At 36.5% G+C, this 67,102-nt stretch overlaps 2 protein-coding genes across 2 annotated transcripts; one reads left to right on the top strand and one right to left on the bottom strand.

Annotated features, from left to right (window-relative positions):
• Nucleotides 1–20,015: 20,015 nt before the first annotated feature.
• LOC311302375 (uncharacterized protein) lies at nucleotides 20,016–21,590 on the top strand (the record flags this gene model as incomplete). Its single annotated transcript, XM_084428192.1, has 3 exons — nucleotides 20,016–20,449; nucleotides 21,195–21,277; nucleotides 21,513–21,590. The coding sequence occupies exons 1-3, from the start codon at nucleotides 20,188–20,190 to the stop codon at nucleotides 21,588–21,590; spliced, it is 423 nt and encodes a 140-aa protein (XP_084284318.1). The 5' UTR covers nucleotides 20,016–20,187.
• A 1,138-nt stretch (nucleotides 21,591–22,728) lies between these two features.
• On the bottom strand, nucleotides 22,729–26,086 carry LOC311302116 (uncharacterized protein). The gene is made up of 5 exons (XM_084427739.1): nucleotides 25,857–26,086; nucleotides 24,518–24,640; nucleotides 24,316–24,384; nucleotides 23,931–24,027; nucleotides 22,729–23,715 (listed from the first exon to the last, which is right to left on the bottom strand). The coding sequence occupies exons 2-5, from the start codon at nucleotides 24,524–24,526 to the stop codon at nucleotides 22,763–22,765; spliced, it is 1,128 nt and encodes a 375-aa protein (XP_084283865.1). The 5' UTR covers nucleotides 24,527–24,640; nucleotides 25,857–26,086; the 3' UTR covers nucleotides 22,729–22,762.
• Nucleotides 26,087–67,102: the final 41,016 nt, after the last annotated feature.

Here is a 67,102-nt window from a genome sequence, read left to right as displayed (position 1 = left end):
GTGTTAGTTAGATCAACAACTGCTTGCTTCAGAAAAAGTGTGTCAGTGTCAGAAATAACATTCACTGTCTGTGCTGCTGAATTGCCTCCCACCGCAGATGGAACCGGCTGCACCAATCTGGCGGCCTGGCGCGCTCGTTCAGCTTGAGTAGCGACTTGGAAGGCATCTTTGAACGTGTTCACGCCTCTCTCATGGCATTTAATCTGGAGTTCTTGATCTAAACCAGCCAGAAATCTCGACAGTTTCATGTATTCCGAAGCATTCTGCTCAAAATCAGGAAAAGCTTCTTTGACCAGTCTACATATGTCTGCTGAGTACACTTCCATTGGTTCATTGGGCAATTTGTGGCGTGAATTTGGAAATGTTTGAAAAGACGCAATTACATCCTTCTGACCAGGGGCGGGTCTACGTGGTGGCCAGGGGGGGCACCGGCCCCCCCTGAAATTCGATTGGCCACCCCAGGTGCCCCCCCTATAAGATGTCTTGTGATTGGTTCATTTTACAGCCAATCAGTTTATAGACTCTACTGAAGTTTGCGATTCAAAGAAGTGCAGCGCCAGAGAAACAACGGTCGCAAGTTGTGAGTAAGTAACCCATCTTAAGTACACAATGATGGCCTAAGACACGAAACGAGCGGTTTGTGTGAGAAAACGAACAGTATTTATATAGTTTTTTACCTCTTGTACACATCCGAGATCACGTCCGGCTCTTTCCGGAGCTAAGCCAGAACGCGCGCACACGTCACACACCAGGAAGCGCGTGCGCCCTCAGATCATTTGGATGTGGTTGTGTAGAGGTAAAAACTATATAAATACTGCTCTTTTTCTCACACAAACCGCTCGTTTCGTGTCTTAGGCCATCAATGTGTACTTACAATGGGGAATTGTTTAATTTGGACTTCATTGTGCATGCTCTTTGAGATAGTGATCATAGACCTGCATTACATGACTGACAGACAAGAACGGTTTGACCTAAAAATATCAAAATTGGAACTACTGCGGAAAAAAAAGACACCTACTTCTTGAATGCCCTTAAACATACGTAAGCTAAAACATACCAAAATTTTATTTCAAAGTGAACCATCCCTTTAACTCTGAGTTACTCAGCTTTTTTGTAAATGAAATAAATGCTGAATGAAACACTGATGTTTTGGCCAAACCATTTTGAAATGAAATAAATGCTGAATGAAACACTGATGTTTTGGCCAAACCATTTGAATTATTACAGTGGGGGGAATTTGTTTTTATTTTTTTATTATTATTATTTGAAAGAGATTGTGAATAAAACTACTGTATATTGTAATGGCCAAACTAATTAAAAGAAAATAGTTGACATCGTAGAAGCTTCTGGGTTTTTAAAATGGCTCATTATTAAAATTGCTTTTATTTTATAAACTTGTTAGTTTTATGAAAACACAAAAAAATAATAAACACTGGCTCTCAAATTTAACTTAATGGATGCTGGGATGACAAAAAACTAAATTAATCAAAAATGTGCTTTATTACTACATTTGTTTACAAGTAACTTTATTCAAGTTAAAAAAATAAAATCTGTAGGATTTACGTAATATAGGCTACTGTAGAATTTAGCTTCTTTTTTTTTTGTCACTGGCGGCCACCCCGTTTTGAGGCAGTGCCCCAGCATGGCCCCCCACTGAAAATGCTCTAGACACGCCCCTGCTTCTGACCAAAAGAGCAAAACATCTTGTAATTGTTTTTTCGCTGCAGCAAAAGAGTGCTGAATTTCGGATGGAAAATTGTCCCAAACAATAAACAGTTCAGGTGGCAATCTAGTAGGCAACTCAGCTGCTAACACTGCATCCAAATCAACACCGCTATCTTTATAGCGAGCCTCTTGAATTACCTCATAACGACGGGCCCACAGCTGAAAAGACTCGGAGCCATCGTTGCGAAATGGCGGCGGTAAAGGATTGTCTTTTGGTGTGTGTGCACGGCGCGTCCGCGCACTGTTCTCCCGCGGCGCTTGTGCTTCCTCGTCTGACATTGCTGAAGTTTATTCACGGCACATCAACGTTCACAGCCTCGCTGAAATCACAGTAATGTAACTTTACAGACAGCGATCGCCCGAGGTGTAGGCGAGAGAGAAAAAAAATACAGAAAAAAAAAAGAAACTCGAATATCCGACGAAAACCACCGCTGCCACCAGTGTAATACTTGTTTGTGGGTGTTCTCGGGGCTTTAATCCAAAAATAACTTTAGAAATATAACAATAAAATCCTCGGACACGGACGAGTTCTTCTTTAGCCTCTTTTCTCTCTTTATTAACCCTTTCTCTTCCGCCCTGCTATCTCTGTACCCCCGTCATAATAAAAGTCCTAACATCAACATCCACTATACTGCTGAATTATCATTGAAATATTCAAATATAACATCAGCATTAATCTTTTAATTTAATGTGCTACACTTTTAACTCTTACAGTATTGTGGTATTCCTCAATGTTTCTCACTTCAAGATCAGGGTTAAAGAAAATTCTGAGCTTCCTACTCATATTTTCATCTTTGTCGTGGCGTTCATGTGCGTTCAACTTGTAAATACGATCTTTATGACATGACTTGAATCCACCAATAGCTCTAGCTTATGGGACAGTCCATACAAACACTCTTTGCAAAGTTACATTACTGACTGTCTCAGTGAGAAGTTCTTAGTCCTGTATCAACGCTAAACGGAGTATCCATGCTGTTAAATAAAAGTCTGTAGACAAGGGTTAGGGTTACTGTTAGGGTTAACCTTAACCCTTAATTTCTAACCCAGCCCCGGTTTCACATTACTGGTGTGCATCTTGAGACAAAACAATGGCACTGACATATTTTAAGATAAGTCAGTGCAAGTTGCTTTCAGGTAAAACAGCTCAAACGTGCATTTTAGTCTGGGACTACAGGCTTAAGCCTTGCTAGTGAAACCCGGGGTATATGTTGTAACTTGTATAGAATTATGCCAATGTTAGCGAAGTGTTGCGTTGGACAGAGAATTAACCCTAAACCAACAGGTTGTGTAACAGTGCCATACAGGAAGAAAATCAAGACATTATTAGGCATAAGAGTGTTTCTAAAGGAAAGGTCAATAATTTGTTAAAGTGCAAAAGGGTCATTATGGCTCACATGGATGCAGCTAATGTCAGCAGAGTATACCAATCCATTAGTTTTTCATATAGGTCTACATACAGAATTTTATATGAATACATATGCAGTGTTTGTTCTGTTTAATATATAATCTGTTTGCTCTGTTAAACTGCTGTTTAGCAGAGCAGTGGTAAATATATGTTGTTATATATATATATATATAAGTTATTGTAAGTTTAATTTTTAATCATGCACTGCAATGAAAACACCATTTAACCAATTGAATAAATATAACAGCCAGCCTACAAATACAACTAAATAAATATCAAGTGTATATTTTTTCCTATTTTTTCTTTTAAAAAATGTCATCTTTTCTTGTAATTGCAATGTTACCACACTATTGGCTGTCTCTCCGAGTTGTTTTGAACATGATTGGTTATTCAGACTGTCATCCAGGAATCTGGCCAATGACAACTATGCGCGCCTTTTACAGGTCAAGTTTGAATTGAATATCCGTCTGTTGGAGCGAGTGGGTGTGTGTGCTGCTGCTCTGGCTCTTCAGTACTAGCCTATTCGGTTCTGTGGCTTTTATATTGTTTAAAACATGGATTTTTTACATCGGACTGCTACATTTTTATTTTGAGCGAGTTGCGGGATGTTAATGAAGAACAAACAAGGAATATGGACAACGCATTAACAACGTGTAACGGACATATTGCAATCTACGGAAGGTAAATAACTTTTTATTTTATAAAAACAATTCTGCTACATCAAAATATAGTGTGTTAAATTGAGAACCTAAACGCGATTAGAGCAATATCGATATTAGTACATGTTTCAATGTATTAGGATAATGTTATGTGTTGCTAGCATGTGTAAATATTGTCAGCTAACTTATAGTTTTTGAAAAGAAAAAAACTCTGCATAGGAGCTTTACAATGACTGAGAACATTGTCTCTTTAGACAGAGAGGAACTCGAACCACACTATTTGACTCTAGAAGAATTTGCAAACTAGGCTTTTGAATCATGTTGATCGCGGGATATAGGCCTAACGTTTCCGATCAGTCATCATAATAAGTGTATATTATAAACATAAATAATTTTGGAGTTGGTGAGTAAAATTTTGCAAGCTTTCGCAAATGCCTCTGTTAGTAAGTAAATACAAATAACGTTAGCTAATATTGCTGTGTATGTGTGTGTTTCCCTCATGATCCAGGAATATTGGGAATAAATATGATACAGCCACATGATCTTCAGATGCGGTGAGTATTGTTATATTAAAATACACGTGAGATAGAGGCAGAACATGTAATCTCTGCTCAAAGGCACACTGGTTCAAACCCTTAAAGGAACACTCCGACTTTTTGGGACTTTAGCTTATTCACAGTATCCCCCAGAGTTAGATAAGTCCATACATACCCTTTTCATTTCTGTGCGTTCTGTAAGTGTTATTTGACGCACCCACCGCTAGCCTAGCTTAGCACAAAGACTGGATGTAAATGGATAATGGTAGCATACTAATCCCAATAAGTGACAAAATAATGCAAACATTTTCCTATTTACATGTTGTGATCTGTATAGTCACAGCGTGTACAAATAACAAGGCTATATGAGACAGAGACCATTTTTAATCGTATAAATACTGGGAACTATATTCTCACTAGGCGTAGGAGCACAGCTAACGTTACTTGGGCGGAGTGATTAGCGCAACACACGAGAAAACAGGATGTAAACAAAGAGCGCTGGCTGAATTAACTTCATTTTTATTAATATCTCTAACATCTACTGCAGTCAGATCCACCCGTGTTCACTCGGAAGGAATCACTCACATTTTCTGTGCACTTGTAATGACACTTAAAGGATGTTAAGAGGCTAAAAAGCAGGCTTACTACTTGCCCCATTGAAGTCAATAGGGTGCAAATTTTAAAAATAGAATAACTCGGTGTAGGCAACACCGATTTTTGTCGTTGTTCTCTGTATTGACAGCACTCCAAATGTACAAAAAAATGAGCTCAATGTTAAAATTGACCGGAGTTCTCCTTTAATACAAATATTGTTGGTTTTATTCTATAATACAAATTGGCATTTTAGGCGTTTACCTTGCAATGATACCTCTGGAAAAGAATGTTCATTGTTGTGAATCTACATGTTCCTTCTTTTGGTGATGCACATTTTTCAATCGGACATAAGTTTTAGATACCAGACAAATCAGAAGACAAACAGACAATTTAAATAAAAATGTATTAAGCTTGTTTAAAGGAAACAAAAATAATTGAAATCATTTTGAGAGAATCATAGTGTGTCCTTTTTTTTCTCTTCCCAGATGCACCAAGGATCCAGCTGATTACTGGCCATTTGCTGGATTGCGGTTTATTTGCTGCATCTGTCACTTCTGGTACACTTTTGTTGTATGTTTTGATTTAACTTATTAATAAACTTGTATAGTAAGGAATAAGGATTCTGAATGTAAAGAGCATATAATATTTAATATCAGAACTATGTGACCCCCAGGGGTCTGAATAATTTCATTTTATTTAGATTACAAGTTTACATTGTTTAAATACTATTCAATTATATGTAAACACAAGTGCTGCAAATTAAAGTTTGAGATGATTTTAATCAGTTTTATAGTTTTTTTACAGACTTATTTTGTCTTCTAAAATAAAACTGTTTTCTTACATTCTTGAGCACGTCTTGACAATTTATTGAATGTGTTTGATCGTTATAATTTAGGAAAGATCTGTTAAACAACAGTGTTTCTCAGTAGAACTTTTAGTGCCGTCACTTTATTAAAGGTGTTTGATTGTAATAATTTAGGAAATACCTGTAAAATAACAGTGTTTCTCAGTAGAACTTTTAGTGCCATAACTTTATTAAAGGTGTTTGGTCATTATAATCTTGGAAAAATCCATAAAATAAAAGTTTTACACTGTAAAAAAATAATCGTAAAAAAACGGTCAAATGACTGGCAGCTACGGCTGCCAAACAAAAACCGTAAAATTAAGGTAAAATATCTTCATTCAAACAAGGAAAAAACCTGTAAAATAACTGTTTTTTTCTAAAACTTTTAATGAAAAATTCTGTAAAATTATAGTTTTTGCACTTTATTGGAATTAAGATATTTTACTATAATTTTACGGTTTTTGTTTGGCAGTCGTAGCTGCCAGTCATTTGACCGTTTTTTTACGATTATTTTTTTTACAGTGTAGGGAATTTTGGAAATATTAATAATCATAACTCATGGTCATAATTCATAAATCGCATATACATTTACTTTATCAATTATCGGTATTTACCTCTTGACTGGCCTGGTCTCGTTTATCAAATCAGTCACTTGTCCAGCAAATGTATGTAAGATAGCTTATCACAGATCAGCAAGGGTATTACCATGTTTACAAAACTCCAAGAAAGTTTTATCTTCTGGCCATGAACATCAAACTTTCTGAGTTTATGAATTAAAAACTACTCAAGGTAGTCTATAATATCGAGCTTGTAGCTTAATTAGATCTGTTTCATTTCATTGACTTCATAAAGGTGGGTTCTCTTACGAGAGGTCTCTTCGTACTGCGTAAGTAGCTTACGTTAGGGGAAAACCTCTTTTCCATGAGATGTTGAAGCCAAAAAATTATCCTCATAATTTTGTATTATTGTAAAACGCGTTGCGGCAGCATGCAGTCATGGGCGAGACAGCTCGCGCACCCATTGGCTGCTCTGCGGCAACTGCATCAGCCTACCGAGCGAGGCCTGGAGTGACGTCAGGCCAATGAGGGCGCTTTGCGCCCTCTGCGTCACGTCCCGCCGAAACGGGCGTGGCTTGGTCCTATAAAGGAAGGCTCGGGACAGCTGATTCTCTGATTTTTCATCTCTTCAGCGAAGCTCAAGCATCGTTGGATCCCGAGAGAAGCCGGGCCGTCTGAAGAAGCATCTCAGCGGGACGAGCCATCATCTGAAGCCGCTGGCCACGCCGCCTTCTACTGCCGCTCCTGCTGCCCTATCCGGCGCCTATATCCTTTACCTCTAAACTGTTCTTTGTGTGTGTGTGTGCTCGCTCTCGCTCTGAAGAGGCGATAGCAGCCCACCTTTGCCCGCCCTCTGCTGGACGGCGTGCAAAACCGGTGCTGCTGTCTAAAGCCTGCTGCATGACGTCAACTCGATGCACACGATGGCCACGCTGCAGATTTTCCAGGCCGATCTCCTCCGAAAACTGGACGAGATGGGACCAGAAGCAATCTGCATAGCGGACTTGAGAATCGCTTTGGACCTCGCCGCGCTACTAAGTCTGCTGCACAGGCCATAGGACGGAACTTGGTTTCTGTTACCGTTGCTGAGAGACGAAGCCATCCTAGCACGCCTAGGAAAGCATCGGTGGTCGAGTCATTCTCACTGAAACGCACCGCTCGTTCAGTTCCAAGAATTGTGACTGTTCCAGCGTATTTTGCAGTGTACAAGCGGGAACAGCTGCCCGCTTGCCTGCACACTAAAGCTGTTTTTACGACTACCCAGATAAATCCCATTTAAAGTGTATTTTCTGGTGTCCCGGCCACAGCCGATGGTGCTATAAGTGTAGAGCAGATGCCCACTGCCCAGTGCCCATCCCTACACACAAGCACAGCCCTTTACACAGGGCCCGCGCTCATAAAATCGACTCAGGTCGATTGCGCACCCAACATAGTAAACGTGCCCACTGCCCAGTGCCCACAAACACTATGTTCTGCATGTCTCATGGTTTCTGTAAAAACAGAACCTGTGCGCATTCGCGCTGCTCAGGCAGACAGTGCGTTAAAAGTAGTAAATGTGCCCGCTTCCCCGCGCCCACACTTACTCACAAACATCATAAGTCCTACGGGACTCGCCCAGCCCTCCCTCACTCGGTTAAACACCGCAGCGGGGTCAAGCGCGGGCATTCTGCCCGCTGTGATCAGCACGCTCCCCGACTCAGGTCAATCGCGCACCCAACATAGTAAACGTGCCCACTGCCCAGTGCCCACAAACACTATGTTCTGCATGTCTCACGGTTTCTGTAAAAACGGAACCTGTGCGCATTCGCGCTGCTCAGGCAGACAGTGCGTTAAAAGTAGTAAATGTGCCCGCTTCCCCGCGCCCACACTTACTCACAAACATCATAAGTCCTACGGGACTCGCCCAGCCCTCCCTCACTCGGTTAAACACCGCAGCGGGGTCAAGCGCGGGCATTCTGCCCGCTGTGATCAGCACGCTCCCCGACTCAGGTCAATCGCGCACCCAACATAGTAAACGTGCCCACTGCCCAGTGCCCACAAACACTATGTTCTGCATGTCTCACGGTTTCTGTAAAAACGGAACCTGTGCGCATTCGCGCTGCTCAGGCAGACAGTGCGTTCAAAGTAGTAAATGTGCCCGCTTCCCCGCGCCCACACTTACTCACAAACATCTTAAGTCCTATGGGACTCGCCCAGCCCTCCCTCACTCGGTTAACCCTCTGGGGTCTGAGGTGTTTTCTGGGCCTTGGAGGTGTTCTGACATACTCTGACATTTGTGCTTATTTCTGTTACTTGTGACATTTTCATGGCTAAAGTCTAATTACACTGTATTCAGCACAAACTCTGCTACAATAATATATCAGCAGCATGTGTGTAAAAGTTTGTAGTTTTGAGATAATGACATTTATGCGTGGTTTGTGAAAATACAAAACAAAATTCTCACTGAAATAAGGTCATGAAACCCATACTGATTATTTCTTCACAAGACTTTTGAAAATTGTATGATGTAGCTAGAGTTGGGTGATATGCTCCATTTTCATATCGTCCTATCGTCAGCCTGTGAGAACACGTTTTAATTTCTTGGGTCAAGAAAGAGTCGGAGTCTGCGATATATGAAGAGTTTCGTTGCAAAACGAGATATATCCATTTTGAGAAATGTTGGTTATTTGACATTATTATTTAAGACATCAACAGTCAAGTTCATTCACAATTTTTTGTACATTAAACTATTACTTGAGCTCAGTGAAGGCCAGGGACACAATATTCTTCAAATCCAGGATATTTTTTATTTAATTTTATGTCCATAAATAGTTCATAAATAAGTCAAAAACCATGCCAAAATGCAACATATTTATCTTAACATTGTCAAACATCTTAAATTGGTTAAAAAAACAATACATCATAAATATATGGAATAGTATATACAAAGATTGATTAATAATAATAAGATTCTGAGTTAGTTTTGGCCAGAACATACACAACATAACAATTTTTTTTTTTTTTTTTTTTTTTTTTTGCAAAACGCTATATATCCACCTTAGGCTATATTCTACTACTGTAATACCATTAAGAAAAGCTAGTGAATCAATGTTTTGTTTGTGTGTGTGTGTGAGTGTATGCGTGGTGTGCGTGTGCGTGTGTGTGTGTGTGTGTGTGTGTGTGTGTGTGTGTGTGTGTGTGTGTATACGTGACTGACAGCTCGCCTACAGTATAAACAATTAAATGGTAAACGTTTTTTAGTTAGCCTATTGAATCCTCTTTTTAAAAATATATCTTTTTTGTTTTGATATTATCGTTAAATCACTGAGCAAACTCGGAGCACTTCACCGGCGGTGACTCTCTCCTCGTGTGACATCCTGAGCTCGCGCAGCATCCTGAACGTTCTATAACCGTTATATCGCACTTTGTAAAGAAACTGGGCTGGCGGATATCGCGTTTTGTGAAAAAAATACATTTTGTAGTAGGCTTAAAATGTACATTTTTAAATCTTATTAATGGCAGCAATTCACACATAAATTAAGGTACATCTGAACAGTGATTTCCAATAATAAAATCCAAATGTCAAAAAATGGCGTTTATCGCGTTTTGCAACCTAACTCTTCATATGTCCTCCTACCAGTGCTCTCTCTGTCTGGATGCACTTCACTTATGCGCACCGTACTTCAATAAGCCCAAATAACGCGGGTTTTAAATGCCGGGAGAAATCAGAGGCAAAAATCTAAAAGTCGATCGGTTACACTTAAACTTATGACTTGACTCTGATAAAGGAAAACGGGTTAATGCGTTTGCATGACCACATGCATTGTCAGTTTATTCAGCATAATCGAGTTAATAACGTGCATGTAAACGCGCCCTGAAAGTGAAAGCAGAAACTGAGCTTTCGCTGCATTAACGGCGCGTTCTCTCAGAGACGACGGTGGATATAACGGTAGGCTACAGCAACTATCTTAATTTACTGGCTTAATATTTCTCTTGTGGACTTACATTATTGACAGTGAAAAAATTAGAAGAATATTTCTTGTTAAACAAGTTTGACGTTTCTTGTGATTTTCACAGATGGCAGAGTTTCACAGATGCTTCGTGAACTAAAGACTTTTATTAGGCCTAGGCGGCCTATATAATTTTATTGATATTATTATTATAATTAATATTTTGTAATTGTATTGTTTTTAGTGTTATTAGTGTCATTAAATATTTTGTTAATGTGTTATGGAAACAAAATACTGACGAACAACGATGCCGCGTCTTCATCTTGGCTCTGTATAAGAATGATGCGTCTGTTAAAACAAGCACTCTTGACAATTTGTGAATGGATCACAATTAAATTTCGTTGTGGGGTGTAGTTTTTTAGTCTGTTTTAAAAACATTTTCTTTGAGGAGTCCTCATACGCGCGCGTCGGTGATGTCGCAAGTGTGGTTATGTGGTGATGTCGTTATGAATTTAGGCAAGGCAAATATAATTGTAGTTCCTAATTAATTTAATAACTATACTAGCTTCATAATAATAATAATAATAATAATAATAATGATGATTTAATACATTAATGGGAAAACGAGCCAATTATCGTATTGATATCGTCAAAGGCATCTGCCATCGTCAATATCTCTGTCTATCTATCGGCACAACCCTAGATGTAGCCTAGAATATTTGCTCCAAAACTATGTGAAAATCACCCTGACTGCTCATTCAGATAAGACAATATATTGATTTAAAAATGTTACGACATGTTTTGTGTGAAAAAGCTTTATGCGGGAGCTCATTAATATGTAAGCTTTTCACACCTGAGAAAGACAAAGACACTCCCTAATGGCCCTATTAGGAGCTATCAGGCCCTATCATTCTGAGCAAACTTGCACAAAGAATGAGGAGATTTAAAAAAGAATGGCTTTTAGATTTTTTAGATTTTTTGGATTTATTTACAACACAACATAATCCAAAGATACAAAACAAATGACAAAAAAGCACTCATTGAAAACAATTATCGAAAGACAGAGACCTTTGTGCCATTCCTAAAAACATTGTACATACCTTTCATTTCCAAGGTGTTTGATTTTCACTTTACCATGTTCATGTACAGAGACTCATGTGAATGTTGAAGTCAGCAGGAGTGGCATATGGGCCCTGAAAAAAAAAAAAAAAAAAAAGTGAACATAGCCTACTGATATCAAGAGAAACTATAGGCCTGCACGATTTTGGGAATACATTTTAGATTTTTCTGGTTAAAACTGCTTTTTAAAATTCACAGAATACACACATACACACACACATAAATGTTTCCAACAATATATAATATAGGCTAACAGGGCCTGAAATTAACACCCGACCACACGCCAAATGCGGGTGAATTCTGCAATTGGCGGGTAACACTGTCAATCTACCTGCCACATTGGCAGGCAGCCAATGAGAATCGACCCTTCGCGGGGAGTTTGATTGACAGGCGATCTGGCCAATCATAATCCGCCTTTTTTTTTGTCCGACAAAGCAGTCAGGAGAGTTCAACGTTGGAGGATTTGAACTTGAAAAAACGGAGTGTACTGAGTAGGCCGGGCCTACTGACATCTTTCCGCAGTTAAAACTACATTCCTTCTAATGTTCATTCATGTTTATCTGATGCTATAAATTAACTAGAAGGAAGAGATGATCGGTTCACGAGCAGCTTTAACTGAGGCAGCGATCTGTCAAGACGCATTACAGAGCCACAAAACGGTATTGTCTAAATTTCTTTAAAAATTACCAAATTTTAAAGTTGAGACTTTGTTAATATCAAAAGTAACCTGGACTGTCTTTTTTCTGTCAGCGTGTTGTCAGTGTCTCTGCTGCGTGATGTGTTTTTTATTGCATGAGATCATGGTTTGGCGTGAGCGCAGTGTAGCTTGTCGGACATAGCAACAGTAACTAAAGGGGCCGGGGGCCTGTACCATGAAGCCGGATTAGGTGGCTAGCCAGCTATGTTTCAGCTTAGTTTCCGCCAACCCTGGGTTTTAGGTACTATGGAAGTAGCTCGGCTTTAATCTGTGTTCGTTGCCATGGTATCTTACGCTGCACGGCTAACCTGCTCCGGGGCAGGTTATGTTCTGGATTCGAGATTTCAGACTGAAGTTTGACCAATCAGCTGAGAGCAAAGAAACATATAGGTGACGTAACTTATTCCAAGTGTCTGTTGCAATGACTTCACCTTTTCTTCCAAATCCGGTGGACATCTCAGCGCAAATTGTTTGACGAGCACTTCGTAGAGAAAGAGTTTATAGCCTGACAAAATCCCCTTGCCTTAACTGATAGTTACTTGTATGGAAGATACAGATTTTCCGCGGAAGGAAATTCTTATCTTTGCAAACTTCTTGAGCCGCACATAAAGAATTTAACACGTCGAATTCATGCACTTACTGTACCGCAAATGGTATTGCGTTGCGTTTTTTTTTTTTTGCAAGTGGTAGCCTACATTCTTGCACGGTGGGTGACGCACAGAAGCTAGGGGAAAACACGGTTTGTCAAACCATTGGCAAGGTGGTCCTCGCTCTGCAGGAGTACATGAAAAGTTTCATTAATAGTGTTCCCCGGACATTTATCGACCATGTCCATAAAAGAGGGCTTTTATAAAATTGCCAGTAAGATATATTGATAGGGTGACATCACATGAACACTTTTTTTTTTTTTTAAGCAAATTTCACAAGTGTACTATACAATATAATACTTGTTAAGAATTATTTTGAATCTTTTTTTTTATTATTATTCTGTTAATCTTATGATAGGATTCCCAAGTCATTGCAACATGTATGCAGTCTATTGCTCCAATCTCCACTGCTCTAGGGGAACATGAGGCAGATTATGTTAATAGGAAGTCCTATCACAGCCATAATGTTCAGGTAGAGATGATGTGAATATGTGAGATGATTATTTTCTGTGAGATGAATCTTACATTTTAATAGTAATTAAATACAAATTAATAGTAACATTAACAGATATAACAATGATTTACTAAACATTTCATCTGCAGACGACTTGTGGTCATGAACATATATGATCAAGTTTGGATGCCAAATGGCCTGGCTCCAGTGCTTGTCTCATGAATTTGCCGTGAGTCTGTGTTGTGTCAGCACTTTGAGGAAAGCAAGTTAAATTTGGTACAATACAAAACACTGTTAATTTGAACTGAGCTAGAAAAACCTACACAATAACCCCCTATCATGACCCTCAGACAGGGCCACAGCACCGCTTCAGTGTGGCCCTCAGTAAAACCAGAGTAAAGATAGAGATGACCTTTGACATCCTAAATGCACGTTTCAATGGTGTTCGGCCCTTAAGAGTCACCAGAGCGGGCATCACAGATAGAGGCTGCATGTGCCATTCTGCACAATATAGCCACCAGTAGAAAGGAGCGAGAAACACCACAAAACCAGCTTCTCCCCGATGAAACTGACCCGATCACACTTGACCACCCAGCTGGTGCAGATGTAGATGCAATCACCATACAATATTACACTTAATAAAAGCACATTGAAACTGCAGATATGTCTCAAACTGTTTTATTGGTTTTGTGGGATGGGAGGGAGAAAGAGAGCAAGAGAAAGTTGCATTAATAAATATTCATACTAAAGTGTTACTTGGTTAAATAAGTTTTACTATATATATATATATACAGTATATATATACAGTGAGGAAAATAAGTATTTGAACACCCTGCTATTTTGCAAGTTCTCCCACTTGGAAATCATGGAGGGGTCTGAAATTGTCATCGTAGGTGCATGTCCACTGTAAGAGACATAATCAAAAAAAAAAAAATCCAGAAATCACAATATATGATTTTTTAAACTATTTATTTGTATGATACAGCTGCAAATAAGTATTTGAACACCTGTCTATCACCTAGAATTCTGACCCTCAAAGACCTGTTAGTCTGCCTTTAAAATGTCCACCTCCACTCCATTTATTATCCTAAATTAGATGCACCTGTTTGAGGTCGTTAGCTGCATAAAGACACCTGTCCACCCCATACAATCAGTAAGAATCCAACTACTAACATGGCCAAGACCAAAGAGCTGTCCAAAGACACTACACTGTAAAAAAAAATCCCGTAAAAAAACGGTAAATCTCTGGCAGCAAAGTTTCCAGACGGGTTCCGTTAAATTACAGCAAATAACCATTTCACAAAATTACAGGCAAAAACCGTAAAAATACAGAATTGACTTTACGGTCAAAATTAATTAAATTACAGTACATTACTGTTAATAATGGCTTATTAAACCGTGGAAAAACAGATAAATTATGTCAAATTACATAAAAAGAACATTTAACTTTAAGGTTAAACTGTAAATTTAGGGTTTTATAAATTTATTTTATAATAATGCTCTATCTACAGTAATTATCTTTTAATATATAGTTTTTCTGTGTAAAATAACTATGAAGTTATGTATAAAAATGTAATAAGTACATCAATTCAAATACAAAGTTTGTATATTTACAGTTTTAATTTTTTGCAGATCCAGTTTCACAACTTTGACCAATCTCTAATTAAGTACTTAATAATAGCAAAAGTACAGTCAATTTCTGTTAAATTAACTAAGCGTACAAGTACGGAATACCTGCACATTTACAGTATTACTCATTAAACAAACACTGAACATCAAGATACGTGAATGATGGGAAATACAGGCTTAGTATATCATTTAGAACATGTAAAAATATCCACATTAAAAGACAATTGCTGTATGCCTTTATACTCTAATATAACTTATTTCAAATATTTACAATTACATTTTATCCAAAGTGACTTAAAATTAAGAGAACAATAGAAGCAACAAGTGCAGCGACAAGTCCTAGTTAGTGTAGCACAGTACACAAGTTCATTTATTTATTATTAAAACAAAGATTTAGTATTATTGGGTCAAGTGTTTATGAAAAGATGGATCTTTAACAGTTTCTTGAAAATGTGTTGAGTTGGGCAGGTCATCCCACCAGCAGGGAACAGTCCAGGGAAAGGTCAGTGAAAGTGATTTTGTGTCTCTTTGGGATGATGGCACCACAAGGCGCTGTTCACTTGCAGAACACAAGCTTCTGGAGACACACAGATCTGAAGCAGTGAGTTTAGGTCTTGCTTCAGCATCTGGATCAGTTGCAGAGGTTTGGCTGATGCTGGAAGGCCTGCCAGGAGAGCATTACAATAGTCCAGTCTGGATAGAACAAGAGCTAAGACAAGGAGTTGTGTGGCTCCGATAGGAAGGGCCAAATCTTTCTGATGTTGTATAAAGCAAATCAGCAGGATCGCATGGTTTGGCTGAAACCATAAGCAGTTCTGCCTTGGCAAGGTTGAGTTGAAGGTGAAGGTCATTCATCCAGCAAGAATTTTCCATCAGGTAGGCTGAGATGCGAGCAGCAACCGTCAGATCCTTTAGCTGGAATGAAAGGTAGAGACATGTGTCATTAAGTGATAGGAAAAGTCATGTTTCTAAATGACAGAGCCTAGTTACACTAAAAAAAAAAAAAAAAAAAAAATAGATGGGTGGAATCTAACACAATCATGGTCTTACTGTAGTAAAACCAAACCTTGTGCAGCTCCAGTGGCCTCACAAGGATCAAATGAATATTCACATGGGAAAATACAGTCTAAAACAAATTAAATGTTCTGCCACTTTTAGTGCAATCATATGGAATCAGAAGACTCGGCCATTACAATATTTTAAATTAGCCTACTTCTTCCCATACCTTGTTTGCCATGATCATTCTGCTTTCCACTTGACCTGAAATCACAAAAAAACAAAAACAAATTTTAACAACTCAGTATTACATTTACTGTATGTCAGAATATGTTCCACTGAGACAATGCAAAACCTCAACTGACTATGATCTGGAACCTGAGCAGGAAAGGCTAACAGTGAAGTTTTGAGACGAGACACCTAATGTTAGGGGTGTAACTGTCTGTTCATCTGGATCAATGCAATTTTCATAACCAATGATCAAAAGTATCCTATGAAAAAGGCTACTATGATGACCCCAGGTCATCCAAAATGTAGATAAGTTAATTTCTTCATCAGAACACAAACATTCTATCAACTTTTATTTTATAAGCCTAATATATGCACATGTATGCATTCTATAGCTAACGTTACGTGTTGGCAAGCAGATGCAGCCAGAATATGCAATTTATCATGTTGTGTTCATATTCTAGTCTCATGTGCTTTCCTGTATCAAGTACAGTATTTACTGAATTCGTTTTCTTAACAGTCTTGATAGCCACGTTAACCCTTACGAAAATTAACTATGGTTTAACCACAAAGAAAAAACAAAAAAACAAACAAACATGGTAGGCCTATTTGTAGTATAACTGTGGTTATTAAAAATGGTAATAAAAATCCGCCAAAAACGTGGTTACTATAATTTTACTATAATTAAAACCAAGGATATTTTTAAGAGAAGAGTTTTCAGCTTCCAGACAGTGTTTCAAAATGTCCCGCCATTTAAGAGATTGATTTACTGATAGATAGGCCTACTATCGCGTATTAACGAAGATTTTATAGACAATTAAACGGACTTTGATATGTATAACATGTCTACGAAAGCTCGTTTTAGGTCTTTTGAGGTGTGGGTTCAACTGATCTTTCTTAAAACAGATGGAAAATGTAAAGACGCATGCTAACGTTACATTTTCAGTGTTTTGGCCTCCAGCTCTCGCCAGTTAGCCTAACTGAACATCATTTAAGAATGCTAATGTTAGCTTGAAACTGTAAACTTAACACAAATGTAATATAAAATATCGTTCACATGTAACTTAGTATAATGAGACTCTTACCTCAGCCGGTGATCGGTTGGCATGATGTCCGCTCGCTGTGACGAACAAGGCTCACTGAAAAGGGCGTTATTTCCGAAGAATTCAAACGGACTGACTGACGAGCTCCTGCTCACGGCTGCTCTTGACGAATACGATTGCTTTGAACCACTGTTGTTGATCTCACAATCCACTTCACGAGAGTAGACTGAATTCAATTCAAATCTCCCGCTTGACTGATCAGCTAACCGTTGTGGGCGGGAGTAAACAGCGGAAATGAATTTGAATCTGCGTCATCGCGCGCGCGCACTCAAACACACACACACACACACACACACACACACACACAAAGCCCTGAATGTGAAGCAACGGAGATTTGGAAAAATATTTATAAAATATACATGGAATTATGGGAGAATAAGACTGTTTATTATTATACAGTACTATACTAGATTATTATACTGAGAATAATAATGATCAAAATGAGTATAAAATAAAATGTGAAATAAAAAATAATTCAGGCCTACTGTAGCCTATGTAGGGTACTGTATGTACAAATCACAGTCTATGGTACAAATACTTTTATTTAACCTTAAAAAAAAACCTCACTTTAACCCCCACATGCTTAATAATCTGTCTGTAAGGAAAACATATTGAATAGATGCTGATTTCCGCAGTTATACCTTCTTTTCTTTGTTTTCTAATTTCACAGAAAAAATCTGTAAAATATTACTTAATTTCTGTAAAATTACACATAACTCTGTAAAAATACAGACAAGTTCCTTTTAAAAAACGTAAAATTGCTGTAAAACCAAAATACAAGCAATTACCTGTAAATTTAACAATGGACCTTTAAATTACAGCAAATGCCTTTTATTTTACAGATATTTGCTGTATAATGACAAAACGGTAAAATTCTGTAAAAAAATACAGACAATTACCTGTAAAATTACACTTTTTTTTTACAGTGTAGAGACAAAATTGGACATCTCCACAAGGCTGGAAAGGGCTACGGGGAAATTGCCAAGCAGCTTGGTGAAAAAAGGTCCACTGTTGGAGCAATCATTAGAAAATGGAAGAAGCTAAACATGACTGTCAATCTCCCTCGGACTGGGGCTCCATGCAAGATCTCACCTCGTGGGGTCTCAATGATCCTAAGAAAGGTGAGAAATCAGCCCAGAACTACACGGGAGGAGCTGGTCAATGACCTGAAAAGAGCTGGGACCACCGTTTCCAAGGTTACTGTTGGTAATACACTAAGACGTCATGGTTTGAAATCATCAAGGGTGCAGCGATTTGTATTATTTTGAAGCACCCCCGGACGCCGCCATTGGCTAACGGAACCCCACCTGCAGTTAGCATCCCATTGACTCCCATTCATTTTGGCGTCACTTTGACAGCGAATAACTTCACATCTGAGGCGTTTAAAGACTCCATTTGTCCATTATTTATTTCTAAAGAAACACGAAAATGTATAAAAGGCTCCATTACCTTGTAGCTTACGTTATGGCCCTGTAGAAGCAGTTTTTGTAAAAGTAGGCTAACGATTGCGTCACAGCCACGCGACTCTCTGTCGCACAGTAGGAAATTACCGTATGGACAGGAAGAGAAGCTCGCGGGCAATCGGGAGGACGTCGAGGCAAAATGACAAAATAATTAATCAGAACACCTACAAAAAGTTTCTCCTGCTCCAAGATCATGGACAGCTCCTACTCACGCTCTCCGTCTCTGCGAGTTTCGGAAGGTAATGATTCAGATTGATCTTGGCACAGCCACTAGAAGACAGACGGTTTGCTCACGTCACATCTACGTCGTCGAGCTCAGTTTGAGTCTGCGCAGTACGCTGGACCCCCAGGAAGTAAAAGTTTCTAATGGGCTTCACTTTGTCTCCGTTGAATCCAATGGGGTCGCTGTGTCCATTTCTTTTACTGTCTATGGAAATCATGCATGGCACGGAAGGTTCCCCTGCTTAACCCTCTGGGGACCAAAAACGCGCCCGCGCGTTTTGCTCTTTTTTTTTTAGCAATGAAAAATAAACACAAAATGCTCTGTTAATTTTGATCTTTAATTTTCGTGTTATACATCAATCGATCCTGTTCAGTTTCTATTTTTTTTCTGCTAAGTGTTTTGCTTTTTGACAAATAAAGAAACTTTAACATGATGCGATTTCTGCCTTCTCTCTGTCAGTAAACTCCCATTTGAAACGCGTTCGAAAATGATCTATAACTCCGCCAAAATTCAGTCAAACAGGCAAACAGACCCACGGGCATAAAGCTTGAGATCGCAGCTTTTAAATGAAGTAATTTATATAAAAAAAAAATATTATCAGCTTCTGTAATCTGTATAAAAAGAGAGCGATTCCAGTCGAGCTCATTACGAGCTCATTGACTTTAATTCGTTCACGCCTACTCACGGAGCGCGCTATTCACAAGATAATGTGTTAAGCCATCTATGCAAAACAGGTAAACGCCCCCAAGCAAATGCATTAAACGCTTCAAGTTTCATCATTCAGACAGACACCTGCGCGTTGGGAAGATGACACAGTACACCGGTGCGGAAGCCCTTCAGCTCGTCCTGGATACTAGCGACGAAGAGTCCAGATTTTCATCAGAAGAGGAGCGCGACTACTCTGATGACGACCGTTTGTATTTTGAAGAGCAAATTGATCCAGCCGTGGATAGAATTTCGGATGAGTAAGTATTTATTCTTACTTGCATTAGTTGACAAGCTATTCAAAACATGAGCTTACATATTATACTGGGTGGACTTGCCATCCAGAGTATAGGGGATTATCACGCTTCCAGGTTTCATGGGCGGGATTTGTCAACTCTGTGCATATCCACTTCCGGCGCAGTTCAACAATGGCTGAAACGAAGGCTAGATGTCACTGCTCTGTTCCACTTTGTAAATCAAACAAACAACGCCAACCCTACTTAAGTTTTCATGGATTCCCGACTGAATTGAGTCTAAGGAAGAAGTGGATTAAAGTGGTTCGTCGGGATGAAGGGCCAAACTTTAAAATAAAACAAGGTAGCACGTTTGTTTGTAGCCGGCACTTTAGTGAATCAGACTACTACACTAACGATAGCAGGCTAGCGTTAGCTGACATGGCTAACTTTACCAACCGGGGTCGCATCAAGCGTCTGAAAATCGGGTCTGTGCCCTCCCGTTTCCAGTGGAACAACTGGGGAGAAGGGACTCCAAGAAGGGAGTCCGCTTATAAAAGAGCATCAACTCGCTTAGGCCATGACATTTGCCCAGCCCTTCCTCTGGAGCAGTCCCTTCCATGTGAGGAAGAGGCGATGGAGGAGGTCGCAGCTTCGTCGCAGCTTCTGACTGAACATGATTACGGTTCTGCTCCTAAACCAGGTATGTCCTTGTTTGCCGCCTTGCTTGTGTTCTGAAATGTGGTTTATGAGGACATCTGTGTCCTCATAAACCAAACGGCTTATAAAAAACAAATGGTGTTTTTTGAAATCCAAAAAGGCCAAAAGTTTTCTCTGATTGGTAGGTTTAGGGGTAAGGTTTGTAGGGTGATAGATTATACAGTTTGTACATTAGAAAAACCATAACGCCTATGGAAAGTCCCCGTAAACCACATATCCAAGTGTGTGTGTGTGTGTGTGCGCGTGAGTGTGTACGTACGTTTGAGAGAGATTTTGTGTGAGTGCAAGAGTGAGTTTTGTGTTTATACACCTGCCGTTCCCGCACAGGGTTGTAATTCTTAAATGTGATCTAACAAAGGTAAAGAGAAAATGAAGAGTTCAGATGCAAAAGCCTCTAAGAGCCATCTGAAATTTTCTTCTAGAATGATAATTTTTATCAAGCTTATTTAAGTTCAGTTATTTCACTTAAATGGCGATTCATTTTCATTGCCATTTAAGTGAAAATTACTGAACTTAAATATACGAGCTTCATAAAAATTATTATTCTAGAAGAACATTTCAGATGGCACTTAGAGGCTTTTGCATCTGAACTCTTCAAATATTAACCATATATGCAGTTTATATTGCTTGTAATTGGGATGAAGTAAACATTTGTTGAGTATTTTAACGTTTATTTTTGTGTTGATTTTTGTAATTAATAAATTATTTTTTTCTCTCATCTCATACAGGTGCACTGGATGCTGCTGCTGCACGCATACAGCAATTGGAAGACGAAGTCAAGGAGCTGACAACAGAGCTGTCACAGCTGAAAGTGAGTCAAGTGCTTTTTCACCGATTTTGTGTCTCAGACAAGGACATCCTTTTTTACACAAGATTCACTTCAAGAGATGTTTTTTGTTACTTCTGGGAGGCTATTCAACCATCTGCCTCCATGGTGGTTTATTGGTCGAAAGCTCAGAAAAAGGGACAAACATTTGAACCGCTTTCTCCCAGTCCAACGCGTAGACTGCAACTGGTTGATGAGTTTTTTCTTTTCTGCTGTCGAGTTGCTGCAGGCCTGCAAGAGAAGGTGCTGGCTGACATGTTTCAGGTCAGTGTGTCCACTGTCTCACGTGTTGTTATAACGTGGGCCAACTACCTTTACCTGCTCCTTGGCTCCCTTCCCATCTGGATGAGTAAACAGCAAGTCAAGAACACCATGCCAAGCAAATTTGTGCAGTACAGTCCAGATGTTCGGGTAATCATCGACTGCACCGAGGTGCGATGCCAGAATCCATCATCCCTCACTCTCCAGTCAGAGGTTTTCTCATCGTACAAAAACACGACGACCTTTAAGGGATTAATTGGGATTGCCCCATGTGGTGCTGTGACTTTTGTGTCAAGTCTCTTCACCGGCTCCATCTCTGACCGAGAGCTGACTGAACGAAGTGGACTGCTCGACTTACTGGAGCCAGGAGATGGCTGCATGGCAGACAAGGGTTTCACCATCGAGAAGCTGCTAGCTGACCGTGGGGCAACGCTGATTATACCACCCTTCAAGATGACAGGTAGGCATGAAAGGAATGAACATTTCAAATTAAAACTGTGACCAAAATGATAATCATTAAGATGTGCAGACAAATGTTTATAAAGGACTGAGGCACTCACTGAAATAATAGAAATTAACTTATTTCATCTCTAACCACAGCGCAGTTCACCAAAGAGGATGCTCTAAAAACACAAGCAATCGCCCGACTTCGAATCCTCGTGGAAAGAGCAATACGCAGAGTCAAGGAATACCGCATCTGGCAACACACTGTTCCTCTAACCTTGTCTGGGACAGTCAACCAGCTGTGGACCGTCTGCTGTGTGATGACCAACTTCCAGGGACCACTTGATTTAAAAGGCTACATCCCTGTTGAATAGTGTTTCCCCCGATCACATGCATTTAACTGTATACTGAAAACATTGTATATAATTGAATGAGATGTATATAATTGAATGAGATGTATATAATTGAATGAGATGTATACAATTGAATGAGATGTATATAATTGAATGAGATGTATATAATTGAATGAGATGTATACAATTTAATGAGATGTATATAATTGAATGAGATGTATACAATTTAATGAGATGTATATAATTGAATGAGATGTATATAATTTAATGAGATGTATATAATTTAATGAGAAGTCATTCCTCTATAATCAATTCTAAATGTCAGTCCGTCCTGAAAGTATTCAAAATAATGTAAATAATGTACTCAGAAAAAGGGAATTAATAAAATCAATTCAGTTCCTTTATTCATTGTTCATTTCACTTTCTGCTGAAGATACACATTCATATACGTACCAAAGAAGTACAGGTCCACCTTCTTTTTCATCTCTTTTATCATTTCATCATCCCTCCAGACTCTTTCAACGGTGAAGTCTCCCTCAGTGTCTGTTATAAAATCACACCAACTCAATCCAGTAACTGCCAATTGACCTTGAACCTGCCAGTGGTATTTATGATTCTGCTTCAGTTTTGCCTGACCATTCACCATTTTCACATGTCCTGCCTCAGAAATGCTAGAGATGTCTGGGCATTTAACTTCAGCAAGCCCAAAACAGGGAACAGCACTAGGGTCATATACCCTTGCATCGGGGCTAGCCCCGAGGTGAGGAGCATCAGGATGGATGACAAATCCACAGCGTGAGACATTTACATTGAAATGTTTTGAATATTGTTCCAGCACCTGTGGCTCCCGTTCAAGGCCCCTCTTCATGGCGGGAGTTTGGCCTACTCCCTTAAGTATCCGCCCTGCCAGGGTCTGGCCAGAAGATGGCCCTTTCACATGGCTAACCTCATAGAACCTACTAGCTGTCACTCTAGGCTTGCGTAAAGCTTGCCATAATGGGCACTCAGACTGCTCACGTGTCTGCTCCTCTCTCTCAGCTGCCATCTCGTGTGTCACAGTTAAGATGTCAAAATGGAGAAACTGTTGGGAGTTTGGGTCAAAGTTTGGAAAAGTAGTGGGAAATGTTGACCCCTCTAAAGGCAGTTTAGGGAATGTTGGTGCATCTGGGTGTTCGACATAATTTCCGCGTTTGACCACAGGAGGACACTGGTAGGACAGGGGTGAACCTCGCGGCACAGGTCCGAACCTGGAGTCGACCATGGAGAGTTGAGACAAGCCATGCAGCACTGAGGATATTAGTGGTTGCGGCCTGAGGTTTTTCAGTCCTTTCCCAAGAGACAAGACTTGCGGGTCAGGGAGGGATCCTGAAACGTAAAATTAAAAACAGTAAGAGTTAAATTATCCACACATCTCTTGCAGCTTGTTTTGGTTTTCAATTCTGATGTCAAGAGTCTTTCTGGAGATTTGCTCACTGCAGTGTTATATTTGCTACATAATCTATGTGTATAAAAGTGGCAAGATACAATTATGTATTATACGGCAGCCAACAGTATGATATTAGTTACAGTAGTAACATTACCTGTGTATGCTTGATAGAGTGTTGATTTGCATACACTCCTGGCGGATGGCTTTGGTCTCCTAACAACCAAGTCCTGAACCGACTCTGCATGGATCCCCTGGGAATGATATTAACAAGTAGCCATGATTGTAATAGTATCTTGCTTGACAGTATCTTGCCCCACGCGCTGCACCGCACTGAATAGACTTCCAGTCTATTTTTCAGCCGTGGCGTGAGCTGCCACGCGCACCACGCTTCGCTCCGCGAACAGTGTGTCCCAGGTGTAACGTTTGGGACACACTGCTCGTGGAGCGAAGGGTGGCACGCGGGGCAGCTCACGCCACGGCTGAAAAATAGACTGGAAGTCTATTCAATGCGGTGCAGCTCCACGCGGCTACAATCTTACCTTTGTCCTTGGTCGATGCCATGTTTGCAGAGAGCCTGTGCAGGCCACAGGTGGTGGTACAGCTCTCACCTGCAAAACAAGAGATAGAACAGCAAACCGGGATTGAGGATGTGCTTGTTAACAGTCAAAGGTAGACCTCTAGAACCAGTGTCACTCCAATCAACCTGCCCATGTAAACATCATCCCAGACCACAGCTCTTACCTGCAACATGCTGTAATGGGCACTCTGGAACAACAAGGCCACTAGATGGTTGCACAGAACCTTGCCTGCTGTACAGCTGCATGAGGTTTCTTGAAGTTCGGCTGCATCAGCTTGGAAAACAATCTACATTAAAGACACAACACTAATAATTTTAGTTGATAAAGTTAAACTAAAATGAAAATCTTGCTGCAAATGATATAGAAATGTAAGGAAGAGCATTTCAATTAACCAAAAATCCTAGGAAAACTGCAACCGCAGTAGAGTAGTTAACCCCTTACACCATTAACATGTTGGATTCAACAAACAGGATATTAAAGAATTTAAATGCAAAGTTACATTATCATGATATTGATATTTTGCATACCGTACGTATGTCACAAAGGTATAGCAATTTATTGCACATGGCTGTTGACTGACTTAATGTAAACAGGTAACAGTGTAAGGGGTTAAACTTCTTGCCATTATGCCTTAGCTTCCTAAAAAAACCTTCAAATAATGGGGCTGTTCTCGCTTCCTCATCGACCTGTAACACCTAGACCTGACAACCACCGCCCTGCCAATGATGTTGGACACTGGTAGACAAAACTATAATTAATGCATATACTGTGGATTGTTCTTTGTAGCAAAAGGGACACTCGTATGTTGATGTTAGCTAGCTGACACTGACAGAGATAGAGGATAACGTTCTTCCTATCAGAATACAAATGAAATGGTTGAATAGTACGGAGCCCGGGAAGTCACCTGTCAGAGAAAAAAAAATCTGTGGCGACGGTCTTAAAATCTGTCCGCTCAGTTTATAAACCGTACTCACGAATTATCAAACTGTTCCCTTGGTTTAACAAATCGTGCCCACGGATTAATAAACCGAACCCACGAGTTTATAATCCGCGCTCTCAGGTTTTGTAAACCGTGCCTTCAGTTTTTGCAATCTGTACGTTACCCACAAATTCATAAACCGTGCCCACGCTTTCGCAATCCGTTCCCACGGGTTTGTAAACTGTACTCACGGATTTGTGGCTCGCCCTCATTTTAGAAGAACTCCAGGAGGTATACGTTGTTAACGAATCTTATTGTATATTGTTTTATTGTGTATTAATCGGAATACATAAAATTGTCTTAACTGCGTCTGCATTCCTAAAGTGATTCTCAATTGTAGCGGGGACTTCCCGGACTCCGTAGTATTGACTCAGCCTGTGAATAATCTTACTTTAGTTGGGTTTAACGTAGGTTAAACACCTTATAACCATACGAACATCTGAGCTGACGCCAAACTGACGTTAGCATAAGCTAACCTACCTAGCTAATGTAATGTTATGTTAGCTAGCTAGTAGCCACTCACCTTCGTAGTCGTAGATGAAGTTCTCGAAAAAGAAACTGTATCCCTTGTCCACTTTGGAGCGGGCTGTGATGGAGTGTTGTTCAGTTAGTCGATGTACGTCAGAAAAAGTTATTTTGGGTAAATTTACCAGGGATGCAGTATACGTAAACTTAGGGTCGTCCATTGTGGGTTCGCCAGAGTGATGAGTGATTCACCGGAAGTGGCAGTGCACAAAGATCACCGAATGCGGAAGTACTACGTATCAGCGTGATAATGGCCTATTGACATTTGATACCTATATTCAACACGATCTAATGAAAGTGCATATTTATACCATGAATTTAATATCTCGTACCATTTCAACGTCAAAAATGTTTTGTTTTGTTTTTTTGTGTACATATGCTACACCCCTTGGTTAAGAAAATTTGTATTTGTATGTGTAGCCTAGCAGTAAATGATATGTTTAGATCATTATGTATGAAAGATAGAATTTAGAAATTATTTTAGAAAGTAGGCCTAGTAGGTGTTTAGATTATATTTTGACTATATAAATGCTGCCTCATTATCATTAACGATGCATGCTCGCAAATATCAGTTGTAAATGTGTGTAAATGTGTAAATATACCCAGTTAATGAAGTGCACAAATGTGTTAGGCTAATGTTTGCGGTGTGCCTCTCCGGTAATGGCCCATTGACACGCATTATTGCATGCGTCTAAAATGATTTACATCAGTTATTCATTATAGACTAATGCTACTATAGTTATATTTATGTAATAATATTCTTCAACTTTTTTAAAAGGAATGTAGCTTCATCACTACCTCCGCCTGCAACTCGGAGTGCGCTTAGCAACACAGTCAGAAATCAGAAAGAGTAAGTACATATTTACCAACTGCCTTTACTTTTGTTTTTACAAAATTACAATAAAACAGATTGAAAAACAAAACATTTGAATCTCCTCATTCTTTGTTAAGGCTGCCTCACTTGATGGCCCATTAGCACTTGGGGGAGCGTCTATGTCACACCCCTGGTCTGAATCTCATTAATATTGATGACCCATTACCACTCCCACGCATAAACCTCTTCTGACAAAAAAACTGTTTTACAATGTTTAAATCAATGTAGTGTTTTATGTGAAAAATTAGGCAGGATGATTTTCACATAATTTTGAAGCTAGAATTCAAAGGGACAACATCAATTAGTCAAAAGTATTGTGGACACATATTTAATATGTGTTTTGTGTTCTTAAATCAGCAACTTTCATTTTAATTTTTTCCAATAACCACGCATAAACATTATTCTCTTAAAAATACAAACATCTACATACACGTTGCTCGCATATTATGGTAGCCCTGTTTGTGCTATATAGAGTGAATTTACACCTTTGCCATTAACATGTTTATAAATAACTGAAAAAAGCACAAATGTCAGAGCATGTCAGAACATCTCAACGACCCCAAAAACAGCTTGGTCCCCAGAGGGTTAAACCAGCACATGTCAAGGCCCGTCTTAAGTTTGCCAATGACCATTTGGATGATCCAGAGGAGTCATGGGAGAAAGTCATGTGGTCAGATGAGACCAAAATAGAACTTTTTGGTCATAATTCCACTAAACGTGTTTGGAGGAAGAAGAATGATGAGTACCATCCCAAGAACACCATCCCTACTGTGAAGGATGGGGGTGGTAGCATCATGCTTTGGGGGTGTTTTTCTGCACATGGGACAGGGCGACTGCACTATATTAAGGAGAGGATGACCGGGGCCATGTATTGCGAGATTTTGGGGAACAACCTCCTTCCCTCAGTTAGAGCATTGAAGATGGGTCAAGGCTGGGTCTTCCAACATGACAATGACCCGAAGCACACAGCCAGGATAACCAAGGAGTGGCTCTGTAAGAAGCATATCAAGGTTCTGGCGTGGCCTAGCCAGTCTCCAGACCTAAACCCAATAGAGAATCTTTGGAGAGAGCTCAAACTCCGTGTTTCTCAGCGACAGCCCAGAAACCTGACTGATCTAGAGAAGATCTGTGTGGAGGAGTGGGCCAAAATCCCTCCTGCAGTGTGTGCAAACCTGGTGAAAAACTACAGGAAACGTTTGACCTCTGTAATTGCAAACAAAGGCTACTGTACCAAATATTAATATTGATTTTCTCAGGTGTTCAAATACTTATTTGCAGCTGTATCATACAAATAAATAGTTAAAAAATCATACATTGTGATTTCTGGATTTTTTTTTTTAGATTATGTCTCTCACAGTAGACATGCACCTACGATGACAATTTCAGACCCCTCCATGATTTCTAAGTGGGAGAACTTGCAAAATAGCAGGGTCTTCAAATACTTATTTTCCTCACTGTATGTATATATATATATATATATATATATATATATATATATATATATATATATATATATATATATATACTGAGATCAGTTTTATCCAGCTGTTTGATTTTGTTTGGAGCCTCCTCAGCTCACAGTCAGCTCCTTTAGTGTGCAGTCTAGTTCAAGTCTCCTTTAGTGTGCAGTCTAGTTCAAGACTCCTTTAGTGTGCAGTCTAGTTCAAGACTCCTTTAGTGTGCAGTCTAGTTCAAGACTCCTTTAGTGTGCAGTCTAGTTCAAGACTCCTTTAGTGTGCAGTCTAGTTCAAGACTCCTTTTGTACAGGGCCCTGACTGAGTCTGTTTCCACCTGAAACATAATTCCACCACAAACATGATCATTACAAGTTTTCTGGAGGCTCATCAAAATCACAAAAAGTTCCTTGACTTCCTACAAACACAGGACTGACTGTAATTTATGTCAAGGATTTTAAATCCTTACACATTTCTTCTGAAGCCCATTGAGGTAGAGGCCTCAGTTTCTGGGGCAGGTTGTGAAAAATCCTACAATAAAAGAGATGTGTAAGGGCCAGTCCCTTTTTTATGCCACACATTCAAATGTTTGCCACAATAAAAAGCCCAGTGCATTCACCTCAGCAACTGTCTGAGAACACACAGACAGAGTGTCTTCATCATTTCCTCCACCCTAATAAATAAAAATAGGCCAATGTAAAGCATAACTGTTGTAAAGCAGGTTATGTTTGGTGTTCTGTCTGCTGCATACTGACCTCTGTGTGGGAGACTGTGTGTATGTGTGCTGGCTTCAACAGGGACACTGTATTTCCCTCTACTGCAGAACATACAGTCAGCCATATTTACAACTTAAAAAAAAGTAGTAATGTATTGCACACGTACCCAGTGTTACTTGCTTAGAGGAGCCAGCACCAGGGTCAGATTGTACAGCACCTGTAATCCCATCCATAATCGTCCGTCCCTTATTGCCTACTCAGAGCCAACTCCTCCGCCAGTGTATTCTGGTTTTCTGAATTTAATTCTTTATTTCTGTTTTCTGCAAACAAGTGTTTGTGATAAAATGTTCACAAAAGTAATAAAAGGTTGTGGTAAATACTCACCACTTTGAATTATATTTTTATATTTTGTCTTTATCTGCTGCCAAGAACATTTGGAGTTGGGGTTGCATCTAAAAATCAATGAATATGAATTTTTCTTAGTACCGGTACATGCACATTTTTATATATTATAAAAATAGGCTATAGGCTATATTACACGTATAGGCTACACATACATACATAATTTTACATAAATATAGAACGTATTTGTTTAACTTACACATTAACAATAAGCAATCTTTCTCCAACAGTCTTCTCTTGCTTTGGCCGCAGAAACCGTATTGTTTTGAGCTTGAAATACATATTTAAATTCATCGTAATTATGAATGATTATCTCTTGCTCCTCCGCGGAAAAATCGCGACCCGCGATTGGTTGTTCAGTGTCGACGTCACTCTTTTATGTGCACGCGCGCGTGGAGTAATCATAGCTTAAGGATCAAAGCCTGAGTTGACAGAGAAAGTTGATGAGCTGCATCATGGTACCAATAAAGCCTGATTGCATCGGTTTGGTTTTGTCAACTCAAAACTTATCCTGTAACCCTGAGTTTGTTCAGCTACCTTCATGGTACAGGCCCCGGGTCTTTGCGTTTTTTTTTTTTTTTTTTTTAACTGTTGTTCTTTGACATTTAAACGAAGTCAGCCATTTCGTTGGATTTTAGCTAAAAATGCACATTACTGGAGTAAAGAAAGCATCTGTGAAAGCAGTATTACCAGTAATATAACAATATTAATTTAGTTCTGCTTAATCCTGAACACTGTAACTTACAGCTGCCCAGCCATCAACACAGCCGCGTGTGATTTGTTTACATACGAGCTGCACTAGGGGCCTGTACCATGATGGTAGTTGAACAAACACGGGGTTACAGGATTAGTTTTGAATCGACAAAACCAAAACGATGCGATCAGGCTTTATTGGTACCATGATGTAGCTCATCAACTTTCTCTGTCAACTCAGGCTTTGAGCTTTAAGCTATGATTACTCCACGCGCGCGTGCACATACCAAAGTCACGTTGGCACCGAACAACCAATCGCGTTCGATATGTATAGAGCGAGAGCGATATATTTTTCCGCGGAGGGGCAAGAGATAATCATTCAGAATTACCATGAATTTAAATATGTATTTCAAGCTCGAAACAATACGGTCTGCTGCCAAAGAGAAAATAAGACTGTTGGAGAAAGATTGCTGATTGCGTTAATGTGTAAGTTAAACAAATACGTTGTATAGGCTATTCATGTAAAATGATGTTATATTTTAGCCTATTTTTATAATATATAAAAAAAAAATGGGCATGTATATACTAAGAAAGATTAATATTCATTGATTTTTAGATGCAACCCCAACTCCAAACGTTCTTGACAGCAGATAAAGACAACATATAAAAATATAATTCAAAAAGGTATTTACCACAACCTTTTATTATTTCTGTGAACATTTTATCACAAACACTTGTTTGCAGCAAACAGAAATAAAGAGTTAAATTCAGAAAACTGGTGGAGGGCCACTCCTCAAGAATACACTGGCGGAGGAGTTGGCTCTGAGTAGCAATAAGGGACGGCCGATTATGGATGGGATTACAGGTGCTGTACAATCTGCCCCTGGTGCTGGCTCCTCTTAGCAAGTAACACTGGGTAGCCTACGTGTGCAATACATTACTACTTTTTTAAGTTTTAAATATGGCTGACTGTATGTTCGGCAGTAGAGGGAAATACAGTGTCCCTGTTGAAGCCAACACACATGCACACAGTCTCCCACACAGAGGTCAGTATGCAGCAGACAGAACACCAGAAACATAACCTGCTTTACAACAGTTATGCTTTATATTGGCCTACTTATATAGGGTGGAGGAAATGATGAAGACACTGTCTGTGTGTTCTCAGACAGTTGCTGAGGTGAATGCATAGGCTTTTTACCATGGCAAACATTTGAATGTGTGGCTAAAAAAGGGACTGGCCCTTACACATCTCTTTTATTGTAGGATTTTTCACAAACTGCCACAGAAACTGAAGCCTCTACCTCAATGGGCTTCAGAAGAAATGTGAACAAGGATTTAAAAACCTTGACATAAATTACAGTCAGTCCTGTGTTTGTACGTAGGAAGTCAAGGAACTTTTTGTGATTTGATTAGCCTCCAGAAAACTTGTAATGATCATGTTTGTGGTGGAATTATGTTTCAGGAGGAAACAGACTCAGTCAGGGCCCTGTACAAAAGGAGCCTTGAACTAGACTGCACACTAAATGAGTTTTAAACTAGACTGCACACTAAAGTAGTCTCAAACTAGACTGCACACTAAAGGAATCTCAAACTAGACTGCACACTAAAGGAGTCTTGAACTAGACTGCACACTAAAGGAGTCTCAAACTAGACTGCACACTAAAGGAGTCTCAAACTAGACTGCAAAGGCGTCTCAAACTAGACTGCACACTAAAGGATTCTCAAACTAGACTGCACACTAAAGGAGCTGGACTGTGAGCTGAGGAGGCTCCAAATAAAAAAATAAAAAAATAAAAAATTGGAGATCAAACAGCTGGATAAAACTGACCTCAGTATGTGAACTTATTTAACCAAGTAACACTTTAGTATGAATATTTATTAATGCAACTTTCTCTTTCTCTCTTTCTTCCTCCCATCCCACAAAACCAATAAAACAGTTTGAGGCCTATCTGCAGTTTCAATGTGCCTTTATTAAGTGTAATATTGTGGTGATTGCATCTACATCTGCATCAGCTGGGTGGTCAAGTGTGATCGGGTCACACTCATCGGGGAGAAGCTGGTTTTGTGGTGGTTCTCGCTCTGTTCTAATGGTGGCTATAATGTGCAGAATGGCACATGCAGCCACTGTCTGGGATGCCCGCTCTGGTGACTCTTAAGCACTGAACACAGTTGAAATGTGCCTTTAGGATGCCAAAGGTCATCTCTATCTTTACTCTGGTTTTACTGAGGGCCACATTGAAGCGGTGCTGTGGCCCTGTCTGAGGGTCATGATAGAGGGTCATGTTTTGTACTGTACCAAATTTAACTTTCTTTCCTCAAAGCGCTGACACAACACAGACTCACAGAAAATTCCTGGTCATGCACTGGAGCCAGGCCATTTGGCATCCAAACTTGTGATCATACGTTCATGAGCACAAGTCATCTGCAGATGAAATGTTTAGTAGATCATTGTTATATATGTTAATGTTACTATTAATTTAAAGATTCATCTCACAGAAAATAATCATCTCACATGTAGGCCTACTTGAACATTAAGGCTGTGAAAGGACTTCCTATTAACATAATGTGCCTTATGTTCTCCTAGAGCAGTGGAGATTGCAACATGTGTGCAGTCTATTGCTCCAATAACTCTAGGGAATCCTATCATAAGATTAACAGAATAATAATAAAAAAGATTTAAAATAATTCTTAACATGTACTGTATTGTATAGTATACATTTTTGAAATTTGCTTTTTGAAAGAAAAAACATGTGTTCATGTGATGTTGCCCTATCAATATATTTTACCGGCAATTTTATAAAAGCCCTCTTTTATGGACATGATCGATAAATGTCCGGGGAACTCTATGAAACTATTAATGCACTCCTGCAGCGCGAGGACCACCTTGTGAAAAAACGCAACGCAATACCATTTGCGGTACAGTAAGTGCATGACGTGTCGTTCGTGCAGTTCGACGTGTCAAATTATTTATGTGCGGCCCAAGAACTTTGCAAAAATAAGATATTCCTTCCGCGGAAAATCTGTATCTTTCAAACAAAACTCTTGAAACTCTTTCTCTACGAAGTGCTCGTCTAACAATTTGCGCTGAGATGTCCACAGGGTTTGGAAGCAAATTTTTTATTTATTTTTTTGCTTATGAACAATCAAATAACAAATAAGGAAAACATTTAAAAGGTGAAGACATTGCAACAGACACCGGGAATTAGTTACGTCACCTATATGTTTCTTTGCTCACAGCTGATTGGTCAAACTTAAGTCTGAGATCTTGAATCCAGAACATAACCTGGCCCAGAGCAGGTTAGCCGTGCAGTGTAAGATACCATGGCAACGAACACCGATTAAAGCCGAGCTACTTTCATAGTACCTAAAACCCAGGGTTGGCGGAAACTAAACTGAAACATAGCTGGCTAGCCACCTAAACCGGCTTCATGGTACAGGCCCTAGGTCTATAGGCTATCTGTATTCTAAGAGTTATTATTACTTGTATGAATCTCGTTAATAACTTGACAGCACTTAAATGTGTATTCTTACAAGTTAAAGAACAAATGTTTGTGCAATTCCTTTTTTTTTTCACCTTTTATGAGGCAAAAAAAAAAAAATGGCTGGTAAAAAGTCACTGTGGCGGGTGGATTTTTAAATCCACCTGCCACAGTGGCTGGTGGTCAAAAAAGTTAACTTCAGGCCCTGTAGGCTAATGAACACCAGGTTTGTTGTGCCTTGTAGGCATAGGCTATGCGCCGTGCTGCATAAAATAATAATAACAATAACCATATCAGCCTATAAATCTTCCAAAATATTTCAGTAACAACTAAGCTAGAGAAAAATATATTGATTATCATGTTACTTAAAATGTTTCCATTCGTTATGATGATATGAAATGAGATAATAGTAAAAACATGAAGCCGTTTGGTGCTTTTCAAACGCGATCGCGATCCAAATATGATACATTCAAACGCGATCGCGCTCAAATATAAAACATTATGGTTACCATATAACGTTACATATCTACGTTTGAGCAGATATCCACAAACACAGTAACAGTAAACACGGGTCTAAATATTATAATATTCACCATATATCTAGCAAAAATTCAACTGCCATGTGAAATTTATGCAACAATAACAAACTAATATAAGAATTTCTTACCTTACATCTTTCTTGTCTTCAAATCGCGTTCTTCTTCTTCTGAGGTAATTCCAATGTAAGCTCACGGTGCGTCTTTCAAACTCGACGAAAAGCAGAGACTTGTGAAGTGTTTTGGTGTTTTGTTTCTGAGGTAACGAGCGTGTTCGCGTTCCATGTGGAGATTTGCATGTGAATGTCTTTTACGCGAGTGGGCGTGGCCAAATTAACTGTAATGAGCAAGCGTTTGAGAAGCTGGATATCTTGTTGGTTTTATACAAATTACTTAACCCTTGTGTGGTGTTCATATTTTTGTTACTCAGCCAGTGTTCGTGGGTCTGGTGGATCCGCTGCATTTTTGGGTTTTTAATTCAACACAATCAAAAATGTTATGTTAAAATACTCAACAGATGTTTACTTCATCCCAATTACAAGCAATATAAACAGCATATATGGTCAATATTTTCTCTTTACCTTTGTTAGATCACATTTAAGAATTGCAACCTCGTGTGGGAATGGCAGGAGTAGAAGCACAAAACTCACTCTTGCACTCTTTCACACTTACACACAATCTCTCTCTCACACGCACACACACACACACACACTCATGCAGACACATACACACACCCACAACACCACAACACACACACAGACACACACAAAACACACACACACACACATACACACACACTCACTTGGATATGTGGTGTACGGTCACTCTCCATAGGCATAATGGTTTTTCTAATGTACAAACTGTATAATCTATCCCCCTACACTAACCCAACCACTAAACCTACCAATCACAGAAAACTTTTGGCATTTTTTGAATTTCAAAAAACACCATTTAGTATGTTTTAGTATGAGGACACAGATGTCGTCATAAACCATGTTTACGTTGTAATACCCATGTCATTATACACATTTGTGTCCTCATAAACCATATAAAAGAACATACACACACTAACAGCAGGCCCTGAGAGGAGGAGGACAGAGTAAAGGTACACAGGACCTACAATTTCCACACTTTTATTAGCCCCGGGTCCAGTGGACCCGAACATCCTGTGTGTAATATAAATGTGTAGGGGGGTGTACAGTGTGTTTTCATTAAAAATGTGTTCTTATATATTCCTCACAGAAAATGAGCCAAGGCCAATGAGTCTCAGTTTGAAAAAATAATTAATTGTATCATTTTTCTTTTGATAAAAAATGAAAACGGGTCCAACAGACCCGAACACCATACAAGGGTTAAACAGAGAATATTTGTTTTCAGTTTGAATCCGATCATTTAAAAGTACACACTTAAATGTTTATAAAGGTATATGGCTCATAAATGTGTGACAAGTATTCGCTGAGTTTTGTTTCAGTTTATAGACGTGCTCAAGAAAAAAAAGTTCACAGCGACGGAGAGGCAGAACGCACACCCTGTTTATTTTCTTTATTTTACAAAAGCACAATGTTTTGATTTGATTGTAAGTGGACACCTACAAAAGTAAAAATATCACAGATTCTTTTTTTTATATTTCTTTTTTCTGTATGACCAAAAATGACGGAGTAATTTAAATTTATAGTACTACAATGTGAAGAAAATCCGGCAAAACGCGCCGACGCGTTTGCCGACCTCAGAGAGTTAAACACCGCAGCGGGGTCGAGCGTGGGCATTCTGCCCGCTGTGATCAGCGCGCTCCCTGACTCAGGTCGATCGCGCACCCAACATAGTAAACGTGCCCACTTCCTAGTGCCCACAAACACTATGTTCTGCATGTCTCATGGTTTCTGTAAAAATGAAACCTGTGCGCATTCACACTGCTCAGGCAGACAGTGCATTTAAAGCAGTAAATGTGCCCGCTTCCCAGCGCCCACGCTTACTCACAGACATCATAAGTCCTATGAGACTCGCCCAGCCCTCCCTCACTCGGTTAAACACCGCAGCGGGGTCGAGCGCGAGCATTCTGCCCGCTGTGATCAGCGCGTTCCCCACCTCAAATGTCACAGGCATGACGCCTATATTACAGCACACTGAGGCGCCTCTGCAGCCCAGCGAGCAAAGCGCGCTTCGCATCCAACCCCTAGCCACCCATGCAGATGCGTGGGCAGTGCTTCCCGGGGTTTCGGAATGGGTGCTAAGCATTATAAAAGGAGGCTATTCGCTACAGTTTTGTCGGCGCCCTCGCCGCCTTACGGCGCGCGTCGAAACTACGGTGAATTTAGAAGTAGCACACCTACTTCGAGCCGAAATATCAAAACTGTTGAGCAAAGGGGCTATAGAGCCTTTATCTCAAGCTCAGGGCGAAGGGGGGCTGTACAGCAGATACTTCCTGGTACGGGGGTCTCAGACCCATACTGGATCTAAGACAGTTGAACAAAGCATTGGCGAAACACAGTTTCAAAATGCTTACGACCAGAAAAATCCTCGTGCAGATTGGCAGAGGAGACTGGTTTATGTCGATAGATCTGAAGGACGCGTATTTTCAAATACAGATAGCGTCACGTCACAGGCGATACTTGAGATTCGCCTTCGAGGGCCAGGCTTATCAGTACACAATCCTACCGTTCGGTTTGTCCCTAGCACCCCGCACATTTATGAGGTGCATGGACGCAGCGCTCGCACCCCTCAGACTCCGAGGCATGCGAGTGCTGAACTATTTGGACGACTGGCTGATTCTAGCTCAATCACGCTCAGAGCTCGTGGAGCACAGGACCATTTTACTCGATCACCTCGAGAATCTAGGTCTCAGAGTCAATTGGGCGAAGAGTTCTTTGAACCCCAGTCAGACGATATCTTTCTGGGCACAGTTCTGGACTCGCAGTCAATGATAGCACAGCTGTCATCGCAGCGCGTGCTAGACATTCAGCGCGCAGCGAGCATTTTCCGTTATGGCGTGACCACCCCGCTCAGGAAATTTCAGAGGATGCTCGGTCTCATGGCCTCAGCATCGTCAGTTCTTCAGCTGGGCTTGCTCCGCATGCGCTCTCTGCAGTTCTGGTTGAAAGTGCGGGTACCGCGCAGAGCATGGACATCCGGTCAGCTTCGTCTCAAGGTCGATCAGATTTGTGTTTCAGCTCTGAAACCTTTGAAAGCAGACGATTGGTACCAATCAGGTGTAAGCCTGGGGGTAATTTCCTCGAGGGTGAAAGTGGTGTCGACGGATGCCTCCACCTCGGGATGGGGAGCGCTGCTCGAGGGCAGACCGTTCTTCGGCCAGTGGTCAGAGCGGGAAAGGCTTCAACATATCAACTGCCTGGAAATGTTGGCAGTGGACAACGCGCTGACGCGTTTTTGTCCTCAAATAAAGGGCCACCACGTCTTAGTCCGCTCGGACAACATGTTAGTGGTGTCCTACATAAATCGCCAGGGCGGTCTCAGGTCCCGAAAACTGTACAGGCTGGCGGAACGCCTCCTGGTATGGGCTCAGTGCAACCTGCGCTCGCTGAGAGCAGTGCACGTGCCTGGGACACAGAATTTGGGGCCAGACAGACTGTCCAGGAACATCATTCCGGCAGGCGAATGGTCTCTACACCCTCAAACAGTCGAACTGTTGTGGGAGAAATTTGGCAGAGCGAAAGTGGACCTGTTCGTGTCTCACGAAAATGCTCACTGCCCTGTGTTCTTCTCCAAGAGCGAGAGCGCGCTGGCCCATGCGTGGCTCTATGCTTTTCCCCCCGTCACTCTCCTGCCTCAGGTGATAGAACGGATCAGGGAAGTAAAATGCTCAGTGCTGCTCGTAGCGCCGCTCTGGAAGAACCAACCATCGTTCCCAGTTCTGATGCAGCTAGCGGACACTGTCCCGTGGCCAGTGCCATTGAGGAGGGACCTCCTCTCTCAGGCCAAGGGTTCGATTTGGCATCCTCACCCGGAGTTGTGGTGCCTTCATGTATGGGCGCTCAACGGGTACCCGCTAACCTCCCAGAAGGAGTGTTAAATACTATCACTCAGGCTAGAGCTCCGTCTACCAGACGGCTCTATTCCTCGAAGTGGTCGGTATTTTCCGACTGGTGCACAGCTCTGGGCTTTTCACCCCTTAACTGTGGGGTGACGGAGGTTCTCTCCTTCCTGCAAGAGCTGCTGGATAAGGGCAGGGCCCCCTCCACGCTCAAAGTCTATGTGGCGGCCATATCAGCGTTTTCTAAATCAACGCTCGGTCAGTCAATAGGAAGGAACGATTTAGTCATCCGCTTCCTCAGGGGAGCTAGGAGGCTTAATCCTCCCAGACCTCCCTCAGTCCCTATGTGGGACCTTTCTACGGTGCTGGAAGCCATGAAAGGTGACCCATTCGAGCCTGTCCAAACGATTAGCCTCAGACACTTGTCTTTCAAAACTGTGTTTTTACTGGCCCTCACTTCAGTGAAGCGCGTAGGTGACCTACACGCACTCTCGGTGAGCGCGGCGTGCTTAGAATTTGGGCCAAATGACTCGAGGGTCATACTCAAACCTAGGAATGGCTATGTTCCAAAATCCCTCAACACGCCGTTTCGGGCTCAGGGCATTTCCCTGTCCACCCTAACGGTCTCTGATGAGGAAGGGGACGCAAGCTTTCTTTGCCCAGTTAGGGCGCTAAGAGCTTATGTGTCTCGCTCGTCTGTCTTCAGACAGACAGAGCAGCTGTTTGTCTCGTTCAGCGGACGTTCCAAGGGACTGGCTGTTTCGAAACAGAGCCTATCCAGGTGGATAGTTGATGCCATAGCGCTGGCATACACTGCCAAGGGCTTGCAGTGCCCATTGGGTGTTAGAGCGCACTCCACGAGAGGTGTGGCCTCTTCGTGGGCTTGGTCTAGCGGGATTTCCCTGCAAGACATATGTATGGTGGCGGCTTGGGCCTCGCCGTTTACATTCATAAGGTTTTATAACCTGGAGGTTCCCGCCTTACAGGCCAAGCTGCTGTCGGTATAGACGATTCAGTGCTGTCTGATCCAGGACACTGAGGTCGCTGGGCGCCGTGCGCCGCCGACTGTTTATGCTATGGCCAGTATTGCGTAAGACCCGCTTTTCCCGCATCAGTTCAGGCCGGTTCCGCCCTGTCTGTGTGATGTCACGATAAATGTTTGCGTCTATTGACGCTGCTGTATATGGATAGAGTGATTTCCCCTCCTCTTTCCGGGACTCTCTGTGTGAGGCGAAGCGCCCTCATTGGCCTGACGTCACTCCAGGCCTCGCTCGGTAGGCTGATGCAGTTGCCGCAGAGCAGCCAATGGGCGTGCGAGCTGTCTCGCCCATGACTGCATGCTGCCGCAACGCGTTTTACAATAATACAAAATTATGAGGATAATTTTTTGGCTTCAATATCTCGTGGAAAAGAGGTTTTCCCCTAGCGTAAGCTACTTACGCAGTACTCGTTCCCTCTTCTAGAGAGAACCGAGGTTACATTAGTAACCGAGTACGTTTTCAAACACAGAGACAGTCAAAGTATGAATGGGTTTTTAATAAATGTAAAAACTAGAGAGATTATATGAGCTACAAATATAAACGTACATAAAAATGCAAACAATAAAACAAACATTTAAACAAACAAGAACATAAGAAATAACGTGATCAGAATAAATGAAATAAAAGAGAGAAAGAAGGATATAGAGAGAAGAGATAAGAGGGTAACTTAATTCACAGACCTAAGAGCTAGACACCTGAAATCAGCTTTTAGAGAGAAATACTTTGGATTACTACAAAAACGCAGAATTCTTTTAACCGACCAGCTTACATTCCGGGGAAAGGAAAACACAACTGCCTACAAGGATAAGAGAAAATGCCTCTTCTGGTTCAAGAATCTACTTGCTGCACTAACTGCCACAGACTTTTACAAAGGATTGCAGTTCTTGAAACAAAGTTACTTACGGGACCACCAAACCAGACGGAGCACACAACAGAGCTTCTTCATCGACACCCTCAGCATACCGGTGAGTCCCATGAAACTAGTGCTCCTCGACAGGTAGAGAAACAAGCCGATCGACTTACTAATCGATGGCACAAACAGGGAGCGAGACCCAAAGGCACTCGAGACATCAGATTGTCACGAGCATCACATATTGCCGCAGTAGTAGACGGTGGAAACACTCGCGGCTGAAAATGCATCACTACGGGACTCGGTCAAGTCTCTAACGGAGAATGTGACCTATCTAAGTGAAGAAAATAAAAAAAATTAAAGAGACTGTCATCGATCTCCAGGCACGAAGCATGAGAGATAACCTGGTGTTTTCAGGTATTCCGGAATCTGCCGATGAGGACGCAGAAGCTACGGTTAAAAACTTTATTAAGATATACCTGAAGCTTCCGGAAGACACCGTGGAAAACATCTGCTTCGAAAGAGTACATCGGATGGGAGCGAAGAAACCTGGAGCCCCAAGGCCGCGTCCTATTGTGGCCAAATTCGGATACTTCAAGCAGAAAGAGCAGGTGAAGAGTCGCGGCAGGGAGCTGAAAGGAACAGACTTCGGCGTAAACGACCAGTTCCCCAAAGAAATCTTGGAACGACGCAAAATTCTGTTCCCAATCCGACGCAGTCTCATCCAAAAGGGCTCCCGAGCTGTCATCGCCGTGGACCGGCTCTATGTGGACGGGCAGCTTTACCGCAACTTCAGTTCCACTCCGTGGTTATATTAATACCACTCCAGATAAGAATCCGTTATATTTTTCTCTTTTTTCTTCTCCCCTCTTGTTCTTCCATTTTATTCTAACTATTTATGTCAATTCGCTAATTTAATACGATATCATAACAAACACGATACCGTTAGTCTCCGCAGCGTTTAAATGTTGTTGCAATGTTTTCGTTTCTGTTAAGTTTTTACTTTCAGCCCTCTCTGCTTTCTTTTTTGTATGTCTTTCTTACTTCCAACTCCTTTTACTGCACCGATTACCTGCTTTACTACACATACACACACAATACTCTATATTATACATCTGCACGGCACGACCATGTACATATACACTCAGCGTCAACGCAACCACTCCGATTTTACAGCGCACACAGACATGAAGGACATAATCGCTTACAAGCGCGTATACACCTGCTCATATCTTACTCATTTGAGCAGCGAGCAGCATTAGCTACACACACATATTTATGGATGCACTGAGGTTTGTCACATGGAATGTGAATGGAGCTGGCTCCAGAGAGAAGAGGTTAAAAATATTTAGCCAGCTTAAAAAAATACAGGCAGACGTTGTGTTACTACAAGAGACTCATAGAGCTCCCACAGCTACAGATCAACTTAAAACAACTGAGTTTCCTAATGTCTTCTCAGCCTGCTATAATTCTAGGCAAAGGGGAGTAGCAATTTTAATACATAAAAATGTTAATTTCACAGTACTTAACACAGTTATAGATCCAGAAGGTAGATTTCTAATCATTAAATTATCTATATTTGACAAAAAGTTATGCATTGTTAGTATATATGGTCCAAACTTTTACAAATCTTTATATTCTCCACAGATAAACCCATCTAAAGACGAAATTGAGCAATTTCTTGACAATATAACTCTTCCGAAATTATCAGACAATCAAGCGATGGCATTGGATTCTCCACTGACATTAGATGAACTTCAAGAAGCCTTGAACAGTATGCCTAATAAAAAGGCTCCAGGTCCAGATGGCTTTCCAGCAGAATTCTATAAAGAATTCTGGGCAATTCTGGCACCAACATTCTACAGAATGTTGCAGGAAACGAAAGAAAATGGCAGACTTCCACCACGGTTCGAATTACGGGGGGTATTGGGGGGGTCCGACCCCCCTAGATGAGACTTGGTACCTCCCAAAAGGGAGTAAAATAATAGTTGGGTGGTACTGATTTAAAAAAATAAAAAATATATAATGTTAGCCTATCCAAAATAGTATGTATTTAAATACGATTTCAAACCCTACCCCCCATCGGGCTGTATTATTTTTCTGGTACGTTCAGCCTCTGTTCTTTACCATGGTTTTTTTTATATCACTAACGTTAGCTGCGTTACATACGTAGGCTACTCGATAGTTTGTTGATAGTGCTGCACAGATCATAATCCGCGGGTCGAGCGGGCCAAGTAATAACAACATTCCATTCAATCGAGGGTGGATGACAGATAAATCATTATAATGTGTTGAGTGTAATAAAGACACGGGACTCCCATCATGGTAAATTATCTAATGTACAGACGGTAACAAAGTTGCGCTGTTGAGGTTCGCGCAGTTATTTATAACATATTAATTATAGTTAAGAAAAAATAAAATTATAGTCTACACACGACCAGAATGCTGTTTTCCTGAATGCTATCACGATTGAAACCGAGATATTGATTTCATAACAGTTCAATAAACAAATAATTAAAACTAAGTTAGGCTACTTACATTTTTAGACGCAATGACAGTTTTTGTTCTGTTTCAGCAGCGAAAATAGTTCCAAACCACAGAACCATAGCGCATCTCACAGCAACACGCATCCATGATTCATTACTGAATGATTCAGCATTTTGAACTAATCGCTCGAGTCAAAGATTCAATTACCCACTATTAAACTGCCTCATTCTGAATAAATCAGCCGTTTGAACGAATCGTTTAAATTAATGACTCAATGACTCGCTCATTAAGACGGTCGCCTGCCGCCTCCTACTGGCGGTTTAGTTTAATAAAGTATGATTCTTTTCAACATTCCTTATTTGTATATTCAAAAAATATTCAAAACAATCTCATAATCTCATTTAATACAGTAATAATTTTTCAATGTAAATTATTTAATTTGATTAGTAACAGCCTAGTGTCTTATTATTTTAATTGAATGTATTGATAAAATGTAAGAATTTGAAATGAAATTTAGAGCATGCATTAAATAAAATTAGGGGAAAAATGCCCTTTATAAAGGTACAAAAAATTATTCCGATAAGTGTTTTCAAAAATGAAACATTGACAATTTAAGTTTAAAGGGAGTAAAGCCTCTGTTTAGGTTATAAAGGAAATGTAATTTTGCCAAAAGAAGAACTTTTATTTTAAATAAATGTTCATTTTAAATCAGCCTACTTCAGTGTGATATGTTACCATATTATCATGCTTAATTGAATAATTGTAATGGGATGATCAGATGCAGATATCTAAATCAAAGAATATAGGCGGTTGGCGGGTGGATTATTATTTATTTTTAAAAACAGATTCGAGTGACTCAAAGTGCACCAGATTAATGAATTTAACTTTAAAATGTACAAAATTTTCTCCCGGGGGGGCATGCCCCCGAACCCCCCTAGAGTTACGATTTTACCACCTCCGCCTCATTTTGAGCCAGGAAAAACTCTGATATAGATTAGTGGTTCTTCTGTGTAAGCCTATAAAATGGGCAAAAAAGTGACGTCACCAGTCGAAATAGCGGTACCCCTCGAAGCTCAAGGTATAATTCGAACACTGACTTCCACCAAATATGAATTCTGCCAACATTAGTCTCTTGCTAAAACCAGGCAAAGACCCGGTATTGCCCCCTCTCCCCTTCACTGTTTGCAGTTTTTATTGAACCACTAGCAGCAGTAATTAGACAGACTACAGTGATTAAAGGCATTAAATGCAAGAATGTAGAACATAAAGTTAGTCTTTACGCATATGATGTGTTACTTTTTCTTCAGCATTCACAAACCACTTTCTCTGAGGTAATTAAATTAATAAACTCTTTCTCAAGAGTCTCAGATTATTCAATAAACTGGTTAAAATCAACAGCTCTTCCAATTAATTGTTCCTTCCAGAATTCTTCCACTCTACTGCAATCTGGAAATATTAAATATTTAGGTATTAATGTTTCTCCGAAGCTGGCAGATTTGATTAAGTTAAACCACATCCCACTTTTAAAGAAGGTAGAAGATGATCTAACCAGATGGAAGTCTCTACCCATATCACTTATGGGAAGAGTCACCTCAATAAAAATGATGGTTTTGCCAAGAATTAATTATTTATTTGCAATGATCCCGAGCAAACCACCACCTGACTGGTTTAGATCTCTGGACTCATCCATCTCTAAATTCCTTTGGAAAGGTAAACCTTCGCGTATTAGCTTAAAAACGCTGCAAAAGACCAAGGATAAAGGAGGACTAGATCATCAGGGATTAACAAGCACAGATTTTTAGAATATCAACAAATTAAATCTATTGTAAAAAAGAAATTTAAGTCTAATCATATTAAATTACAAATACCACCAAGTGTGGCAGATCTTTTTAATCTCAAAACCCCCAAATTAATGTCTAAAATATACAGGACACTCTCCAAAATAGACGAATCAGTATCACTTCCTATTGCAAAATGGGAGGCAGATCTATCAGTAAGCTGGGACCACAATTTCTGGTCTCGGATATGTTTAAAAACCTTTGAACTGATTAGAAATCCAGGGGGCTGTTCCATAAACCAAGATTAGAGTATAAGCCAGGCTTATTTCGGTTAGTCAGGCTTATTTTTGGTAGATTCGGTTTCATAAATCAAACTTTAAAAAGTTCAAACTCAGTTACCCTGGCAACTTATGCTGGGAAACTTGCCTGGTCCAGGGCAGGCTAACTGTCAGGCTAAGCCTCAGCTGTTACACAGATCCTCTAACACTGACCGACAAGAACACAATGATATTACCACTGACACTCTCTCATACCATTATTGGACTTTATTAACCATTATTAGTCCAAAAATAAATACACAGTATACAGAAAATCAACTTAAATAAGGCTACAATGATAAACTAGAAAAAAAAGTTTGTTGAGACAAACTTTAAGTTGGCTTGAGAAAGCCTGACCAGAGAGTTTGAAGAAGTTTAAAGAAGTTAGAAGTTTAAAGTAGGTTAAAGTTAGATTGATAGATTAGTTAGAAAGAAATAATAGTTGGGAAGAAAGAAAGAAAGAAAGAAAGAAAGAAAGAAAGAAAGAAAGAAAGAAAGAAAGAAAGAAAGAAAGAAAGTAAAAAGATTAGTTAGAAAGAAAGAAAGAAAGAAAGAAAGAAAGAAAGAAAGAAAGAAAGTAAAAAGATTAGTTAGAAAGAAAGAAAGAAAGAAAGAAAGAAAGTAAAAAGATTAGTTGGAAAGAAAGAAAGAAAGAAAGAAAGAAAGAAAGAAAGAAAGAAAGAAAAAGATTAGTTAGAAAGAAAGTAAGAAAGAAAAGATTAGTTAGAAAGAAAAAAGAAAAGTAAGAAAAAGAAAAAAGAAAGATTAGTTAGAAAGAAAGAAAGAAAGAAAGAAAGAAAAAAGATTAATTAGTTAGAAAGAAAGAAAGAAAGAAAGAAAGAAAGAAAGAAAGAAAGAAAAAAGATTAGTTAGAAAGAAAGAAAGAAAAGTAAGAAAAAGAAAGAAAGAAAGATTAGTTAGAAAGAAAGAAAGAAAAAAAGATTAGTTAGAAAGAAAGAAAGAAAAGTAAGAGAAAGAAAGATTAGAAAGAAAGAAAGAAAGAAAGAAAGAAAGTAAAAAGATTAGTTAGAAAGAAAGAAAGAAAAGTAAGAGAAAGAAAGAAAGAAAGATTAGTTAGAAAGAAAGAAAGAGAAAGAAAGAAAGAAAGAAAAAAAAAGATTAATTAGTTAGAAAGAAAGAAAGAAAGAAGATTAATTAGTTAGAAAGAAAGAAAGAAAGGAAGAAAGAAAGAAAGAAAGAAAGAAAGAAAGAAAGAAAGAAAGAAAGAAAGAAAAAAGATTAGTTAGAAAGAAAGAAAGAAAAGTAAGAAAAAGAAAGAAAGAAAGAAAGATTAGTTAGAAAGAAAGAAAGAAAGAAAGAAAGAAAGAAAGAAAGAAAAAAAGATTAGTTAGAAAGAAAGAAAGAAAAGTAAGAGAAAGAAAGATTAGAAAGAAAGAAAGAAAGAAAGAAAGAAAGAAAGTAAAAAGATTAGTTAGAAAGAAAGAAAGAAAAGTAAGAGAAAGAAAGAAAGAAAGATTAGTTAGAAAGAAAGAAAGAAAGAAAGAAAGAAAGAAAGAAAGTAAAAAGATTAGTTAGAAAGAAAGAAAGAAAGAAAGAAAGTAAAAAGATTAGTTAGAAAGAAAGAAAGAAAGAAAGAAAGAAAGAAAGAAAGAAAGAAAGAAAGAAAGAAATAAAGAAAGAAAGAAAGAAAAAAGATTAATTAGTTAGAAAGAAAGAAAGAAAGAAAGAAAGAAGATTAATTAGTTAGAAAGAAAGAAAGAAAGAAGATTAATTAGTTAGAAAGAAAGAAAGGAAGAAAGAAAGAAAGAAAGAAAAAAGATTAGTTAGAAAGAAAGAAAGAAAAGTAAGAAAAAGAAAGAAAGAAAGAAAGATTAGTTAGAAAGAAAGAAAGAAAGAAAGAAAGAAAGAAAGAAAGAAAAAAAAATTAGTTAGAAAGAAAGAAAGAAAAGTAAGAGAAAGAAAGATTAGAAAGAAAGAAAGAAAGAAAGAAAGAAAGAAAGAAAGAAAAAAGATTAGTTAGAAAGAAAGAAAGAAAAGTAAGAGAAAGAAAGAAAGATTAATTAGAAAGAAAGAAAGAAAGAAAGAAAGAAAGAAAGTAAAAAGATTAGTTAGAAAGAAAGAAAGAAAAGTAAGAGAAAGAAAGAAAGAGAAAGAAAGAAAGAAAGATTAGTTAGAAAGAAAGAAAGAAAGAAAGAAAGAAAGAAAGAAAGAAAGAAAGTAAAAAGATTAGTTAGAAAGAAAGAAAGAAAGAAAGAAAGAAAGAAAGAAAGAAAGAAGATTAATTAGTTAGAAAGAAAGAAAGAAAGAAAGAAAGAAGATTAATTAGTTAGAAAGAAAGAAAGAAAGAAGATTAATTAGTTAGAAAGAAAGAAAGGAAGAAAGGAAGAAAGAAAGAAAGAAAGAAAGAAAAAAGATTAGTTAGAAAGAAAGAAAGAAAAGTAAGAAAAAGAAAGAAAGAAAGAAAGATTAGTTAGAAAGAAAGAAAGAAAGAAAGAAAGAAAGAAAGAAAGAAAGAAAGATTAGTTAGAAAGAAAGAAAGAAAAGTAAGAGAAAGAAAGATTAGTAAGAAAGAAAGAAAGAAAAAAGATTAGTTAGAAAGAAAGAAAAGTAAGAAAAAGAAAGAAAGATTAATTAGAAAGAAAGAAAGAAAGAAAGAAAGGTGGATTAGTTAGAAAGAAAGAAAGAAAGAAAGAAAAGTAAGAAAAAGAAAGAAAGATTAGAAAGAAAGAAAGAAAGAAAGAAAGAAAGAAAGAAAGATTAGTTAGAAAGAAAGAAAGAAAAGTAAGAGAAAGAAAGATTAGAAAGAAAGAAAGAAAGAAAGAAAGTAAAAAGATTAGTTAGAAAGAAAGAAAGAAAAGTAAGAGAAAGAAAGAAAGATTAATTAGAAAGAAAGAAAGAAAGAAAGAAAGAAAGAAAGGTGGATTAGTTAGAAATAAAGAAAGAAAGAAAGAAAGAAAAGTAAGAAAAAGAAAGAAAGATTAGAAAGAAAGAAAGAAAGAAAGAAAGAAAGAAAGAAAGAAAGAAAGAAAGAAAGAAAGAAAAAAGATTAGTTAGAAAGAAAGAAAGAAAAGTAAGAAAAAGAAAAAGAAAGATTAGTAAGAAAGAAAGAAAGAAAGAAAGAAAGAAAGAAAGAAAGAAAAAAGATTAGTTAGAAAGAAAGAAAAGTAAGAAAAAGAAAGAAAGAAAGATTAATTAGAAAGAAAGAAAGAAAGAAAGAAAGAAAGAAAGAAAAAAGATTAGTTAGAAAGAAAGAAAGAAAAGTAAGAAAAAGAAAGAAAGAAAGATTAGTTAGAAAGAAAGAAAGAAAGAAAGAAAGAAAGAAAGAAAAAAGATTAATTAGTTAGAAAGAAAGAAAGAAAGAAAGAAAGAAAGGAAGAAAGAAAGAAAGAAAGAAAAAAGATTAGTTAGAAAGAAAGAAAGAAAAGTAAGAAAAAGAAAGAAAGAAAGAAAGATTAGTTAGAAAGAAAGAAAGAAAGAAAGAAAGAAAAAAAGATTAGTTAGAAAGAAAGAAAGAAAAGTAAGAGAAAGAAAGATTAGAAAGAAAGAAAGAAAGAAAGAAAGAAAGAAAGAAAGAAAGAAAGTAAAAAGATTAGTTAGAAAGAAAGAAAGAAAAGTAAGAGAAAGAAAGAAAGATTAGTTAGAAAGAAAGAAAGAAAGAAAGAAAGAAAGAAAGAAAGAAAGAAAGAAAGAAAGTAAAAAGATTAGTTAGAAAGAAAGAAAGAAAGAAAGAAAGAAAGAAAGAAAGAAAGTAAAAAGATTAGTTAGAAAGAAAGAAAGAAAGAAAGAAAGAAAGAAAGAAAGAAAGAAAAAAGATTAATTAGTTAGAAAGAAAGAAAGAAAGAAAGAAAGAAAGAAGATTAATTAGTTAGAAAGAAAGAAAGAAAGAAAGAAGATTAATTAGTTAGAAAGAAAGAAAGAAAGAAAGAAAGGAAGAAAGAAAGAAAGAAAGAAAAAAGATTAGTCAGAAAGAAAGAAAGAAAAGTAAGAAAAAGAAAGAAAGAAAGAAAGATTAGTTAGAAAGAAAGAAAGAAAGAAAGAAAGAAAGAAAGAAAGAAAGAAAAAAAGATTAGTTAGAAAGAAAGAAAGAAAAGTAAGAGAAAGAAAGATTAGAAAGAAAGAAAGAAAGAAAGAAAGAAAGAAAGAAAAAAGATTAGTTAGAAAGAAAGAAAGAAAAGTAAGAAAAAGAAAGAAAGAAAGAAAGAAAGATTAGTTAGAAAGAAAGAAAGAAAGAAAGAAAGAAAGATTAGTTAGAAAGAAAGAAAGAAAAGTAAGAGAAAGAAAGATTAGAAAGAAAGAAAGAAAGAAAGAAAGAAAGTAAAAAGATTAGTTAGAAAGAAAGAAAGAAAAGTAAGAGAAAGAAAGAAAGATTAATTAGAAAGAAAGAAAGAAAGAAAGAAAGAAAGAAAGAAAGAAAGAAAGAAGATTAATTAGTTAGAAAGAAAGAAAGAAAGAAAGAAAGAAAGAAAGAAAGAAAGAAAGAAAGAAGATTAATTAGTTAGAAAGAAAGAAAGAAAGAAGATTAATTAGTTAGAAAGAAAGGAAGAAAGGAAGAAAGAAAGAAAGAAAGAAAAAAGATAAGTTAGAAAGAAAGAAAGAAAAGTAAGAAAAAGAAAGAAAGAAAGAAAGATTAGTTAGAAAGAAAGAAAGAAAGAAAGAAAGAAAGATTAGTTAGAAAGAAAGAAAGAAAAGTAAGAGAAAGAAAGATTAGAAAGAAAGAAAGAAAGAAAGAAAGAAAGAAAGAAAGAAAGAAAGAAAGAAAGTAAAAAGATTAGTTAGAAAGAAAGAAAGAAAAGTAAGAGAAAGAAAGAAAGATTAATTAGAAAGAAAGAAAGAAAGAAAGAAAGGTGGATTAGTTAGAAAGAAAGAAAGAAAGAAAGAAAAGTAAGAAAAAGAAAGAAAGATTAGAAAGAAAGAAAGAAAGAAAGAAAGAAAGAAAGAAAGAAAGAAAGAAAGAAAGAAAAAAGATTAGTTAGAAAGAAAGAAAGAAAAGTAAGAAAAAGAAAAAGAAAGATTAGTAAGAAAGAAAGAAAGAAAGAAAGAAAGAAAAAAGATTAGTTAGAAAGAAAGAAAAGTAAGAAAAAGAAAGAAAGATTAATTAGAAAGAAAGAAAGAAAGAAAGAAAGAAAGAAAGAAAGAAAGAAAGAAAAAAGATTAGTTAGAAAGAGAGAAAGAAAAGTAAGAAAAAGAAAGAAAGAAAGATTAGTTAGAAAGAAAGAAAGAAAGAAAGAAAGAAAGAAAGAAAGAAAGAAAAAAGATTAATTAGTTAGAAAGAAAGAAAGAAAGAAGATTAATTAGTTAGAAAGAAAGAAAGAAAGGAAGAAAGAAAGAAAGAAAGAAAGAAAGAAAGAAAGAAAGAAAGAAAAAAGATTAGTTAGAAAGAAAGAAAGAAAAGTAAGAAAAAGAAAGAAAGAAAGAAAGATTAGTTAGAAAGAAAGAAAGAAAGAAAAAAAGATTAGTTAGAAAGAAAGAAAGAAAAGTAAGAGAAAGAAAGATTAGAAAGAAAGAAAGAAAGAAAGAAAGAAAGAAAGAAAGTAAAAAGATTAGTTAGAAAGAAAGAAAGAAAAGTAAGAGAAAGAAAGAAAGATTAGTTAGAAAGAAAGAAAGAAAGAAAGAAAGAAAGAAAGAAAGAAAGAAAGAAAGAAAGTAAAAAGATTAGTTAGAAAGAAAGAAAGAAAGAAAGAAAGAAAGAAAGAAAGAAAGAAAGTAAAAAGATTAGTTAGAAAGAAAGAAAGAAAGAAAGAAAGAAAGAAAGAAAGAAAGAAAGAAAGAAAGAAAAAAGATTAATTAGTTAGAAAGAAAGAAAGAAAGAAAGAAGATTAATTAGTTAGAAAGAAAGAAAGAAAGAAAGAAAGAAGATTAATTAGTTAGAAAGAAAGAAAGAAAGAAAGGAAGAAAGAAAGAAAGAAAGAAAAAAGATTAGTTAGAAAGAAAGAAAGAAAGAAAAGTAAGAAAAAGAAAGAAAGAAAGAAAGATTAGTTAGAAAGAAAGAAAGAAAGAAAGAAAGAAAGAAAGAAAGAAAGAAAGAAAGAAAAAAAGATTAGTTAGAAAGAAAGAAAGAAAAGTAAGAGAAAGAAAGATTAGAAAGAAAGAAAGAAAGAAAGAAAGAAAGAAAGAAAGAAAGAAAAAAGATTAGTTAGAAAGAAAGAAAGAAAAGTAAGAGAAAGAAAGAAAGATTAATTAGAAAGAAAGAAAGAAAGAAAGAAAGAAAGAAAGTAAAAAGATTAGTTAGAAAGAAAGAAAGAAAAGTAAGAGAAAGAAAGAAAGAGAAAGAAAGAAAGAAAGATTAGTTAGAAAGAAAGAAAGAAAGAAAGAAAGAAAGAAAGAAAGAAAGAAAGAAAGAAATAAAGAAAGAAAGAAATAAAGAAAGTAAAAAGATTAGTTAGAAAGAAAGAAAGAAAGAAAGAAAGAAAGAAAGAAAAAAGATTAATTAGTTAGAAAGAAAGAAAGAAAGAAAGAAAGAAGATTAATTAGTTAGAAAGAAAGAAAGAAAGAAAGAAAGAAAGAAAGAAAGAAAGAAAGAAGATTAATTAGTTAGAAAGAAAGAAAGAAAGGAAGAAAGAAAGAAAGAAAAAAGATTAGTTAGAAAGAAAGAAAGAAAAGTAAGAAAAAGAAAGAAAGAAAGATTAGTTAGAAAGAAAGAAAGAAAGAAAGAAAGAAAGAAAGATTAGTTAGAAAGAAAGAAAGAAAAGTAAGAGAAAGAAAGATTAGAAAGAAAGAAAGAAAGAAAGAAAGAAAGAAAGAAAGAAAGAAAGAAAGAAAGAAAGAAAGAAAGTAAAAAGATTAGTTAGAAAGAAAGAAAGAAAAGTAAGAGAAAGAAAGAAAGATTAATTAGAAAGAAAGAAAGAAAGAAAGAAAGAAAGGTGGATTAGTTAGAAAGAAAGAAAGAAAGAAAGAAAGAAAGAAAGAAAGAAAGAAAGAAAGAAAGAAAGAAAGAAAGAAAAGTAAGAAAAAGAAAGAAAGAAAGAAAGAAAGAAAGAAAGAAAAAAGATTAGTTAGAAAGAAAGAAAGAAAAGTAAGAAAAAGAAAAAGAAAGATTAGTAAGAAAGAAAGAAAGAAAGAAAGAAAGAAAAAAGATTAGTTAGAAAGAAAGAAAAGTAAGAAAAAGAAAGAAAGAAAGATTAATTAGAAAGAAAGAAAGAAAGAAAGAAAGAAAGATTAGAAAGAAAGAAAGAAATAAAGAAAGAAAAAAGATTAGTTAGAAAGAAAGAAAGAAAAGTAAGAGAAAGAAAGAAAGATTAATTAGAAAGAAAGAAAGAAAGAAAGAAAGTAAAAAGATTAGTTAGAAAGAAAGAAAGAAAAGTAAGAGAAAGAAAGAAAGAGAAAGAAAGAAAGAAAGATTAGTTAGAAAGAAAGAAAGAAAGAAAGAAAGAAAGAAAGAAAGAAATAAAGAAAGTAAAAAGATTAGTTAGAAAGAAAGAAAGAAAGAAAGAAAGAAAGAAAGAAAGAAAGAAAGAAAAAAGATTAATTAGTTAGAAAGAAAGAAAGAAAGAAAGAAAGAAAGAAGATTAATTAGTTAGAAAGAAAGAAAGAAAGAAAGAAAGAAGATTAATTAGTTAGAAAGAAAGAAAGAAAGGAAGAAAGAAAGAAAGAAAGAAAAAAGATTAGTTAGAAAGAAAGAAAGAAAAGTAAGAAAAAGAAAGAAAGAAAGAAAGATTAGTTAGAAAGAAAGAAAGAAAGAAAGAAAGAAAGAAAGAAAGAAAGATTAGTTAGAAAGAAAGAAAGAAAAGTAAGAGAAAGAAAGAAAGATTAGAAAGAAAGAAAGAAAGAAAGAAAGAAAGAAAGAAAGAAAGAAAGAAAGAAAAAAGATTAGTTAGAAAGAAAGAAAGAAAAGTAAGAGAAAGAAAGAAAGATTAATTAGAAAGAAAGAAAGAAAGAAAGAAAGAAAGAAAGTAAAAAGATTAGTTAGAAAGAAAGAAAGAAAAGTAAGAGAAAGAAAGAAAGAGAAAGAAAGAAAGAAAGATTAGTTAGAAAGAAAGAAAGAAAGAAAGAAAGAAAGAAAGAAAGAAAGAAAGTAAAAAGATTAGTTAGAAAGAAAGAAAGAAAGAAAGAAAGAAAGAAAGAAAGAAGATTAATTAGTTAGAAAGAAAGAAAGAAAGAAAGAAAGAAGATTAATTAGTTAGAAAGAAAGAAAGAAAGAAGATTAATTAGTTAGAAAGAAAGAAAGGAAGAAAGGAAGAAAGAAAGAAAGAAAGAAAGAAAAAAGATTAGTTAGAAAGAAAGAAAGAAAAGTAAGAAAAAGAAAGAAAGAAAGAAAGATTAGTTAGAAAGAAAGAAAGAAAGAAAGAAAGAAAGAAAGAAAGAAAGAAAGAAAGATTAGTTAGAAAGAAAGAAAGAAAAGTAAGAGAAAGAAAGATTAGTAAGAAAGAAAGAAAGAAAAAAGATTAGTTAGAAAGAAAGAAAAGTAAGAAAAAGAAAGAAAGATTAATTAGAAAGAAAGAAAGAAAGAAAGAAAGGTGGATTAGTTAGAAAGAAAGAAAGAAAGAAAGAAAAGTAAGAAAAAGAAAGAAAGATTAGAAAGAAAGAAAGAAAGAAAGAAAGAAAGAAAGAAAGAAAGAAAGAAAGAAAGATTAGTTAGAAAGAAAGAAAGAAAAGTAAGAGAAAGAAAGATTAGAAAGAAAGAAAGAAAGAAAGAAAGAAAGTAAAAAGATTAGTTAGAAAGAAAGAAAGAAAAGTAAGAGAAAGAAAGAAAGATTAATTAGAAAGAAAGAAAGAAAGAAAGAAAGAAAGAAAGAAAGAAAGGTGGATTAGTTAGAAATAAAGAAAGAAAGAAAGAAAGAAAAGTAAGAAAAAGAAAGAAAGATTAGAAAGAAAGAAAGAAAGAAAGAAAGAAAGAAAGAAAGAAAGAAAAAAGATTAGTTAGAAAGAAAGAAAGAAAAGTAAGAAAAAGAAAAAGAAAGATTAGTAAGAAAGAAAGAAAGAAAGAAAGAAAAAAGATTAGTTAGAAAGAAAGAAAAGTAAGAAAAAGAAAGAAAGAAAGATTAATTAGAAAGAAAGAAAGAAAGAAAGAAAGAAAGAAAGAAAGAAAGAAAGAAAAAAGATTAGTTAGAAAGAAAGAAAGAAAAGTAAGAAAAAGAAAGAAAGAAAGATTAGTTAGAAAGAAAGAAAGAAAGAAAGAAAGAAAGAAAGAAAGAAAGAAAGAAAAAAGATTAATTAGTTAGAAAGAAAGAAAGAAAGAAAGAAAGAAAGGAAGAAAGAAAGAAAGAAAGAAAAAAGATTAGTTAGAAAGAAAGAAAGAAAAGTAAGAAAAAGAAAGAAAGAAAGAAAGATTAGTTAGAAAGAAAGAAAGAAAGAAAGAAAGAAAAAAAGATTAGTTAGAAAGAAAGAAAGAAAAGTAAGAGAAAGAAAGATTAGAAAGAAAGAAAGAAAGAAAGAAAGAAAGAAAGAAAGAAAGAAAGTAAAAAGATTAGTTAGAAAGAAAGAAAGAAAAGTAAGAGAAAGAAAGAAAGATTAGTTAGAAAGAAAGAAAGAAAGAAAGAAAGAAAGAAAGAAAGTAAAAAGATTAGTTAGAAAGAAAGAAAGAAAGAAAGAAAGAAAGAAAGAAAGAAAGAAAGTAAAAAGATTAGTTAGAAAGAAAGAAAGAAAGAAAGAAAGAAAGAAAGAAAGAAAGAAAGAAAGAAAAAAGATTAATTAGTTAGAAAGAAAGAAAGAAAGAAAGAAAGAAAGAAAGAAAGAAAGAAGATTAATTAGTTAGAAAGAAAGAAAGAAAGAAAGAAAGAAGATTAATTAGTTAGAAAGAAAGAAAGAAAGAAAGGAAGAAAGAAAGAAAGAAAGAAAAAAGATTAGTCAGAAAGAAAGAAAGAAAAGTAAGAAAAAGAAAGAAAGAAAGAAAGATTAGTTAGAAAGAAAGAAAGAAAGAAAGAAAGAAAGAAAGAAAGAAAGAAAGAAAAAAGATTAGTTAGAAAGAAAGAAAGAAAAGTAAGAGAAAGAAAGATTAGAAAGAAAGAAAGAAAGAAAGAAAGAAAGAAAGAAAAAAGATTAGTTAGAAAGAAAGAAAGAAAAGTAAGAAAAAGAAAGAAAGAAAGAAAGAAAGATTAGTTAGAAAGAAAGAAAGAAAGAAAGAAAGAAAGATTAGTTAGAAAGAAAGAAAGAAAAGTAAGAGAAAGAAAGATTAGAAAGAAAGAAAGAAAGAAAGAAAGAAAGTAAAAAGATTAGTTAGAAAGAAAGAAAGAAAAGTAAGAGAAAGAAAGAAAGATTAATTAGAAAGAAAGAAAGAAAGAAAGAAAGAAAGAAAGAAAGAAAGAAAGAAGATTAATTAGTTAGAAAGAAAGAAAGAAAGAAAGAAAGAAAGAAAGAAAGAAAGAAAGAAAGAAAGAAGATTAATTAGTTAGAAAGAAAGAAAGAAAGAAGATTAATTAGTTAGAAAGAAAGGAAGAAAGGAAGAAAGAAAGAAAGAAAGAAAAAAGATAAGTTAGAAAGAAAGAAAGAAAAGTAAGAAAAAGAAAGAAAGAAAGAAAGATTAGTTAGAAAGAAAGAAAGAAAGAAAGAAAGAAAGATTAGTTAGAAAGAAAGAAAGAAAAGTAAGAGAAAGAAAGATTAGAAAGAAAGAAAGAAAGAAAGAAAGAAAGAAAGAAAGAAAGAAAGTAAAAAGATTAGTTAGAAAGAAAGAAAGAAAAGTAAGAGAAAGAAAGAAAGATTAATTAGAAAGAAAGAAAGAAAGAAAGAAAGGTGGATTAGTTAGAAAGAAAGAAAGAAAGAAAGAAAAGTAAGAAAAAGAAAGAAAGATTAGAAAGAAAGAAAGAAAGAAAGAAAGAAAGAAAGAAAGAAAGAAAGAAAGAAAGAAAGAAAAAAGATTAGTTAGAAAGAAAGAAAGAAAAGTAAGAAAAAGAAAAAGAAAGATTAGTAAGAAAGAAAGAAAGAAAGAAAGAAAGAAAAAAGATTAGTTAGAAAGAAAGAAAAGTAAGAAAAAGAAAGAAAGATTAATTAGAAAGAAAGAAAGAAAGAAAGAAAGAAAGAAAGAAAGAAAGAAAGAAAGAAAGAAAGAAAAAAGATTAGTTAGAAAGAGAGAAAGAAAAGTAAGAAAAAGAAAGAAAGAAAGATTAGTTAGAAAGAAAGAAAGAAAGAAAGAAAGAAAGAAAGAAAGAAAGAAAGAAAGAAAAAAGATTAATTAGTTAGAAAGAAAGAAAGAAAGAAAGAAGATTAATTAGTTAGAAAGAAAGAAAGAAAGGAAGAAAGAAAGAAAGAAAGAAAGAAAGAAAGAAAAAAGATTAGTTAGAAAGAAAGAAAGAAAAGTAAGAAAAAGAAAGAAAGAAAGAAAGATTAGTTAGAAAGAAAGAAAGAAAGAAAAAAAGATTAGTTAGAAAGAAAGAAAGAAAAGTAAGAGAAAGAAAGATTAGAAAGAAAGAAAGAAAGAAAGAAAGAAAGAAAGTAAAAAGATTAGTTAGAAAGAAAGAAAGAAAAGTAAGAGAAAGAAAGAAAGATTAGTTAGAAAGAAAGAAAGAAAGAAAGAAAGAAAGAAAGAAAGAAAGAAAGAAAGAAAGAAAGAAAGTAAAAAGATTAGTTAGAAAGAAAGAAAGAAAGAAAGAAAGAAAGAAAGAAAGAAAGAAAGTAAAAAGATTAGTTAGAAAGAAAGAAAGAAAGAAAGAAAGAAAGAAAGAAAGAAAGAAAAAAGATTAATTAGTTAGAAAGAAAGAAAGAAAGAAAGAAGATTAATTAGTTAGAAAGAAAGAAAGAAAGAAAGAAAGAAGATTAATTAGTTAGAAAGAAAGAAAGAAAGAAAGGAAGAAAGAAAGAAAGAAAGAAAAAAGATTAGTTAGAAAGAAAGAAAGAAAGAAAAGTAAGAAAAAGAAAGAAAGAAAGAAAGATTAGTTAGAAAGAAAGAAAGAAAGAAAGAAAGAAAGAAAGAAAGAAAGAAAGAAAGAAAAAAAGATTAGTTAGAAAGAAAGAAAGAAAAGTAAGAGAAAGAAAGATTAGAAAGAAAGAAAGAAAGAAAGAAAGAAAGAAAGAAAGAAAAAAGATTAGTTAGAAAGAAAGAAAGAAAAGTAAGAGAAAGAAAGAAAGATTAATTAGAAAGAAAGAAAGAAAGAAAGAAAGAAAGAAAGAAAGAAAGAAAGAAAGAAAGTAAAAAGATTAGTTAGAAAGAAAGAAAGAAAAGTAAGAGAAAGAAAGAAAGAGAAAGAAAGAAAGAAAGATTAGTTAGAAAGAAAGAAAGAAAGAAAGAAAGAAAGAAAGAAATAAAGAAAGAAAGAAATAAAGAAAGTAAAAAGATTAGTTAGAAAGAAAGAAAGAAAGAAAGAAAGAAAGAAAAAAGATTAATTAGTTAGAAAGAAAGAAAGAAAGAAAGAAAGAAAGAAGATTAATTAGTTAGAAAGAAAGAAAGAAAGAAAGAAAGAAAGAAAGAAAGAAAGAAAGAAGATTAATTAGTTAGAAAGAAAGAAAGAAAGGAAGAAAGAAAGAAAGAAAAAAGATTAGTTAGAAAGAAAGAAAGAAAAGTAAGAAAAAGAAAGAAAGAAAGATTAGTTAGAAAGAAAGAAAGAAAGAAAGAAAGAAAGAAAGATTAGTTAGAAAGAAAGAAAGAAAAGTAAGAGAAAGAAAGATTAGAAAGAAAGAAAGAAAGAAAGAAAGAAAGAAAGAAAGAAAGAAAGAAAGAAAGAAAGAAAGAAAGAAAGAAAGTAAAAAGATTAGTTAGAAAGAAAGAAAGAAAAGTAAGAGAAAGAAAGAAAGATTAATTAGAAAGAAAGAAAGAAAGAAAGAAAGAAAGAAAGGTGGATTAGTTAGAAAGAAAGAAAGAAAGAAAGAAAGAAAGAAAGAAAGAAAGAAAGAAAGAAAAGTAAGAAAAAGAAAGAAAGAAAGAAAGAAAGAAAGAAAGAAAGAAAGAAAGAAAAAAGATTAGTTAGAAAGAAAGAAAGAAAAGTAAGAAAAAGAAAAAGAAAGATTAGTAAGAAAGAAAGAAAGAAAGAAAGAAAGAAAAAAGATTAGTTAGAAAGAAAGAAAAGTAAGAAAAAGAAAGAAAGAAAGATTAATTAGAAAGAAAGAAAGAAAGAAAGAAAGAAAGAAAGAAAGAAAGATTAGAAAGAAAGAAAGAAATAAAGAAAGAAAAAAGATTAGTTAGAAAGAAAGAAAGAAAAGTAAGAGAAAGAAAGAAAGATTAATTAGAAAGAAAGAAAGAAAGAAAGAAAGTAAAAAGATTAGTTAGAAAGAAAGAAAGAAAAGTAAGAGAAAGAAAGAAAGAGAAAGAAAGAAAGAAAGATTAGTTAGAAAGAAAGAAAGAAAGAAAGAAAGAAAGAAAGAAAGAAAGAAAGAAAGAAAGAAATAAAGAAAGTAAAAAGATTAGTTAGAAAGAAAGAAAGAAAGAAAGAAAGAAAGAAAGAAAGAAAAAAGATTAATTAGTTAGAAAGAAAGAAAGAAAGAAAGAAAGAAAGAAGATTAATTAGTTAGAAAGAAAGAAAGAAAGAAAGAAAGAAGATTAATTAGTTAGAAAGAAAGAAAGAAAGGAAGAAAGAAAGAAAGAAAGAAAAAAGATTAGTTAGAAAGAAAGAAAGAAAAGTAAGAAAAAGAAAGAAAGAAAGAAAGATTAGTTAGAAAGAAAGAAAGAAAGAAAGAAAGAAAGAAAGAAAGAAAGAAAGAAAGAAAGATTAGTTAGAAAGAAAGAAAGAAAAGTAAGAGAAAGAAAGAAAGATTAGAAAGAAAGAAAGAAAGAAAGAAAGAAAGAAAGAAAGAAAGAAAGAAAGAAAAAGATTAGTTAGAAAGAAAGAAAGAAAAGTAAGAAAAAGAAAAAGAAAGATTAGTAAGAAAGAAAGAAAGAAAGAAAGAAAGAAAAAAGATTAGTTAGAAAGAAAGAAAAGTAAGAAAAAGAAAGAAAGAAAGATTAATTAGAAAGAAAGAAAGAAAGAAAGAAAGAAAGAAAGAAAAAAGATTAGTTAGAAAGAAAGAAAGAAAAGTAAGAAAAAGAAAAAGAAAGATTAGTAAGAAAGAAAGAAAGAAAGAAAGAAAGAAAGAAAAAAGATTAGTTAGAAAGAAAGAAAGAAAAGTAAGAGAAAGAAAGATTGGTTAGAAAGAAAGAAAGTAAAAAGATTAGTTAGAAAGAAAGAAAGAAAAAAGATTAATTAGTTAGAAAGAAAGAAAGAAAGAAAGAAAGAAAGAAAGAAAGAAAGAAAGAAAGAAAAAGAAAAAAGAAAGATTAGTTAGAAAGAAAGAAAGAAAAATGATTAGTTAGAAAGAAAGAAAGAAAGAAAGAAAGAAAGAAAGAAAAAAGATTAGTTAGAAAGAAAGAAAGAAAGAAAAGCAAGAAAAAGAAAAAAGAAAGATTATTTAGAAAGAAAGAAAGAAAAATGATTAGTTAGAAAGAAAGAAAGAAAAAAGATTAATTAGTTAAAAAGAAAGAAAGAAAGAAAGAAAGAAAGAAAAAAGATTAGTTAGAAAGAAAGAAAAGTAAGAAAAAGAAAGAAAGATTAGTTAGAAAGAAAGAAAGAAAGAAAGAAAGAAAGAAAGAAAGAAAGAAAAAAAAGATTAGTTAGAAAGAAAGAAAGAAAAGTAAGAAAAAGAAAAAGAAAGATTAGTAAGAAAGAAAGAAAGAAAGAAAAGTAAGAAAAAGAAAGAACGAAAGCCCCTCCTTGAACTGCCACCTTACCGTGGTGGAGGGGTTTGAGTACCCGAATGACCCTAGGAGCTATGTTGTCTGGGGCTATATGCCCCTGGTAGGGTCTCCCAAGGCAAACAGGTCCTAGGCGACGGGTCAGACTAAGAGCGGTTCAAAACCCCCTTATGATGAAGAAAAAACAGAGGACCGTGACGTCGCCCGGTATGGCGCAGCCGGGGCCCCACCCTGGAGCCAGGCCCGGGGTTGGGGCTCGTATGCGAGCGCCTGGTGGTCGGGCCTCCCCCCATGGGGTCCGGCCGGGCTCAGCCCGAAGGAGTGACGTGGGGCCACCCTCCCGTGGACCCACCACCTGCAGGAGGGACCGTAAGGGGCCGGTGCAAAGTGGATCGGGCGGCAGTCGAAGGCGGGGGCCTAGACAACCCGATCCCTGGATGCGGAATCTAGCTCTAGGGACATGGAGAGGAAGCTGGACAGACTCGGCAGACCCAAACGTACTGTGAGGGTCTGTTGGGAACGTTTGGCCGAATCTCCTGTCAGAGAGATCTTCAACTCCCACCTCCGGCAGAGCTTCGACCAGATCCCGAGGGAGTCTGGAGATATTGAGTCCGAGTGGACCATGTTCTCCACCTCCATTGTCAACGCGGCCACTCGGAGCTGTGGCCGTAAGGTCTCCGGTGCCTGTCGAGGCGGCAATCCCCGAACCCGGTGGTGGACACCGGAAGTAAGGGATGCCGTCAAGCTGAAGAAGGAGTCCTATCGGGCCTGGCTGGCTTGTGGGACTCCTGAGGCAGCTGATGGGTACCGACGGGCCAAGCGGACTGCAGCCCGGGTGGTTGTGGAGGCAAAAACTCGGGCCTGGGAGGAGTTCGGTGAGGCCATGGAGAAGGACTATCGGCTGGCCTCGAAGAGATTCTGGCAAACCGTCCGGCGCCTCAGGAAAGGGAAGCAGTGCCCTACCAACGCTGTTTACAGTGGAGGAGGGCGGCTGTTGACCTCGACTGGGGATATCACCGGACGGTGGAAGGAATACTTTGAGGATCTCCTCAATCCCGCCGTCACGTCTTCCATTGAGGAAGCAGAGGCTGAGGGCTTGGAGGCGGACCCGTCCATCACCCAAGCTGAAGTCACCGAGGTAGTCAAGAAACTCCTCGGTGGCAAGGCACCGGGGGTGGATGAGATCCGCCCTGAGTACCTCAAGTCTCTGGATGTTGTGGGGCTGTCTTGGCTGACACGCCTCTGCAGCATCGCGTGGCGGTCGGGGACAGTGCCCTTGGATTGGCAGACCGGGGTGGTGGTCCCTCTTTTCAAGAAGGGGGACCGGAGGGTGTGCTCCAACTATAGGGGGATCACACTTCTCAGCCTCCCTGGGAAAGTCTATGCCAGGGTACTGGAGAGGAGAATCCGGCCGATAGTAGAACCTCGGATTCAGGAGGAACAGTGTGGTTTTCGTCCCGGTCGTGGAACACTGGACCAGCTCTATACCCTCTACAGGGTGCTGGAGGGCTCATGGGAGTTTGCCCAACCAATCCACATGTGTTTTGTGGATTTGGAGAAGGCATTCGACTGTGTCCCTCGTGGCATCTTGTGGAGGGTGCTCTGGGAGTATGGGGTCCGGGGCCCTTTGCTAAGGGCTATCCGGTCCCTGTACGACCGGAGTAGGAGCTTGGTTCGTATTGCCAGCAGTAAGTCAGACTTGTTCCCGGTGCGTGTTGGACTCCGGCAGGGCTGCCCTTTGTCGCCGGTTCTGTTCATAATTTTTATGGACAGAATTTCTAGGCGCAGCCAGGGGCCGGAGGGGGTCAGGTTTGGGGACCACACGATTTCATCTCTGCTCTTTGCGGATGATGTGGTCGTGTTGGCCTCATCAAACCAGGACCTCCAGCATGCACTGGGACGGTTTGCAGCCGAGTGTGAAGCGGCTGGGATGAGAATCAGCACCTCCAAATCCGAGGCCATGGTCCTCAGTCGGAAAAGGGTGGCTTGCCCGCTTCAGGTTGGTGGAGAGTTCCTGCCTCAAGTGGAGGAGTTCAAGTATCTCGGGGTCTTGTTCACGAGTGAGGGAAGGATGGAACGGGAGATTGACAGACGGATCGGTGCAGCTTCTGCAGTAATGCGGTCGCTGTACCGGTCTGTCGTGGTGAAGAAGGAGCTGAGCCGCAAGGCGAAGCTCTCGATTTACCGGTCAATCTACGTTCCTACTCTAACCTATGGTCATGAGCTTTGGGTCATGACCGAAAGGACAAGATCCCGGATACAAGCGGCCGAAATGAGCTTTCTCCGCAGGGTGGCTGGGCGCTCCCTTAGAGATAGGGTGAGAAGCTCGGTCACTCGGGAGGAGCTCAGAGTAGAGCCGCTGCTCCTCCACATTGAGAGGGGTCAGTTGAGGTGGCTCGGGCATCTTTTCCGGATGCCTTCTGGACGCCTTCCTGGGAAGGTGTTCCGGGCATGTCCCACCGGGAGGAGACCCCGGGGAAGACCTAGGACACGCTGGAGAGACTATGTCTCCCGGCTGGCCTGGGAACGCCTCGGTGTCCCCCCGGAAGAGCTGGAGGAAGTGTCGAGGGAGAGGGAAGTCTGGGCATCCCTGCTTAGACTGCTGCCCCCGCGACCCGGCCCCGGATAAGCGGTAGAAGATGGATGGATGGATGGAAGAAAGAACGAAAGATTAGTTAGAAAGAAAGAAAGAAAGAAAGAAAGAAAGAAAGAAAGAAAGAAAGAAAAAAGATTAGTTAGAAAGAAAGAAAGAAAAGTAAGAGAAAGAAAGATTAGTTAGAAAGAAAGAAAGAAAGAAAGAAAGAAAGAAAGAAAGTAAAAAGATTAGTTAGAAAGAAAGAAAAAAGATTAATTAGTTAGAAAGAAAGAAAGAAAGAAAGAAAAAGAAAAAAGAAAGATTAGTTAGAAAGAAAGAAAGAAAAATGATTAGTTAGAAAGAAAGAAAGAAAGAAAGAAAGAAAGAAAGAAAGAAAAAGATTTGTTAGAAAGAAAGAAAGAAAGAAAGAAAGAAAGGAAGAAAGATTAGTTAGAAAAAAGAAAAGTAAGAAAAAGAAAGAAAGAAAGATTAGTTAGAAAGAAAGAAAGAAAAAAGATTAGTTAGAAAGAAAGAAAGAAAGAAAGAAAGAAAGAAAGAAAGAAAGAAAGAAAAAAGATTAATTAGTTAGAAAGAAAGAAAGAAAGAAAGAAAGAAAGAAAAAAGATTAGTTAGAAAGAAAGAAAGAAAGAAAGAAAGAAAGAAAGAAAGAAAGAAAGAAAGAAAAAAGATTAGTTAGAAAGAAAGAAAGAAAGAAAAGTAAGAAAAAGAAAAAAGAAAGACTAGTTAGAAAGAAAGAAAAGTATGAAAAAAAGAAAGATTAGTAAGAAAGAAAGAAAGAAAGAAAGAAAGTAAAAAGATTAGTTAGAAAGAAAAAAGATGAATTAGTTGGATGGATAGATTAGTAAGAAAGAAAGAAAGATAGATAAGTTAGTTAGAAAGATAGATAGATTAGTAAGTAAGAAAGAAAGAAAGATAGATATGTTAGTTAGAAAGATGGATAGATTAGTAAGAAAGAAAGATAGATATGTTAGTTAGAAATATGGATAGATTAGTAAGTAAGAAAGAAAGAAAGATAGATATGTTAGTTAGAAAGATGGATAGATTAGTAAGAAAGAAAGAAAGAAAGAAAGATAGATAGATAAGTTAGTTAGAAAGATAGACTAGTTAAAACGAACGAAAGAAAGATAAATAAGTTAGTTAGAAAGATAAATAAGTTAGTTAGAAAGATAGATAGATTAGTTAAAAAGAAAGAAAGAAAGAAAGAAAGAAAGAAAGAAAAGAAAGAAAGAAAGGTAGTTAGAAAGATAGATATATTAGTAAGAAAGAAAGAAAGATAGATAAGTTAGTTAGAAAGATAGATAGATTAGTTAAAAAGAAAGAAAGAAAGATAAGTTAGTTAGAAAGATAGATAGATTAGTTAAAAAGAAAGAAAGATAGATAAGTTAAAAAGAAAGAAAGAAAGATAAGTTAGTTAGAAAGATAGATAGATTAGTTAAAAAGAAAGAAAGATAGATAAGTTAGTTAGAAAGAGATAGATTAGTTAAAAAGAAAGATAGATAAGTTAGTTAGAAAGATAGATAGATTAGTTAAAAAGAAAGAAAGATAGATAAGTTAGTTAGAAAGATAGATTAGTAAGAAAGAAAGATAGATAAGTTAGTTAGAAAGATAGATAGATTAGTTAAAAAGAAATAAAGATAGATTAGTTAGTTAGAAAGATAGATTAGTTAAAAATAAAGAAAGATGATAAGTTAGTTAGTTAGAAAGATAGATTAGTAAGAAAGAAAGAAAGATAAATTAGTTAGAAAGATAGATGGATGGATTAGCTAGAAAGAAAGAAAGAAAGAAAGATAGATAGATAGATAAGTTAGTTAGAAAGATATATAGATTAGTTCAAAAGAAAGAAAGAAAGATAGATAAGTTAGTTAGAAAAAGATAGATTAGTTAAAAAGAAAGAAAGATAGATAAGTTAGTTAGAAAGATAGATAGATTAGTAAGAAAGAAAGAAAGATAGATAAGTTAGTTAGAAAGATAGATTAGTTAAAAAGAAAGAAAGATAGATAAGTTAGAAAGATAGATTAGTTAAAAAGAAAGAAAGATAGATAAGTTAGAAAGATAGATTAGTTAAAAAGAAAGAAAGATAGATAAGTTAGATAGATAGATAGATAGATAGATAGACAGATAGATAGATAGATAGATAGATAGGTAGGTAGGTAGGTAGGTAGGTAGATAGATAGATAGATAGATAGATAGATAGATAGATAGATAGATAGATAGATAGATAGATAGATAGATAGATAGATAGATAGATAGATAAGTTAGTTAGAAAGATAGATAGATTAGTTAGAAAGAAAGATAGATAGATAAGTTAGTTAGTTACAAAGATAGATAGATTAGAAAGAAAGATAGATAAGTTAGTTAGTTACAAAGATAGATAGATTAGTAAGAAAGAAAGATAGATTAGTTAGTTAGAAAGAAAGATAGATTAGTAAGAAAGAAAGATAGATAAGTTAGTTAGAAAGATAGATAAGTTAGAAAGATAGATAAGTTAGTTAAAAAGATAGATAGATTAGTAAGAAAGAAAGAAAGATAGATTAGTTAGAATGAAAGAAAGATAGATTAAATAGATAGATTAGAAAGAAAGAAAGAAAGAAAGAAAGATATATTAGTTAGAAAGATAGATGGATTAGTTAGTTAAAAAGAAAGATAGATTAGTTAGTTAGTTAAAAAAGAAAGATAGATTAATTAGAACGAAAGATGGATTAGTTAGAAAGAAAGAAAGAAAGAAAGAAAGAAAGAAAGAAAGAAAGAAAGAAAGAAAGAAAGAAAGAAAAGTTAGAAAGATAGATTATTTAAAAAGAAAGAAAGATAGATAAGTTAGTTAGAAAGATAGATTAGTTAAAAAGAAAGAAAGATAGATAGATAAGTTAGTTAGAAAGATACATAGATTAGTTACAGTTTTTCTCAGTCGCTTTGGTGCATTTCTCACATCACTATTTACATTTGCACAACAGTTAATGCAGTTCTCAAAACAATTAGTACAAACTGCAAAACCTAGTTGATAACCTGCAAAAGAGTGTCACTTGCTCAAAATGGATAGCCCATTCCTCAAAAGCAAGTATTCATGTCAATGAAAGTATCAGTGTCATCAAGATGAAAAGTCCTGACACCATTGTTTATGAACAAGATAGTCAAATGGCTTTGTCATGTTTTCATTATGACAGTTTACTCTGTAAATGTTTTCTAATGTAAAAAAGTCAGATCTTGGTGACACTACCTGAACATGCTCAAGACAGCACTATATACTATTTGCACAGCCATTTGAAAAATACAGTAAAGTTACACATTACTGTATTTAGTGAGGTAACTGAGTACAAGACACTGAATATGTATGTTTCACATTTTTACTCTTTGCAATTCTAATTTGTTCACAGCATTGTGCAAAAGAAAAAATACACCCTTATTTACAACAAACATAAACTCCCTTTGGGTAGAGCTGTGCACAACTGTACACAATATTGCAGTACATATTGGAACATACAACATACATAGTACTGTAATCATTCATGCACATCCAGACGTTCCTCATCAGTGAAAGCTGAGATTCACCTGAGAGAAATTGTTCAATTTAGGAGACATTTTCAGGAAAAAAAAGATTAAAAAAAAAGTGTAAAATTTGCTGACAGATTTTGACAACTAGTTCAACATTTTTGTATGTAATGACTCAAGCAATGAAATGAGGACTATTAGTTTTATATGGAATGACTATTCAGCATTCACAAGTATAGTTAATTTTGACTGACATGACATAAGCAAATGATAATGTTATAAAACAGCAGAGAGCTGTATGAAAGCAATTGTTGCATGTCCAAAAGCATTTGCAGTTTGTTGGAAGGAATGAGAAACTGCTACTATGATGTGCACAAATGACTAAATGTTGTGGAGGTTGAACTAACTGTTGTGCAAATGTAAATAGTGATGTGAGAAATGCACCAAAGTGACTGAGAAAAACTGTAAAAAGAAAGAAAGAGATAAGTTATTTAGACAGATAGATAGATTAGTAAGAAAGAAAGATAGATAAGTTTGTTAGAAAGATAGATAGATTAGTTAGAAAGAAAGAAAGATAAGTTAGGTCGAAAGATAGATAAGTTAGAAAGAAATAACGAAAGATAGATAAGTTAGTTAGAAAGATACATAGATTAGTTAAAAAGAAAGATAGATAGATAGATAGATAGATAGATAGATAGATAGATAGATAGATAGATAGATAGATAGATAGATAGATAGATAAGGTTTGAAGATAGATAGATAGATAGATAGATAGATAGATAGATAGATAGATAGATAGATAGATAGATAGATAGATAGATAGATAAGGTTTGAAGATAGATAGATAGATAGATAGATAGATAGATAGATAGATAGATAGATAGATAAGGTTTGAAGATAGATAGATAGATAGATAGATAGATAGATAGATAGATAGATAGATAGATAGATAGATAGATAGATAAGGTTTGAAGATAGATAGATAGATAGATAGATAGATAGATAGATAGATAGATAGATAGATAGATAGAAAATGTTTGAAGATAGATAGATAGATAGATAGATAGATAGAAAATGTTTGAAGATAGATAGATAGATAGATAGATAGATAGATAGAAAAGGTTTGAAGATAGATAGATAGATAGATAGATAGATAGATAGATAGATAGATAGATAGATAGATAGATAGATAGATAGATTAGTTAAAAGATAGATAGATAGATAGATAGATAGATAGATAGATAGAAAAGGTTTGAAGATAGATAGATAGATAGATAGATAGATAGATAGATAGATAGATAGATAGATAGATAGATAAGGAGATAGATAGATAGATAGATAGATAGATAGATAGATAGATAGATAGATAGATAGATAGATAGATAGATTTAGAATGGTAGTTTAATTGAGTCTAGGGCTTCAGAGAGTTTAAATTTGAGTTTTTGGTTTGTGCACTAATGGGCCACCGTAGTCTTGGCTCATTTTGAGCAGTCTGCAATGAAAGTCAATGGGTTTTTTATGATTTTTAATATTAATTTTTAAGAAAACTGAAAGTCAAACCAGTCTGAAAAGATATAGCACACCAAGTCAGAACAGTCTGAAAGTCTGACCCTAGTTTGGAGTTTGTAGAGTTAAAGCTCTAGGAGGAGTTAGTGTCAGAAAATTTTGGGTCAGAAGAATAATAATAACTAGATGCGAAAGTTCGTCGAGACAAACTTTAAGTTGGCTTGAGAAAGTTTGGACCAGAACGTTTTTTGCTAGGCGGTTGTTAGGATGTTATGGGTGGTCGCTATGGTGTTGCTAGGCGGTTGCTAAGGTATTCTGGGTGGTTGCTAGGCGGTTGCTAGGGTATTTTGGGTGGTTGCTAGGGTGTTTTGGGTGGTTGCTAGGGTGTTTTGGGTGGTTGCTAGGCGGTTGCTAGGGTCTTTTGTGTGGTTGCTAGGCGGTTGCTAGGTGGTTGCTAGGGTGTTCTGGGTGGTTGCTAGGATATTTTTGGTGGTTGCTAGGGTCTTTTTGGTGGTTGCTAGGCGGTTGCTAGGGTCTTTTGGGTGGTTGCT

The sequence above is a fragment of the Rutilus rutilus genome, assembly GCF_951802725.1.
Source record: "Rutilus rutilus genome assembly, chromosome: 13".
Lineage (NCBI taxonomy): Eukaryota > Metazoa > Chordata > Actinopteri > Cypriniformes > Leuciscidae > Rutilus > Rutilus rutilus.
Note: the sequence above shows the minus strand (reverse complement) of the source record. Positions and strands in the feature narration are given on the sequence as shown.

What these genes read in the sequence shown, in the direction of transcription:
- LOC311302116 (XM_084427739.1), bottom strand. An exon ending in GGCATCGACCAAGGACAAAG is followed by an intron (nt 24,028 to 24,315) that starts GTAAGATTGTAG and finishes TATCATTCCCAG; the next exon opens with GGGATCCATGCAGAGTCGGT. An exon ending in ACTCTATCAAGCATACACAG is followed by an intron (nt 23,716 to 23,930) that starts GTAATGTTACTA and finishes TTTACGTTTCAG; the next exon opens with GATCCCTCCCTGACCCGCAA.